General features: G+C 40.5%; 2 protein-coding genes across 6 annotated transcripts; both read left to right on the top strand.

Annotated features, from left to right (window-relative positions):
* Positions 1-5141: 5141 nt before the first annotated feature.
* LOC310914023 (dipeptidase 2-like) lies at positions 5142-16133 on the top strand. 2 transcript variants are annotated; one of them, XM_083869914.1, is made up of 11 exons: positions 5142-5301; positions 6933-7212; positions 8037-8163; positions 8642-8771; positions 9075-9216; positions 9663-9732; positions 10235-10411; positions 10919-11006; positions 11575-11650; positions 12508-12643; positions 13905-16133. In XM_083869914.1, the coding sequence occupies exons 2-11, from the start codon at positions 7079-7081 to the stop codon at positions 14088-14090; spliced, it is 1266 nt and encodes a 421-aa protein (XP_083726040.1). In that variant the 5' UTR covers positions 5142-5301; positions 6933-7078; the 3' UTR covers positions 14091-16133. The 2 variants fall into 2 exon arrangements, with proteins under 2 accessions (XP_083726040.1, XP_083726041.1); XM_083869915.1 differs by lacking the exons at positions 5142-5301; positions 6933-7212 and having other exon boundaries at positions 7875-8163; positions 8668-8771.
* Positions 16134-24800: 8667 nt separating this feature from the next.
* SLC12A4 (solute carrier family 12 member 4) lies at positions 24801-69617 on the top strand (the record flags this gene model as incomplete). Of its 4 annotated transcripts, XM_083870064.1 has the most annotated exons (25): positions 25599-25813; positions 40336-40616; positions 44033-44127; positions 45442-45573; positions 50662-50808; positions 51387-51441; positions 51776-51906; positions 52352-52593; positions 54382-54596; positions 55518-55682; positions 55761-55859; positions 57445-57502; positions 58043-58217; positions 58665-58783; positions 59258-59356; positions 59672-59791; positions 60519-60623; positions 61577-61745; positions 63001-63196; positions 63868-64037; positions 64215-64346; positions 64443-64550; positions 65213-65397; positions 68028-68161; positions 68463-69617. In XM_083870064.1, 24 exons carry the CDS (start codon positions 40445-40447, stop codon positions 68552-68554), a joined length of 3315 nt encoding a protein of 1104 aa, XP_083726190.1. In that variant the 3' UTR covers positions 68555-69617. The 4 variants fall into 4 exon arrangements, with proteins under 4 accessions (XP_083726189.1, XP_083726190.1, XP_083726192.1 ...); XM_083870063.1 differs by lacking the exons at positions 25599-25813; positions 40336-40616 and adding an exon at positions 24801-25101; XM_083870065.1 differs by lacking the exon at positions 25599-25813 and having other exon boundaries at positions 40115-40616.
* Between the last annotated feature and the right edge of the window lie 1422 nt (positions 69618-71039).

The following is a 71039-nucleotide window of genomic DNA, read 5'->3' as shown; positions in this document are numbered from 1 at the left end:
TTTCTGTGAGCAATGTAAGAGCACAACTTCAGCTTCAGTGGAGTGTGTGAGCTTGGTCCGTCCTGATTTGAAAAGCACATCCTATGAGAACATTTAGTTAGATTCTCATGGTGATAAACTGATTTGAGGCCAGTTCACAAATCTGTTTTTCCTGTTTGTGCATCAACTTGACTTTATCAAACTGTTTGGGTAAGATCACTTGTCCACTAATCTCTTAACACTTTTCTATGTGTAAAAGATGTGCTGTCAACTGGCCAGCTCTGCAGCCTAACAAAATCCTGCAACAGTTCTGGGAAAATCCTGGTGTCTTGCTGTGCAAATAACCCTTTTACTCAGTTACTCCAGACTGTATCACAAAATGCTGCCTATTACAAAAGGAGAGATGTAAGTGTACATGCTGTGCTTTAATACCATCTTAGCAAAAAGTTTCCATGGTGATTTGCTCTCATTGCTGCAAGGGAGCTCTCTTTCCAATAGAACCACGGCAAATTTCTATCCACTGCCTCATTGAAATTACTGCCAAATTCCTCAGTTAAAGAAACCTCTTCTTAAGCATCACAATATGATGTGAAAAACATGTGAAAAACACATGTGTGTTTTTTGTGAAAAACACCTCAGAAAGAATGGATCCTAGGTTGATAAATTTTCTGGTCTAACAAAAACATCCCAAGACAAAAGTGCTTGGAAGTTTCTTAACATTTATATTTAATAATAATGACAGTAATAATAATAATATTTTTTTATATATTTATATATATTTAGGATCACTTATTTGCACACAGCTCTGAATGTTTAAGAACATCTGTTTGTGCTTCATGTCAGATTTTGAGGCAGCTGACTGAAAACAATTGCAGCAAATTCAACATTTTTCTGAAAGTCTCTGACAGACTGTATGAGCAACTTTACTTAGTTTCCAGTTTGTTCAATGTGGTTTGAGCAAGACACACAATCAATTTATTTCCATGCTCCATTTAGCTTCGTAATGCTTCTGAGGTAGGAAAATAAACACTACCTGTATGTGTGCCCAGCACAGCTGTTTGCAGATACACAGCAAAAAGAAGTCATTGCTTAAGCTTTTCAGAATTGCTAATGAAGAAACTGACACACAACTGATTATTTAGAAAGCTGGTATAAGAACCTACACTCTTCTAATATCCTAGTGTGTACTGACAAGCTTAAAGGTGGTTGAGAGCTTCTGCTCATAAGCATAGGAATGAATAAGAAATCAAGCCTTGCTCAAGCATTACCTGGAAACCATCTGCAGATCAGGCAAGGATGACAACTTTTTAGGCAACCCTCCAAAACTCAAAGCATGAAACATGAAGAAAAAAAAAAATTAGACCCATTATTAAGTGGCAAAACTGAAGCTAAGTAGACTTGCTCTAAATTGGATTTTCTCATTGACACCAAAATGATTGGCTCTTCTCAGAAACTTCTGCTAAACAGGAAACATGGCATTCAGTGGAGCTTGCTGCCCTGCCTGGCTGTGGGTGCCTAATGCCACAAGGGCAGCAGCTGCTTTAAATAGATATGAATGGCTTTGCTCTTCCTGAAAATTTGAGTGGGAAGTGGCAGAAATAGACTTTTGAAAATTCTGGTTTTAAACAGTAAAGGTTTTTTTTTCCCCTTTTCTTATTTTAAGTGTTTCTGGAAGCCTTTTCAGATATAATTCTCAAACTGAGTAGGCAACAACTTTTGTTGTCCTTGATGCTTTTTTTGCCTCTTTGACTGCCTTTCAAAAAAGAGTTTTCTTTTCATTTCCTCGGGTGGGGGAAACAATCTCCAAATAAAAGAGCCCACCTGTCTGAAGCAAGCTAATTTGCATCCTGGTTCCCAGACGTCATCTCCAGTCCTGCCAATTAGCAATCTGGCATCAGATCATGGACTATGCATTATTTTAATGGGGAATCTCCTGCCGCCTCATGGCAAGAACTTTCACCTTGCTGGAATCAAAAGAGTTAAACTGGATACCTGATACCTTTGTAGAACAAGTGTATAACTAAACAAACAGAGACCTTGGTTGGTTTGCTTTGCTATTTGGGCATTATCAATTGTAAATATTAATGCTATTTTAAAATAAACATAATATAAATTACTAGATAAGCTTATTGCAGCTATTTTTTCCCCACTGCTTTCTCCATCTTTCATTCCAAGACAGTACAGAAATGAATTCTGTCAGAGTATTGAGCCAGGAGAATTCTACAGCAACTTTGGTATTTTTAGAAAAACTTGTTGACAAGACACATTGATGGTTGTCAGAATAGTACCAGTTTGTGCTCATCTTGAAAGGTATCTGCATTCATTATGGACTATTTGCTTCCATCTATAGGCAACATTCAGTTCTAGATCCTTCTAAGGAGCTTTGGGGATATCTTGATGTGTTTCATGAAATCTTTTCTCTGTGAAGAGAGAAACTTATCTTGGTACTTCCTGTTTCTCTTGTGTTTGGTAACTGGTGCCAGTTGATGTGGCTCTGTATGTTCATGTGCTGAGAGTGTGTGGCATCCTCTGAACTGCCTTCAGGATGCTGCTCAAATTAGTTGTGAAACTGGGGCAGCTTCAGGCACCTCCACAGCAGAGCAACATGGCAAAAACCAGTTTTTTACTGACTTGTTTTTTAACCTCTTTGATCTCTCAGGATTAATACTTCTCATAAGGTCTCATCTAAGAAATACATGCTTTAAGTCATGATTTAAATAGATTAAACTTATCAAAGGATGTCCCATCACCACCCTATCTGAGTGTGAACTCACTTCATTTTAGGACCTGAAACTGATGCTCAGATGAGTAGAAGAAACAGATGGGACTCAATTTGCAATAGCTAAGTCTGCCTGTGTTGCTGTTTATATGCAAACTGAAATTCTGGTACACAGGATTTCCTCCTGCTAACATGTTGTAACAGTTTCTAATTAAAATACTTGATACCTGCACTCAAGAAATGCCAATCTGACTGCCCTGGAGATTGCAATCTTCACACAGAAGTAAGACAGCAAATTTGAATACTTGATAAGCAGGACTTACAATACTATGTTAATGTGGCTTGTCCCTAAGCAATTACAATGGGGTTTTAAAGCTGATTCACAACCAAAACTATATCCATCCCAAATGCTGAAGTGCCATTATGTAGTGTAGTTGATTCCAGGAGCTGGTAGAAAGGAAGACTTTTATAGAAAACAAAATTGCAGTTCAAAGTGACTGCTTCAATGGGCATCTGCATGTACAAAGTTCTACTTTCCCAGCTGCAGTCATCTACAGTTCAATCTGTGCTGATAGTAAAAACTATCAGTGGTTTGGATGGGGAAGTACTGAAATTAATGAAGATGCTCTGGGTTGGAAGAAGCCTTCCTAGTGGGAAAAGTAGTTCCAACACATAAAGTTATCCCTCTGCCTCTTGACAGCAGCTGATTTGAGTGTGAGTGCTGCAGTTATTTTATAGCTTCTCATCTTGCTCCAAAATATGTGTGAGGTGAATATAATATGGTATAAACACAGGGATAGCTATTATCAGGGAGAAACAGCTGTGTAACAACATTCTGGACAATAAAGATAGCTCTTGGGATACTTATTAAGAGACCAGTACAGCCAGATGAGCTCTTCAGGAAGGATGTACATCACAAATGCCACATTTTAAGAATTATAATACACAGCTGCTAACACTAATCCAGATTTTGGAATAAAATTATAGAAGAAACCTCACTATGAGACAAAGGAAGCATTTGCCATTTAGCAGCTTTAAAAATCAGTTATGTTCTGAATCTGCAAAGAAGTGACTGGTAAAAGCTCAAGAAGGTGCTTAGTGGCTCAGCAAAAACTGTTGTTGAACAAGGAGTTGGTGAGTTTAGTTTTTCTGCAAGCATGTGCGAACAGTTTTAGGTAGAAATCAGATCAGAGATTTAACTTGATTTTACAAGGAGAGAAAATTCAGAAAATGGGAAAAATCAATTGCAAGGTATGTGATATTAAATTACTCTGGAGATAGAGATGAGAATCTTAAAAGTTTAAAATTAACAATGAAATATGGGCTAGAACCAGACTATAAATGGAAAAGGAATCTGAACCTGATAATTGCTGCTTTACTTTCAATATGAATGATAGTTTCCTGTCATAGGCATAATAATGGGTCTGGCCTGGATTAAACTTCAGATTAGAAAGAGAAAATATTTGTCTTTTTTCTTGTTATTTCATTTGTATTGTTTAGGGTTCTCTGGTCCAGAGAAGTAAATAGTAAATGTTTATGAGTGAAGTTTTCCAAATCAGCAATATGCAGCAGAATCCCCAGAGATGTGGGAGTTTCTGTTTAAGTTTTCCAGTTAGTGGGAACTAGAGGATTAATGATGAGTGTGTGTTCCACTTAAGGCACGACTTGCACAACAGGTCTGTGAGTGATTTGATCATGAGACTTGGTCATTTCTCCACAATGGAAACATAAACAAAAGCATGATGCCCTTTTGGTTTCCAGTAAAAAATATGAAGTGAAATAAAAACCTTGATAAGCAAACCTTACTTCCTGTGAAACTCTAGCATCAAGGTTTTGCATATATTTCTTTGTTTCCAAACTTTCATGTCTGAAAGGGAGTGAAAAGCCACAGTAGGTTCAGAGACATAATTATTTTTGGAAAGGTTACCAGTAGCTTGTGGCTATTTTGAGCTCTACAAAAATAATGCAATGGAACTGTAAGTCCTGAATAAAATACAGTAACAAGAGGTAGATATTTACTGGCTTAAGTGTAGTCAGTGTGAATAAGCAAGCACTGGAACAGGGGCCTGGAAAGGAAAGGTTGTATGATCTTTTTCATTGAAGATAGCAAAACTTCCACTGAGTGAGGTCCTGAGCAATCTGATCTAATTTTAGAGTTACCTTACCTGGGACCAGGTGGCTGGACTAGAGGGTATCCCACCAAAACCCCCTTCCAACCTAAATTATTCTGTGCTGAGAGACACCTATTTCTGAACAATACAAACAGTGATTTAAACACATCATCTGCTAGTGAACAGAGGCACTGTGGAGTGCACAGCCAGGCTGCCACGAGAGGGGGGAAATGCTGGGTTTTTATCGAGGCACAGCAGGAGCCTTGTGGGGCTCCCACGTGGGTGTAGCTGAGCTGAAAGCGCCGCTCTCACATCTCACAAAGTGGCAATTTCCAAATGCCTGTTGTGTGTGCAGCCTGTGACACGAGCTAAAGAAACAGAGGAGGTTTCCTGGTTGCTGCTGTGATGCCAAACAAGTCCAGTGCCAAGCTTTAGCTGCTGTATCCAACAAGCGGAATGAGGATTTCGACCCGGCTGTGTAATCTGAAGAAGGTAACTGCTCCAAGGAGCCTCTAGATAAACAAAAGAAAAGCTATAAATCTTATTTCAGCTTCCACCTCTCAGCTCTGCTCAGTCAGCATGGGAAAAAGCTGTGTGAGTTTGGTATTTAAAATGTTGTTTTAATAGGGATGCTAATATGCTATGTCCTTAATACTGTGTAGTGCTTACAATACTCCTTTAGTTTTCAAGTACTGATCTCTGAATGATGATTTAGTTATGAGTCTTTTTTTATACCTAAACAGTTTCAAAGGCAAATAAGTCTTACAGGCAAAGCATAAAGAATATTTTGTTTGAAACTGAGAAGATACTTTAATATAGCAAATCTATAGAAAATTCTTGTAGCTACAAAGAACTGCATTTTTGTAATCACACAGAGAAAAGAGATTTGGTAATGTATGGATAAAAATAATTTATTTTAGCAGTCAAACCACTGGAATAACACATAGTTTCTGCTGAAAAATCTTCCTGAGAATTGCTGTTGAATTCAGGAAAAAACCAAATATTTGGACCAAAATCTACAGTGTGTATGAGTTTTTATAGCCTCAGAAGAGTTTTATTGTGTGAACAAGGTTTGCTACTTTCTCCTTAAGCATTTTGAACTGACACTTTATACAAACTTTTATATGCATATGAGGCCAAAGCAGATAGTAAACTATAAAATCTTAGTTTTTCCTTTTGAGTCCTTTTGTCAGGATCTGGCAGAGTTCTAGAGATTCAGGCTCCAGATCTGTCCTGTATTTTGGCTTGAGGAATTTGCCACCAAAACATGCCTACAGAAACTAATTTGCCTTTGTGGTATAAACTTGTCAGAATTCTTCTGCTTGGGCAGTTTTTTGACTTTTTAACATTTTGCATGCTGAGCTGCCACAAACAAATTTAACATTTTCTAGACTAGAGATGCAAAGATTTGTTTTTCTCTGTGGTAACAAAGTCTGCATTTGTGGTAAAAGGGTAAGTCTGTATTTGTGCTTTGACATTTGAAGGAAATTTCTATGGTTGCCACAGAGCAGAAAAGAAACAACTTCTGATTCCTCTCTAATCTTTATGGTTTGGTAGAAGTGCTGTGCCACTAAAGTTTTTGGGTCTCACAATGCATGTCTATTTCTGATGCGTATTTATGGAAGAAAACCTTCTATTCTAAGACTGTATTGCTATTGGAGGAAGGATTTTGAGGATTGTTGTGTTTCTAGCAGTCACTGTTCCTTTCATCTCATCTGATCTTCTGTGTGTTTTGAGAAGACAGTTTACTCAGAAGCAATTCACTTCTCAGCCTCCTCAGAAAAAAGTTTCAGTGCTCATTTCAGTGTGAGGTTTCCCACAGAAAGAGAACAAGCAAGTTAATATAATGAAAAATGTATCTTCTGCTCTTTTGGAAGCTGTTTTTGGGAGGTGTGAGTGCAGGGTGTAGCAGGCTCATCCTGCCAGCTCTGACTCTGAGCAGTTGGTTCTCTTCAGCACTGAGCTGGTGGCAGCAGCAGAGTTTAAAAAGAGGTCATATGTAAAAGAGCACAATAGCCAGGGACCTTAAAATCTTAGGGAGAATGTAGCACTTTCAGAGTTTCCAATGCTACCTTCCCTTCTGTTTACTATTATTTGTTTGTTTGTTTTCTTTCCTCCTCCAGAATTCACACCAGCCTTATCAGAAGGAGGGACATTCAACTCTGCACTGTTAAGCCTACAGCCTCTGCAGACTGGAAATCTTGCTGTTTCATTGTTATCAGCGAACAATTGTGGTATCTCTGTGCTCTAGCACTTTTTCCACTGGAAAATGGAAATGATGAGAAATACGGCAAAATTGTTGTGGCTGCTGATGATCTTTTCTGATATTGTGCCATTCAGCTGTGAGAAGTCCATGAGAGAAAGAGCTATTGAGCTGATGCAAGATGCACGCTTGATCGATGGGTATATAAAATATGTTCAACTAAAGCCTCTTTGTGAGTCCTGGCAAGTGAGGAGGAAATGCTGAAGTGTGTAGATTAGCAGAGGCATGGGCTGTTAGGAGCACATAGCACTGAGCTGCTCTTGCTTGACATATTGGGAAGGAATTTTGGTTCAGAGAGTACTGAATGTAGGATTGTGTTATTTTAAACACCGTTGTGATTTTCTGGCCAGGTTTAACCCCAGGTGGCAACTGAGCCCCACACAGTCCTTGCTCACCTGTCCCTCTGGTGGGCTGAGGGAGAGCATCAGAAAAGTGAGAAAACTTGTGAGTTGAGACAAAGGCAGCTTAATAAGGAAAACAAAGATAGCTGAATAAGGAAAGCAAAAGTCATGCATAAACAAAGCAAAATAAGGAATTAATTCACTAATTCTCATGACTAAATTGTTCAGCCATCCACAGGAAGCAGGGCTCCATCACACATGACGCTCTCCTGGAAAGACAAACATCATGTTTCTGAATGTTCCCTGCCCTCCTTCTTCTCCCCAACTTTATATGCTGAGCATGACTCATATGGTCTGGAATATCCCTTTGGCCAGCTGGGGTCAGCTGTCTCAGCTGTGTCCACTCCCAACTTCTTGTACACCCCCAACCTGCTCACTGGTGGGGTGGGGTGGGGTGGGAGCCAGAAAAGGCAGAAAAGCAGAATGACTTTTAGGCATCGATTGCTGCAAGGATTATTGGCAATCAATGGACTAAGGGACTACAAACAGTGGAAGAAATTACACTTGAGTTAGAAAGGAAACAATTTATTTCTACCACAAGCCCTATTTGTTTTCCATTCCAGCCACAATGACTTTGTACTGCAGCTGAGAATACTTTACCAAAATAGACTCAGTAGAGTCAATTTAAGAGAACTCAACAGGACCCACACAAACCTTGTGAAACTCCAGGCTGGTTATGTGGGAGCTCAGGTATGTACTGCTGTGGTGGTGAGGCTCAGACTGTATTTCTACATTTGTTTCATTCCCAGCCACAAAAGTATTTCTAACCCTGATTTTGGTTCTTTATGTCGAAAAAGAAAAAATAATAGAACTGAATAGCCACAGACACTCTTCCATGACAGTTGTGTTTCAAAAGTTTGGGGTTTATAATTCAGGTACTTTTAGTCAAAACAGCAGCATTTGTTTTGTAATATACAAATTAAAGGAAGTTTATATTTGCTTTCCTGCATGTACTGTGGAGTAGCTGAGTGTATCAGGAGGCTAATCATGTCTGGAGTGGGTGCTCTTGCCTTTCATCATAACTCTTTCTTTGGGGAAAAAGCTATAGTGGCAACTCCTTTGTAAACTGTAGGAAGTTATTTTGGTCTGTGCTCCTGAACTATGAGCAAACAGAAGTTTCCAAGCCAAAACACAAGTTATCTGGTTTACCTGTCAATGTCTCTTTCAGTTTTGGTCAGTGTATGTTCTTTGCAGCGCTCAGAACAAGGACGCTGTGCGCCTGACCTTAGAGCAAATCGATGTTGTCAAGAGGATGTGTAACAGCTATGAAGAGCTGGAACTTGTGATGACTTCCCAAGGTGATGCTCCTTCTTGTAAAAGAATTTTTTAAAATGTGATTGCAGGAGGTATATACAGAGAGATGCAACCAGACAAGTTACCCTGCTTTAAAGAGTAACTTCAACATTTCCTCTGAACCACAGCCACTGACTGTCCACAGCAGTCATGAGAAAATTTGCCCTGTAAACATGTACTCTGTAAACTCCAATTCTATGCAAATGTCTTTATTATTGCTTGTAATTTACACAAACAAATTGCGGGTAGTGCCGGCTTCTTATCTGCCATGGAATTACCTTGGAATAATCTCCCTTTGTGTTTTCCAGGTATCTCTGACAGTAGAAGGATTGCATGTTTGATTGGAATTGAAGGTGGCCACTCCATTGACAGCAGTTTGGCAACGCTGAGGATGTACTATGACCTGGGTGTTCGTTACATGACTTTAACACACTCCTGCAACACTCCTTGGTAATAATTATTGTGCATCTTTTTGTGTGACTCTCTAATGCAAAGAAGTGGCATCTGTATGATGGGAGAGCTATAGATTCAGACACAAACTTCTCCTGTGAAAGACTTTGAACCACATCAAGGTTATAGGTTTTCGGGGTAAATCATTTGCCATGTGCACAGTGGGAGACTACATCCGTTATGTAGCACTTTTATGATCATAATCTGAACAGTTGACAATTTGCTTGTCCTAAATTCCTTCACAAACATCAACGTTAGTGAACCTGAAAGCAGTTGTGAACATAAAAAGCACTGCCTGAACAAGATACCTCTTATGTAGCTCATTATCCCCACACTTGGCTATGTAACACTGTAATAATTTTTCTTGTGTGTAACGTAAAAGTTTTCAGCTGCTGATATTGTATTCTCCAGAATAATGTTTCTTCTCTCCCACTCCCTTTTTTAAGGTCTGAATCATCATCTAAAGGAATACACAACTTTTATCCTAGTGTGATTGGTCTGACTGCATTTGGCCAAGTAAGGACCTCTTTCAGATGCTAATCTGGGCAATCTGCCATGCAACTAATAACTTCTGGCCTTATCTTCTCAAAAACAAATTGTCATTAAAAATTAATTACTGTAAATTCTTGATAGTTAGGAGGCGATCAGGATTTAGTCAAACCAAATTCCCTGTGACACTTATTAACATAAAAGAGATGTTAGATTTAATTACAACTGTTTTAATACAGATTAGATGTAGGAATTCATATACGTAAGCAGCAGGATGTGAATAATACTTCCAGTGACTTTTTTTAGATTGACTAAGTTTTCTAAGTTTTGAGCATGTGGTGGTATGCTGGCTAATTATAAGTGAATAAATCACTAATGGATTAATAGGTACATAGAAACCAATACAGGCACAACATGTTTATGACCAGCTAACAGCTGCAGAATTAATCTATCTGTTTACATATACCAGCTAAATGGCTTCCTTTCAGGAAACTTAATACTGACACTGTTGTCTGTACATCTGTTTTAGGAAGTGGTAAAGGAGATGAATCGTCTGGGTATGCTGATAGATTTATCTCACACTTCATACTCCACAGCAAAAGCTGCACTCAATATCTCAAAAGCACCAGTAATTTTCAGCCACTCATCAGCATTTTCTGTTTGTAATCACTCAAGAAATGTTCCTGATGATATCCTCCAGCAACTGGTGAGTGATACCGTTCTTGGGTTTGTTTTTGGCGGAAGGAATTTATTGGTTTTGCTTCTTGGGGGTTTTGTTTTTGTTTTAATGGCAATGTTTGCATGAGCTGCAGTGAACGTGCATTCAAATCATGATGTTTACTTTCCATCTCCTAATCCCCAAATTCGTTTTAGAAGCAGATCCTTGAGCAGCAGCTTACAATTTCTTCTGAGACAGTTTCTTTCTGTTGTGTTTAGCCCTTGACTACAAAAATTAAGTGTTTGCAAATACTTTGAAATTCTGGTTGAGTTTGTTTGATGTAGTTGCTGCACTTCAGCTGATTCAGTCTACATGAATGTAAAATAAACCCAGGGGAAGGACAAGGAGGCAAAGCCTTGTGTTGCCATCTGAACTTTGACTTAGTGTTGCTGTTCTCACTGATGGATGAGTGTAGAAGATTCTACATAAGATGGCCATGAAGTTTGCAGGGCACAAGTGTTCACTCATCACCTGTTGTCTCTTCATATCTTTCAGCAAAAGAACAAGGGAATTATCATGGTGACTTTCAATGCAGATGTACTGGCCTGTGGCAGAAAAGTTGTTAATATTTCTACCCTTGCAGGTTTGATGTTAATATCCTGTCGTTTTTGTGGGTTCTACGAATTTCTATGAATATCCTGGTGCATGCATCATTTTCAAGGTCATGTAAATTACCCTGCTTGTTTATTCCATCCACGCCTTAGATGAGCTGTAGGTACTTTTTGAGCCAATATTCCTTAAACAATAACAAAATATACAAGATGTGTGTGTAGCTGGAAGATGCGATGCTCACAAACAGAGCCAACAACCATTAATCCCAAAGTAGTTGTTACTTTCTGGAAAACACCTAAGCCTATATAATTAAGAATGGGAAACATAAGTATATAATGGATAATGAAAATTCTATTGGTATAATTGGGCTACTCATTAGGAATGAATGTGCTGTGATAATCATGTCTCTTTCCTCATTTGCATTTCATCAGTGTAGTTGTTATTTTGAAGGTTGCTGCCTGATGGGGTCTCTTTTGGCTTTTTTAAAAAGGATTTGATCAAGAACCCACGATTAAGGAGAGCTGTTACCCAGTGCCAATATGTGTGAATTTTGTTTTTGCCAGATGCTTAGATGTTGTTTTCTTGACATTTTCTTTCAGATCATTTTGACCATATAAAGGAAATTGCAGGTTCAGAATCAATCGGAATTGGTGGTGACTATGATGGAGTGGAACGGTTGGTAAAATACATACATTGACATCTGCCCCTTAAATTACGTGGGTTTTGATTTATTTAAGGGAAAAAAAGCAGGCAGACTAAAAAAACTGGTATCAGATTATCTTGTAATGGACGCTAAATCAAGTTCTATGAAAGATGGGCACAATGATTCCTTCTTAGAACTGCATAAAGCAGTGCTACAAATGTAAAAATGGATCCTCGTGGAACAGAAAAATAACAAAAATTTTAATTATCTCAATGTCAAAGTCTCATGGAAATACAACTTAAAACTGCTGTTTAATGCAGGTTTTGCAGCTTTTTATTTCTAAATTCTTTTTATCCTGACAAGAATTAGCACAAGGCATAGATCAATTCTGCTTTTTGTCATTTCTTCAGTGAGGGCTCTGAATAGGTTTCTTTCCCCTACCTAAACAATTGGCTTAATTCAAACCAATATTATTATTCTAAATTTCCTTTTGTTCTCAGTTACATGAGTGGATTGCCTGACTTCATGATGAAGTTTATTCTTTCCTTTTATTCTAAAGGCCTGATGGAAAGTGTGAATTAACATATACATGAATTTCTGGGTTTTTTTCCCCTCTTTTGTTCTAATATCCTTCCATCCTGTTGTTTTGCCTCTATAGAAGTGCAGCTTCATTCCAATTGTATTCTGTTTATTGGGTCCTATGTGAAGAAAAACCCATTTGTTGTGTCCCAGTCCTGTTTCTGTTTGTCAGCCAAACACTCAGAGGAAGAATTGGGTCCAAAGTGAGCTCATATCAAAAGTCAATATGTGCAAAAGACTATTTAGAAACCTTTCTCTCCAATTTGTCAGTGATGTGTGTTGAATGCTCTTGTGTGACTCTTGCCAACAGCTTTCCCGAGGGATTGCAAGATGTCTCAAAATACCCTTCTTTGATAGAGGAACTTCTCAGAAGAGGATGGAATGAAACTGAACTGAAAGGAGTCTTAAGGGAGAACTTTCTCCGTGTCTTCAGGGAAGTAGAAAATGTAAGATTAAAATCCAAACTGAATCTTGATTCTCACTAAGAGGGAAAGAGGAACTGTTGGTGTTCTGTTGTTTATTTTTTGGGTGTGTTTTTTCTTTGGTTTATTTTTTTTTTTTTGGTTTGTTTTATGTGTTTTGTTTTGGAGGGCTTTTTTTGTTCAATGAGAGAGATAGGAGGGAATGTAAGCACCTAATTCAGTAAATCCAAACGCTGGGAAAGAAACCAAGATGGCAAGAGAGCATCAGCAGCATAAAGGAAAATGAGAGAGAGCAGACAAAGGTCTTTGTAAGTTTTTCTCTCTGCAGTAATCTGATAAGCACACATCAGTGACTTCTAAATGGAATCACTTCATGGTTTGGAGAAACTGCGGATGTCCCAGCATCGCAGTCTGGCTGTGCTCGCTGGGGCAGGAAGGAATGTTGACTCCTGCAAATCAATTTAATTCTTGTCATGGGATTGGGCTGCTGTTCAAAAGGCTTCTGCCATGACCAGATCACTAACAAGCCATAAACATAACAGCTAGATCACAATGAGAGTTAAGTATAAATGGTAGAAATTAATCCAGAAGGATGAGGGAGGAGAGGAGGGAAGGAGACTGGATGAGACTGAGGCATTCCCAACGGTAACTTCTACAAATGCCTCTGCTGAAACTTCCAGACTGCTTGCCTCCTACTGCTTTTATTTACAGGGATAAGCAAGAAGATATTACACACAAAGCCTTATAGACAACAGATGTTTCACAGTGACCTTTCTTCCTTGTCTTTTTTGGGCATGTTGGATGAACAGAAATTAGGGAAATTTGTACTATTCCAGTTAACCTGCCAAAATACCTACATAATGCTGACTTCATTGTGTGGCAGACTGACATTACAAAGAGGGTCAAATCCATCACACCTAACCAATCTGTGGGATTTAGTAATGTTTTTTCCCTTCTAAATTAGAGGTGTTGAAGCTCTGTCTTGACAGTGTGAGCTCACTTCAGGGAAGAAAGCTCACGAGTTTATTTGCTCCATATGTGGAGATAGCCAAGACAAAGAGCAGCCAGACCTGTGACTCTTGCCTGTATCTGTGCTGACTTCTGGGAAGTGTTTCACAGGAATGCAAACAGCAGAATAATGATGTTGATTTCCTCACATACAGATGTGGTTTTGCAATACGGTTCGAGTTGGTAACTTGAAATAGCATTGAATTTGCTAGCTGCATAAAGCTTGTTGCTGCTGCGCCAGTCTGGCTTTCGGGGACAACCTTTTGAATTTTTGTAGGTGCGGAACACTTTTGCAGAAATGGATGTAGGTGAAAGTGAAATTCTGCAAGAAGTACAAAATTCCTGTCGCCTGGACCTACGTAAGCCTCAGCCTCAGCCTTCCAGGTCCTTTGGATCTACTGCTGTGGCACCACCTTTTAGTATGACACTCGTACCATGTTTAATGCTGTATTATGTATCATGAGATCTATGGAGTCTAGAGAGAGATTTATGGAGTACTCTGCAATGCAACTACTTATCTTTCTGTGATTTGTTAATGGAAAACTATAATAAATTTTAATAACAATTTCTATAGATTCATCTGCATACTTGAAAAATCATGTAAATTATAAATGATGCAGCAAAAGCATGTAGAATTTGAAGTGATAAATTCTGTATCATCCCAGCTGGACCAGGAACAACCTAGTTAATGGAAAATATTCACATTTAAAGAATAAATTCTGTAACACTCGATGCATGGTTTTGGTACCCATATTGTGGAATAAATACTGGAGTCCAGAACCAGCAGTTCCACACAGGAACTAGAGATTATGATTAAGATATCAGTGCCAAGAAGTTTTCAAATATTACTTCTTGTTAAATCATATAACTTCCATCAATAGTTGATGGCTGACTCAGAGAAGACCATCCCCTGCCATATGGAGAAGAGTGCTTTTTTTGGTTTGCTTGGGGTTTTGTTTCTTAAGATGCCAAGATAAGTGACAAGCCTTTTCCAGTTCAAAATTCATGCCTACAATGAGCTTTAGACACTCATCCTGCAGTACCAAACTCTTATTTTTGAACCCTGACCAGGACAGTGGGTAACTGGACACTTACTGATGGGTGGAGGTAGGTCTCTTACATTCAGGTGCAGGCAACATTGTAGATACTCTTCTATAATTTGATAGAAAGAAATTTGTATAATTTCTATACTTTTATATTTGTATAACTTCTATACTTTTCTATATTTTTCTATGATGCTGCCTGTTTGCAGCATTTTCTTGATGATGGGAGCAAGAACAAGTCAGGAATTCTGGTTAGTAAGAGGGTTGTGGAAACTTTATTGACATTTAAACAATTATCCTTATCAGTAACATGTTTTATTATTTCATTTCTATTCTAGCTGGCTAAAATCAGACCATGGCCAGTGGATTCATAGACATGAGATTAGGCAGAGATCTTTTTATTATAAATCTGCTCTTTTGGCCTTTGGAAAAAAGTTTTGAAATACACAAGGTATGTGAGGTTAGAAGCTCCTGTTGCAGAGAAGAGCATATTTTGAGATAGGCCTGTTCTCCATAGGCTCAGAACTGACATTTTAGCAAAATACACTGAGATTCACTATGAAATTATAAGATGGCAGCACCACATCTTTGTATGGTCAGTTTCTGGTGCTTGTTGGTAAATGCTTTCCCATGATACTTGCTCTTAATTGTGATTTTATGACACCAATTTTTATTTACTGATATGACATCTACAGAATTTAGCCTTAGTGTAGAATAAAAGCCCTGTAATTGATCTAAGGAAAGCATTTGTAAAGACACAAAGTATTTAATAACTGAAAGAGAAAGCTGAGCATCATCAGGATGAAAAACCAGCACATTAGTTTTTCTCTAGAGGAATTTGAGACTGTTCCTACCATCCATTTCTACACTCTGTGTACAAGTGGGGTTTCTGGAAAGAACCTGTTCTTTTAAAGCTTCAAAATTAAGCTTTGTTAATTCTTTTCATAAGATGGTCTCCTTGATAAATATATTCTAATTATACTCCTGTATGTTACCAAATTCTTTACAAACCACGTATACAACAATCTAGTTGTACACAAGTCAACTTTTAGAGAATAGTTTCTCAATAAATACTGATCCTGGATATGCATGTAAAAAAAGGAATTACTGATTCAGAAGTCTGGCCTCCCTGATATTTCTTGACTGCCATCAGAAAATGTTTTGCTGGTAAAATGATGAATTCAATAGGGCAAATGTTTAATTCCCATCAGTACTTTTTCTAATAGGCTCATAAGCCATTGGAAAACTGCCATCCATGGTCTCTTTTCTCGGAACTAATACTCTGATATTTCTTTCCTTACACAAAATGTAAGAAGCTTCTTTATTCCTTCCAGCTGTTTTCTTTGTACTGTGTTGTCACTTTACTGCCTGCTAATCTTCACATTTTTTACCTTCCCATACTACAGCACAGACTAAAAATATATGTTCCTTTTCTTAAAGATACATAAAATTTTATATGTAAATTTTATATGACTTGTCTTATCTATAATGTATTGCACATATTTGTTGACTGCTTGTTCAATGAGTAACTTGTAACCTTGTGGCAAAACACAGACATGAAATTCCAATAAAATATTGTTTAAAGTTGTGTAAGGATAGTGGTGTAATCCCACAAAACAGTATAGATGTTCAGAGGCCCATGAGACCCTGAAAGAACCATGCACCCCTGTGGCAGAAAGAAGGCCAGAGTATCATGAGGACTCTAGGTTGATAACAGAGGGAAGGGTTGCCCCTTCCATAGCAGGCAGAGGAAATTCAAGTAGTTTAATCCTGGATGTAGGGAGTCAGCCTCATCTAAATTCAGATACTGCTAAACCCATCCAAGTGCCCATGGGAAGGGCTCAGTCACTGCAGGGAGTCCATGAGGACAGTGTTGTCTGCAGCTCAAGCATGGAGAACAAGGGATATGGGGAACCTGGCTATCAGAGTTAGGATAACCTCAGCACTTCTCACACACGTGTCCTGATCTAGATGTCCCTTTTCCATTACCAGTTACAATGTTAATTCAGAATGCCTCAAATAAGCTGCTTGTGGGAAACAAAATCAGAAGGCAAAACCAACAGATGAAATCTCGTGCACTGATTATCCATGTTCTCTAGCTTGCTTAATAGATGCAGCTAATTTATTTTTCTTAAACTTGAAACATGGTAGAAAGGCATCTTATTAGAAGTTAATTTCAAAAGTAAAGTCATGTTAGATACAGCTGTGACTGCTCTGAGAAAAACTAGTGACCCTTCACTCTGGTGCTGCTGTCTCCAGCCCTGACAGCAACCTGTAGAATTCACAACTCTGCATTTGTAACCACTCAAGCATAAAATGATTGTACTCTGTTTTCTGCCTCCCAATGGGAGGATGATTCATGCTGCAATTGAATGCCTTTGCCCTGCCCAAATTAATAACAGCCATTGGTAATTTGAAGGCATTCAAGTTCAGCTGACAGGTTCCATTATGGCTGCTGGTATCAGTGAAGTACCAGGATATAACTGAGATACAAACTTTATAATAAGCTTTGTTGGCTGCCAAATGAAAGAACGCAAGTCATGACTTACCTCTTCTAAATAATGAGTTGTGCTAACATGAATGCTGAAAATATTTATTATTATTTCTGTAAATCTCAAAATCTATGTAGTATGAAACACCTTAGGCTGGTTTTCAAAAGACCCAAAGTTGAAGGCATCTTAAACAATTGAAGCCTCATGCTTTTACATGTGTGATATGAACAGCCAAGAACTACAGGCATAGTATTGATGCAGACTATTGATTTGGTTCTAAAAGGTTGGCGCCAGGGCCCTTCCCCTATTCTTTTCCTGACTAATGGACTGTAGTATCCTCAGGAATAAATAACTTCAGTTCTGAGTTGTCTCATCTGGGCAAATGGTGATGCTAGAAACCAAACCTCCAAACTCTGCTGCTGCTCTGACACACATGACTGTTCTGTCACCTAAAATCTGAGTAGTGCAGCTCCTGTATGAAACTTCCACCCAGCAGGTGACTTGTCTGGGCCATGGAAGGACTCTTGCACATTTTACATTGGATACAAGCTGCACAGCTGTGCTCAACATCAACATCCTTTCTTGCACGTCATTGGATTGCTCAAGCAACACGCCACCAGATTTCTCTGTTTCAAGGTCAGCAAACATTGTGCATTAAGTCTAGCCACCTATACGAATATCAGTTTATTAACTGTGTTTGATTTTACACCTAAGGTTCAGTGGGCATACCCACCACAGAATCACCTTGGCAAAGCCAGGCATGGGACCCCTGTCCTGGTCTGGAGTGAGGAGCAGTGTCCCAGCAGTTGGTGCACTGCTCTGTCCCTGGCTCCACGTTGTCTCCCCCGTTCCTTGTGACAGCACTGGTGTCTGTATAAGCTGGTTCAGCAAGCTGGTCTTGCAGAAAACTTTTCCTCCTTCATGGGATGAGTTTCCTGCTGATGGTGTCAGTGATTGGGTTAACTGTGCTCAGTGTTAGGGGAGGAGTGAAAAAGCAGGACGAGACTGCAGCAACTTGGATTTCTTCCATTCACTATTGAAAGCAGCAGTTCTGTTTACTCTTCTCTGGATTTATACATATGGAAATGATCAAATTTGCTTCAAATTCTGAAAACGTAACATGTTTAAACTACAAAAGAATTAAATAACCAGAAGATTCTTCCCACTAATAGTGGCTTTCATTTGCTCTTAAGATTTGTTGGATTTAATTTGCAGACCCAGAGCAGTATTTTGGTTGATCTGCTGAACCCTTTTCAGGACAGACTGTGATCCTGGATGACCCTACTCAGACTGTTCTGGAAGGCTTGATTCAGTGGTTCAAGAATTATCTTTTTATTTTTTTTTCTTCCTTTTTTTTTCTTTAAAATCTGGTCTTGATTTTTTGTCTCGCTATCTTATCTAAAAGCCTTACATCTACATAGAACAATTTGATATGGGAAGGGTTATTTGCTGCTATTATAATTTTTTAAATCTTCTGACACCAGAGAAATGAAAAAAGTTCCTCTCTAACCTTCATGTTTATTTATAACTTCATTATAGCTCTTTTTTTTTGGTTTTTTTCCCCCCAAAGCAAAAGCAACAACAAACCCCTCCTTCCAAAAACTGTGACCTCAGAGAGGTTTTGGACTTGGTTCAGCTGCTTCCGTCACGAGACAACAAATAGTGGAGGGGAAAAAAGAAACAAGCTAAGTAAACAAAGTTCAGAATTTATCTTACAACAGAAAAACGTTTCTGCTTCCAACTAAGGCTCTGGTCCTAACAGTCAGAAATCAAATGAGAGGGCACTAAATTTTGCTCTTGCTTCTCCCCAGATTGTTTTATAAACTCCATTAAGATGATTCTTTCCTCTGCATAATGGGTATTTTCCTCTGAAGCTCTTTCTCAGCACCTGGTCTGTTTTCATAAAACATTTCTTTTGTTGATTCTGCAATTAAAGGAAAACATAAAGCCCAGGAAACAAGAATTCAAGTTCCCCTGAGGGTTGTTGCTGAGAGATAAAGATCAAACTAAGTGAGATTAAAACTGAAGCTAACACAAATTTCATCACACAATTCAAAAGAAGGTTCCTTTAGACCGGAATACAAATATTTGTAAAAAATTTAATACAGCTTTGGATTAATCTTCCTGAGTTTCCTCCTGCAGATAAACACAGCATCTCAAGAATCTTGTCTAGGCCTGTGCTCAGTTTCTCCTCTGAGCCCTTTATTAAAAATTAAATAGGCCATAACAAATCTAGCCATGCTAAAAATGTAACTGATCTGAACATTGATCGAGTAATACTTTTTCCAGCAACTTAATCCTACACTAAAAATTACTGCCCTGTTTACTAGTTTGTTGTAGAAAACCTTGACACAGTTGTTCTTATTTGAATGTGCAGAACCTGGGTAAGTAGGGAAGAAATGGTATCTCAAAGACTAAGCAACTTTTCAGTTTCTAAAGATGAGATTAAGGTTTCTTTGTAGAAATGGCTATTCTATGTATCAAATACAGTTATAAATAATTTTACAAATGAAGCAGAAGTTCCTTAAAGTAAATAAACTTTGAAGGTAAGTGGCACTATAGTGTCCTCTTGTGGTCTTTTAATGTTTAAGCTGTGATATGTTTTCTAGCAAAACAGCAAAATAGCAAAATTTTCAGTTGTGTTGAGCACAAGAGCTCCTGTCTTGCTATGATGTGGCCTTTCCTCACCTCACTTTTCCCCTGGAAATGGCCTGTGGAGGACTGCACATTGCATCTCCTACAAGCATCTATTACATGGATGCTCACGTCGTGGTCCTCTCCAAAGGATCTCTTCCAGCCACTGCCTGTCCTTGTTGTGGGAACTGGATCCTGGTTTTCATGAGTGAGAAACCTTTACAGCCAGGTTGCCAGTTCCAGCCTGCTTTGTCCACAAGGCTGATGTGATCCCTGCATGTGGAGAAGCAGGAATGTGCTGAAAACCAAAGTTCACTCTGGTGAAATGCTGGCCATGAACTGGCAGAATTCCTGCCAAGCTTGATGTCCTGGGAAACTGTACCTTGGCAGTGGTGAGTTTTGTTTTGTTATTTTATTTCTGATGGTCAGCTCTTGGCTATTTGTCACCCAAGTTCCACTCTAGTGGGAAAAATCTTTCAAAGCAATAAGAGTCATAGATTCTCTGTTGTGTTAGGGACAACATAATTTTAGAGATGAATTTTAAAAAATGTATCTGAATTGCAATGTTATGACTTATTTCTACAGATGACACTTTTTGTTTGGCCTTGATTCTTCTAGTTAGAAAAAATGAAACTATTTAGGATTGGATATCTCTCCATAAAATTCAGGAAGAAAGGAAGGTAAGAAAAGCTGTCCTCAAGCACAGTTTCAGATGCTGTGTCTATCCTTTACACAGATGGGAAACCACTTGCTTTGATGAGGAATTGAAATGATGCTGCCTTTTATTGTTTGATTGAGGTTAAAATCACACGTTACAAGTCTGAGAGTTAACAACACTCCAGAGCTTGTGTACCAGGGTGTCCCAACGTGTGCTGTGAGTGCTAACACTGATGTAATTCTGTGCTCACTCTCTCCTGGGATGGCTGTATGAGCAGCACAGGGGAACCTCTGAGCCCTGCCTGCCAGGGAAGGGATGGAACTCCCTGCACAGGTGAGCCAAGCCTGTCTGACAGCTGAGGATGTGCAGTCACTGTCTCACGCTGGGCTGTAAAAGCCAAACTCCTTTTTTAATGCTTCAGAGGTGGTCACCTGCACTAGAAAGTGTTCAAGGCAAACTTGACCTCACTTGTCTGCACTCAGGATTTATATCAGGCTCCACAGCAGTTTACTAAACTCCCCTTCTGGAAGACTCAGTTTCTCACACAGCCTCTGAGGTGAACAGCACAGTTGTATCCCTGTGCAAGGGGACTGACCTTTCAGCTGGAAGCTCTACCTGCTCAAGGCAGTTCACAAATATCCAGTGGCTTACTAATGAAGAACTGAACTGTGTCTTTGATTACATGATCTGCAGTTAGCACCAATCTAAAAGCAGTTCCTGGTTGTGTATCAGAGGGGAGATGATGGATTTGCTGATCTTTAGGCTGCTGATTTCACTGATGCTGTAAATGTACATTAGAGCACTGAAAATACAGACCTTTTCTGTTCTAATAAGCCTCCAAATAATCTAATAAGATTCTGCAGAGCTGAACTCATTGTTTTTTGCTGTGAAACCACCAGGCTTTTTTCTTATAAGTATAGTTTTTCTCTGTTGATATTGGAGTGAGGTGTGTAGAAAGATAAAATAAAAAAGGAAGAAATTAAAATTATTGTCTCTGCTTTTTGTTTTCACTGACCAGTCTGTACCCATATGAAACCATAATCAAATTCTATTTAGTTTTGTAAAAAACAGGTAATTTTCATCCTTTTTATTTAATGAGAAGATAGCCATGCTGTTTCAGGTAAATACTGTAGTACTGTATATAATCCAGTTTCATTCCAGCATCATATTCATATTAGACGACTTTTGAGCTTATGATGGCCACTCATGCCATTCAGAGTAACAGTTACTTATTATCATCAGGAAAAATAAGTTAATCACCCAGGTTGAAATCGTGTTCTCTTCCAAACCAGATGCTAAACAAAACTGATATAGGTAGGTAAATTCTCAGCTCTAAATACGGTCTTTCTGCAAGTCAGTAAAGAACTCTTGTCCTTAGACAAAAGAAATATTTTTGCTTCAATAGACTTGAATGGTTTCCTAGGGCTCCATTCTCTCCCAAGATATTTGGATAGTTTCCATTCCAGAGAAGGGTGTTGCTGGTACATGTGCATGAGCTTCAATTTTTTTAAAAACTTTTTCTGCTCATGGGTTACAATTTCAGTACCAGTGATTTTATGATACTGAAATGTTTTGTGATGGCACAGATGCAGTTCTGGTGCCTAAAGAGTGGTGTCTCCTTGCCACATCTGCATTCCAAAGTGCCATGAGAGGGAAGCGCCCAGTTTAATAATTCTTCCTGAATAAGCATGACTTCAAAAACATTAACTTTGGAGACTTATTTCTTACAGTGCCTGTCTCTTTTTTCTAGGCCAGCTTATTTAGACCAGACACTTCCATTTAAAAGCTTTATAAGTGGAAAAGAGGAAAGAAGACTGAACCTGAACAAAAGTGCTTAATGGTGAATTAGCATCTTGCCCCTTTTCTATATAAAATTATTTGTCCTTTATCAATGAATTTCCTGTATTCTTGGTGGGGTTTAGCTTGTTAGGTCAAACCTTTCATGAAAACTAAGGAGACATAATTCAAAGGGTAAACCAGAAAATGCTACTTTTTGGCTTGTTCTACTTTCCTCTGGGGGGAAAAATTATTGCTTGCCCAGAGAAATTGCAAGTAAAACTTTATAGATCTCAGGGGACCACATTTGCAAATATGTTCATTTTAGGGTTACTTGGAAAAAAAAAATTCTCACCCTAGGTCTTCAAGAAACCAGGAGTTTTCAATAGAGGAAATTCTGTTGTTTTTTTCTCAATCTCCCCCAAAACTGATAAGGCTGTTTATGGGATACACAGGGCCACATGAAGATCCTTGTTGTTTCTCCCAACAGAGCAAAGTGTCAAAAGCAAAATGTAGGTTATATGAAAGCATAGGAGTCTTAGAAGTCTTTCCACCTGTCTGATCAATACCAAGAGGTGTAATTACTCTGACTTGCCCCAGAGGTGGTCCAGCAGCCACCCTGTGTGAAGTGACCTGAGAGACCTGTACCCCCCTGGCAGCTGCTGCCCCACAGCATGGATCCTTCACGTTTATTTCAAACCCCAACTAATTAAAAGTAGACTTATTAGTCAGTTCTCGTGAACAAAGCATTCTCCCTCATGTTTGTCTCTCTCCTGCTCATTAGAAAGTTTTCTTCCTCTCAGGGACCTGGGGGGTGCTTTGTCAAAAGGCAGGACATACTCAGAGAGCTGGGGAAAGGTGGATGAGCACAGGAAAGGTCCAGCCCTGGCCTCTCCCTCTGCTCTAAGCCCTGTACCCTCCTGTAGACTCCTGTGGGGTCTGAAGACAGATCTTACATCCCTGCTGGAATGTCTTGTCACTGTAAACCCATTTCTTGATTAGGGAATACTTTGGTCTACAGAAATCTACAGAACTAGTTTGAATTGACAGTCCATAGTAAAACACACAAACTATTTTCTAGGGTTTTTTTTCAGATGATTACACAACACAATAAAAAGATCCTTCTACCATCAAGGCCACCTTTCAAAAGCAGAAAATAAATGGCATTATCAACTACTAATTCACGTTTAAACTCCATGTGAAGGCTACCATATTAAAAATGAAGGCCAAGGTACTGGCTGCTGGTGCCAGCTTATACAAATGTGAAGGCAAAATCTAATTTTGCTCACTCGGGGGGTGCAAAAGGTTGGGTGGCTGGCGTGCCCCAATGCCCTGAGCTTTGGGAGGGGATGTCACGGCTCTGCCAGAGCGGGACCGAACAATGGTGTCCCCGGCCCCGCAGCCCTGTGTGAGCGGCAGCCCCACAGCCCATCCGTCTGCTGCCTTAGCAACCGGCTGCTTTGCATCCATTCCCAGCGCCCCCGGGCCCGGCCCGCATGCAAATCCCCGCAGTGTGTTCCCCTGTCCCCGGGGCTGGCCACGTCCCTGCCAGGGCTGCGTGCCCCGGAGCCCGGAGCCAGCACAAAGGAAACCACCGCAGGCACAGGGAGCGGGGACATGGCCCGGTACCGGCATCCTGCACACAGCCCGGTACCGGCACCACCCTGCACACAGCCCGGTACCGGCATCGCCCTGCACACGGCCCGGTACCGGTATCACCCTGTACATGGCCCGGTACCGGCATCACCCTGCACACGGCCCGGTATCGGCATCGCTCTGCACACAGCCCGGTACCGGTATCACCCTGCACACGGCCCGGTACCGGTATCACCCTGCACACGGCCCGGTACCGGCATCCTACACACGGCCCGGTACCGGCACCACCCTGCACACAGCCCGGTACCGGCACCACTCTGCACACGGCCCGGTACCGGTATCACCCTGCGCACGGCCCGGTACCGGCATCGCCCTGCACACGGCCCGGTACCGGCGGCACCCAGCGCACCCCCGGCTCTCGGGATGCCACTGCGCCTCCCGCCCGCTCCACGCCGGGCTGGCTGCGGCTGCTGGGGGCCGTGCTATCCCTAACCAGCACTGTGGCTGCCCGGCCCGGCGGGGCTCTCGGCTCCCCTCTGGCATCATCATCCCTTGCTGATGCTTGTCCTCCCCACCCCGTCCCTCCGGGCGTTCCGGGACCACCGGGCCCCATGCCCGGGGCTCGCCCCATCCCCGCCGCGCTCTCCAGGCATCTCTGCCGCCCAGCAAATGGCGGCGGCGGGGGAGGCAGCCCGGGGCTCGGCGGAGGGGAAATTTCCTCCCCGAGGCGGCCCGGCAGAGCCCGCAGGGGAGGGCGGAGGGCGCCCGCCCCGCCCCGCCGCGCTCCCGCCGCCCCCGGGCCCGGCTCCCGTCACGATGAACGCGGGAGGAAGGCTCCCCCTTCTCCTCGCTGCCCTCGCCGCCTCCGGCCCCTCCTCCGCGCCCCCGCCGCCGAGCGGAGCGCCCCCCGCCCGGTGCTGGCCCGGCGGTCCCGGGGGTGGCGGGCTCCGCACCGCCCCGGCGCTGGCGCTGGAATGGGTGGAGTTGAGGAGCGCGGTTTCCTGAGAGGAAGTGACCGCACGGGGCAGGAATGCGCCGCCGGCTCCGCGCCGCGTCCCGCCTGCCTGTCCGCGGTGCCGCGGGGAGCCGCGTCCGCCCCGCCAGCCCCGCCGGCCCCGCCGGCCCCGCCAGCCATGCCGCACTTCACCGTGGTGCCGGTGGAGGACAAGCCCCGCGCCGAGTACGACAGCGTCGAGGGGCTCAGCTGGGTGGACTACCGCGAGCCGGCCGCCGCGCCCGCCCCCGGAGACTCCTACGACACCGTCAGCTCCGACGGTGAGCGGGGCGGGGGGCGGCGGTGCCCGCGCTCGGGGGCTCGGCACATCCCGGATCCCGGCACAGACAGACAAAGGCGGGGGCCGCGGGCTGCTCGGGGCACCGCGCCCTGGGGAGGAGCCCCCCGGGAGCGCCGGGCGGGCGGGCGGCGGCTCCGCTGGTGCCACGGGCGGGACGCGGAGCCCGGGGAGCCCGGCAGCGCTGCCGCCGGTGTCACCCCCGGGCCGGGCCGGGCTGGGCCGGGCAGGGATAGCTCTGCCCGCCCGGGGATGCCCTGCTGGACGCGGGGTTCCCCCGAGCGCACGGGAGCCAGCCCGGGGATCCCCCCGCCCCCCGGCGCTCGGTGATAGCCCGGGGTGCAGCGGGGAGCGGGGCCGGCCCGGGTACGGCTCTTATCGGTGCTTCCACAGGCTGCCGTCTCCAGAGGTGATAAGAGCACGCGGAGATAGGCTCAGATGTTTTCAAGTGGTCCACTGCCAAAATAACCCGGGTGATAGAGGATTCAGTTAAATTAGCCGAATTTAACGGTGTCTGCTTTACTTGTTTATATCATCCTAAAAAGCGCGGCTGCCCAGCAAGGTCTCTCCCGCTAACCGGGGCCTCGAATACCACAGCAAGTGCTTTGTGCCCGTGTGGCTCCCACAGCTGCTCCTGCCAGGCAGAGCTGCTTTTTCTTAGGGGTTAACTTATTCCCATTGCAGAAGAAGATCACGTAAGTAGGAGGGGATTTTTGGGTGGTGAGAAGTACATTCTTTGACTAGGCAGTTGATATCAGTGCTCAGCCTTGGTGTTTTGCTGTGACTTTCAGTTATAAATCACTTTAATTATAGTGAGCGTTTCTAGTGGGAATGTGAAGGACACTTGGATTTGGGCAGTGGTGTAGTTCTGGTACAAGGTTGTTGTAGCTCTTTGTGCAATCTGTTCTCTTTTTTCCTGCCTTGGTTATGTTTAGGTTTCTGTAACCTTTAGGAAGAGGATCTTCCCATGGGCTCATCTGATGAATCTGACTTACCCTCTGTGAATCATGCGTGACTCTAGGCAACAAAAGAAAAAGCAGTAAACACCTGACCTGTTCTTCCTTGCCCGTGCAGTCAAACTTTACAGTCTGCAAATGTTATTGAATGTACAGTAACCCCTGAAGGGAGCCTGCACTGCTCAGGCCTGTGTTTAAGGAAGGCAACAGGGTTATTTTGCTGAGTGATACTCAACTGTCATAAGAACAAAGTTCAGTTCCTGCCTCGTTAACTTGCTCATTTCTCTGAGAATATGCATTTCAATCTCCAGTATGTGTGCATTACGAATTTCTTTCTTTCTTTGTATCATTTTCAAGGAAATTTTAGATTTCCAATACTAACTAGCTTACATGCCTCTAGTGCCTGTTCTTTCTCCATGCCTAGTATGGGTGTTTTAGGGTGATGAAAGGGAGGTGCTTTTCCCAAGCTGTCTATTACCACAGACAATTAGAGGCACTAGCCCTAAAGGCTGTACAGGGCCTTTAATTTGTTTTGTAAAATAAGACTGTTTTACTCTCAGGCTGCTTACCATATAATCCCTGTGTGTATGAAAGTAACAGGTGTTTTTTACCCGTCCCAGCAGGTCGAGGTGGACACCTCGTGGAATGCTTTTTCCAGTAGCTAGCTTTGGCCATGGGTTGGTAAGTGTGGCTTGTGGAAGCTGCTGCCATGGTGGATAAAGGAAGATCAACTCAAGCCAGCTCTTATATGGGTATGAGGCTGCCTGTAGGATGTGTGCAACCAACACACTTCAGGGTACACACTCAGCTCCTGTCACAGTCCATCAGTCACTGGCAAGGCTGTGGCCTCTAACGTGCTGCTGTCTCAACTGCAGTGCACAGCCATGCTGCTGGAAGTTAGCTGAGTCTCTCTGTTTTAAAGCTGATAAATATCTAGTAATTTCTCTACTAATATATAGTAGCTAGTTCTGTTTCTGTTTGAACTCTAACTGCCTTCCATTTTTTAATTTACTTTCACAGTAATTAAGTATTGTTTCATATCCTCGGGGTGTGCGTATAAAGATACGTGTCTTGCCTACCTGTACTGACAAGCATGTTCTTCCCCACTAGCCTTTTCTGTCTTTTCCTGGGTTTCTTGGGTTTGTAGCTCTGCAGAGGGGAATCTGAACTCAATCTCGTGTTATTCCTTTCGGTTTTGGTGCTGGTTTCTACACCCTGTGCAGTTCCCCTGCCTCTCACACAAGGGGTGTGGGTGATATGACACAGCAGAGGAGGAAGCTCCTGTTGAAGGCAGAGTATCTCAGAGCTGTTTAGCACTGCCTGCAGACTGGAGGCAAGAGGGTGACCCTGCAGAGCCTTCTGTGGCAGCTGATTACAGGGCTCAGGGAGGGATTTGTTGGTGTTGGTGATGCCCCTGATTTGAGATAAGATAAATTGTTTGACTTGAGTGCAGAGTTCAAGTTTTAGGTTGTGGCCTTATGGAAGTGCACACAGTTGATACTGATCCATGTATGCACACAGGGCTGCCCAAACACTGCCCGTGGTCCAGGCTTTCTGTGCCAAGTAGCTCCACCACAAGCACTGTGAGAAACTGGTTGCAGTTGTTCTGGTGAACCTTCTGCTGGGAAGATTTTTGTTTTGCCAGCTTGCTGTTGAGAACCTGATTTCAAGACTTGATTTGGATTGGTTGAGGTGACTCAGTAAGGACATAGCCCTTCCAGAGTTGTGGTCATGGCACTGTCACTGTTCTTAGCTGACCTGTAACAGTCTGCAGAGCAGGGGCTGTGTTGTCCAGTACTCCTTGCACAATATCTTAGACTGTTGCTTATGATTCTGATGGATTCTTTTTTTGGTTTCATCTTTTTACCGCTGCCTTTATTTGTCATATCTCTATTTTTGAAAGGTTTTTTTTTCCCTGAATTTGCTTTTTTTAGGACATCAAGTGATAGGGTGTCATCTAAACTCTACAGATGTGAAACTGCTCTGCAACAGAATTTCTTGTCAACCATTTCCATAAGAAGACATTAGTCAGTGTGCAATAATTTAGCCTTGTCAGATAGTTCCAGTGCTTGCTTATGAATAAAATCAGCCTTTTATTTCTAAGTAGGTTCCACTGACTGCCACTGCTTGTAATAGATTTTGACATCTTTCATTTAGTAAAAGAAGTACAAAGAATTATCCTGTGATCCTATGATAAACACTTGAGCCCTTCTTTATGGATCATCAGGGATGAGAAATGTGAATTTGGCATCCCCTCTGTCTTTGAAATAAAGCCAGCATATTAGGTTGGGTACACAGGGCAAAAAGAGGAACAGTGGGGTCTGAATAGTGTTTAAAAAACCAAATACACTTTGCTTTAATAGGAATCTCAGCTCCACAGTCATTGTGCACCCAGTTAACCAAAGTGTGGCAATGTCATGTGTCCTGTGGGAAGTTAAATATCTTCCCTTGACTTTTGTGTAGAAATGAGACACTAATCAGCTTGGTGTCACTAACTAGCTTTGGTCAGCTGCCACCCTTGGTTTTTGCCAAGAACTGCTCTGCTTATGTTCCAGTTATCACTTGGCTACCTCCAAGCCCTGAGTCCTCTAACTAGACTTGAGACCTTTACCTCGAGCTAACATTCTGTGTCAGGGTGTTAAGTGTTCAGATTGTGCTGCTCATTTGCAGTGAGCTGTTTTGGAAAATGTGGGTAAAGTTCTGGTGTGATAGCAGTGTGCTTTTACTTTAAACTTCCTGGTTCACTGCTTTAATGTGTGGCAACTTACTAGTAAAGATTTTCAGCCTTTTGCAAGACTTGAAACTAAGCTCACATTTTAATGGGGACACATAAATCATTCAAAAATTCTTCTTCAAAGTGCTTAATTCTTACATGTAGGTGTTTTGGCAAAGTCCAGAGATAAGATAAAATTAGTCATGTAATAAATTAGACACTAGGGCTAAATAGGGCGACAGAAACATGTCCAAATAGCATTTAAGTTGTCTTTAAGAACTTCTGCTGGCAGCAGTGTGGCTAAATGGCACTGTTGTGGTGGTCCTGGTGGAGTATTTTTGCATAACCTGTGTAGCACAAGCGTCTTCAGCATTTTTTGTGTTGCCTAAAAGCCACAGAAAGAAGTCACAGAGGAGGCAGCCTGGGGTGGAGTTGAGGCAGAACCTCTGAATTGTTTCAGAGAAAAGAAAGTAACCTGAGAATAGCAGTACTGATGTCAGTGAGCTGATTTCTGGCGATTTGTTAACTATTCTCTTACTGAGAATGGGATGGAGACCTCATCTTCTTCAGTGTAGTTGCATTTTGATGAGGAAGGGTTGTTTTTTTTTCCCCCTTTCTGTTCTGCTGGCATCTGGTTTCCCCTCTTTGAAAAGTATGATGTGTAAATTTGGAGATATTAAAGGTGTCCTGTCGGTGCTAAATATGTCCATATTTATTTCTTTTCAGAATGGGTACTTCTGGGATCCACAGGAATAATTATGGTTTTCAGTGCAGATCCTGAAAGGGGTCTTAGCAGCAGGGTCATACTTTAGAAGTCCAGCCTTTTATTTCTAAGTAGAAATAAGTTAAAAAACCTGTGAGGTTTTTTGTTGTTAGGGCTTTTTTTTTTTCCTTTTTGTTCATTTTTTAAAATTATTTTTTTAAATTTTAATTTCTTTTTCTTTCTGTTTGTACAATCAGCAATTACCACAGCACTGATTGCAGTGCTAAATTCCAGAATGCTTTTCTCAGCAATACAGGTGCATACAGAAGTGGACTCTTGCTTCAGATAAGGAAAGATAAGAGTTTGGCATGTGAAAAATGAGAGTGGAAAAGTGCTTTGTGACATAATTAGCTGTTTATAAGAGCTGGGTGGGTGAAGGAGGTGGTATATACTTTCTTTATACTCTGTAATCAAAGGAATTTTTCTGAGGAGCTCATTTTCCTGGAGCCCTTGGTTGATACCTCTTCTTTTATCGCCTTGTAGTGTAGTAAGGTTTAATTTGTTAAAAGCTTGTCTAGGAAAACAGAAAAGGTCCTGTTGCTGCATAAACTGCTAATTTTGTGTAGCATGTCTCATACTTCTAATTTGTGCAGTGATTAGGACTGGGCTGGAGAGGCTGCAGCTGTCCAGTACCAAGGGGATTGTGGTGCCAGCTGCTGGTGAGCAGGAGCCTTAGCTAAATATAGGAAAACATGGGCCTTTTTGTGGGTTCTCTGGTATTTCAGTTATTTGAAAAAGCTCTGGGAAGAATCTTTGTGATAGGTCTAAGTGATGTGAAAGCAGCTCCCGTACCCGTGTGTGTGTGGGTCTGCATGTTGCAAAAAAACTGAGAGAAGATTGTTAAAAAAACCCCAAACAACCCTCTGTTGGTCTTTTGCAGCTGCAGATTTTTTGTGTTTTGGAGAACACCTGCATTAGAAGGCTAAGCAGTTGTACATGAAAAGACATGGATTTTGTACCTAATTCTCTCTGCCTGTGCTTGCTAAGTGGCCATTTCAAACTTGAGTATGGGAATATTTTAATAATGCTTAAATTATATCTTTTGTACAATCTCTGAACTTTTCTGAAGAATTTTAAGTACATTTTTGGGTGTCTTGTGTTTGTATTACAGCTCTCTCTCATGTATAAAATTGATCTGTGTGTGTTATTCAATTTCCCCTTACAAATTTCTTCAGTGTTTCACTTCCTCAAAGAAAATAGTGACATCTGCTTTCTTTCCCCTCCTGCAACAAAATTAAAGCATAAGTTTTTGCATGCTTTTCAATGTAGAATTTCATTTTGGCTTTTGCTCTAAAGTTCTGTGTAGAATGAAGACTAAGGTAGATTGCAGTCTCATTCACTAGCAAATGTAGCCAAACACAATAAATGCTGTTGGCTGAGGCTGGCAACAACCACCTTGAGAAGGATCAGAGTTAGTGATCACTGCCTTGTTTGGAAGTGCCTGTAACAGGATGGGGGATACCCAGTGCCACAGGGGGAGGAAAGCTGTATTTGGTGAGTTTCCCCTTCCAAGTCCAAGTTAAGGGTTTACATCAGTTTTTGATTGTGATGCCACCAATAATGTGCAGGCTGCTTTAAATGACAGAAGAATTGCTATTAACACCAATATATAGAGCAAGATTTCTTTGATCAAAGGGTTCGTGTCTTCAACTTGTTGGTTCAAGGTTGCTCTTTAAATACTTTGTTCTGTGGCCTGAATTACAGAGAAAGAAAAATGCACCATTTTAAAACATGGTTTAAAGCCTATTTGAATTAGATTTTAGGGGTGTTTCCTTTGTGTTCAGTAGCCTCCAAATCAGAAATTTTGCATCTTTTAATTGTACTAAGCTGATTTTTATTCTCAGAAAATAAAGTTTCAGTGGGTTTGTTTTTTTTTTTTAATTTATTTAGTAAAACCTCTTTCTTAATTATTAGTTTTCAATAGGCAACTGTTTAAATGCTGCCAAGTGATCCCTTAGCAATGAGTAGTACTGTTCTTGTTCTTTCAGTTGAGCTGCTTTGGATGATTTCTTTCAGCATACTTGGATTTTGTCATGCATGGAAGACTGAGCATCTTTCACAGTGGCTGCTGTAGCGATTGCCAAGGAAATAATATCTTGGTTTTCAGCAAGCAAAATAACAAAATACATACACATAAAATATTAGTCTTTTCACAGACTCAAATACGTGACAGTTAATATGCCTGTCTTTAAATTTAAAAGGTCTACACAAAAATACAGCCCTTACAATCCATGTAGGGCAAACCTCTCTGGAATTTGAATATGACAACATTTTGTATACTGTAACTGTATATATATATGTAACTATGTGTGGAGGTTATTTTGTAGCTTATTTGCTGCCTATTTGTCCCCTATGGCTTTTAGTTTAAACACTGTATCGAGTTTGATACTGTATGAACCATAAAAAGGAGTTCCTGGAGTGAATGGAGTAGCATTTTTTTCCTAACAGGCTTCTAATAGGGCTTTAGATTTTGTGGTGGGTTCTAGGTATGGCTTGGAAAAGAGGGTTATTTGCTTTCCAGCAGTCTAAAATCATGTCTGAGCAGCAGAGGTGCAGGTCAGAACACTTCTGGGGGACATATTTTTTCAAATTTTTGTTGCTGTTAAAGGTACCTGGTGGAGTTCTTTCTTAATCATCTTTTGATCTTCTTTGTGCTCTGTAGGACAGATAGATGGAATTTGACATGCAGAATAAAGTGCTAATTGCCCCAAAAAAGCTTTTACTCAATTAGCTTGTGGATGAATGGGGAAGTTTGATAAGTTGGCAGTTATGCTTTGCTGATTGGAGGCAGCTTTAGACTTGTGGGAAATGTAGATGAAATGGCATTTTGCTGAGCAGAAGATGAGAAGCCAGTGCCAGGCAGGGCTGGGCAAGGGGTGAGGGAGGAGGAGGCTGGTACTGGTGAAGAGGTGTCCTCATCTCACCTCTGTGTACTGAAGGTCACAGTGCTGCTCCAGGAAGCTCCTTTGTGTAGGGTATGGTGGGCCAGCATTTCCACAGGTATTGACATTTTGGATTTGCTTAAGCTCTCCTGGATTTTTGGCCCACAGGTCCATCCTCTTGAATGCAGAGCGCTTAATTTGGCCCCTTCTCTCCACCCAAGTGACCTGCATTGTCCTAGAAGCGCAGCTCTTGCATTGATTGGCACATGGTCTGTGCTGTCATGAGGATGCAATCCATTGATCAGTTTGAAAATGAGAATCAAAGCTGTGAGCTGCTGTTGGGGGCTGGCTGGCAGGGCTGTATGGCAGGGATTGTATAAGCAGCTGCTGGCAGAGGAGCAATGACGCAGAGCTGTGCGTAGGGCAGAGGCACGCTGTGCTATGCATAGGCTCAAGGTAATTATTCCTCAACAAAACTACACGGGTTTCTTCTCCCTGCAGTCTAATTACCAACCTTCAGTTTCATCTCCTACCAGTACCCAGCAATTTCTTCTGTTTAGCTGAGGGATTTAGAGCATCATTCAGTCACTGCATTCTTATCTTGAAGCAGACCATACAAACTTCTGACTTTCACTGCCATGTCAAAGGGAAGAAGGATTTTTATGGTGTGCCATTAGAAGCTGCTCATTTGCTGAGTTAAGAAGGGCAAACTTGTTGAGACTTGCTCTTGCGTACTTTAAATTGCTGATGGCTGCAGTTAAACAGAGTTTTTATGCCCTGGAGTATAATTATTTTCCATACTATTATCTATAGCAATGCTATTTTGTTTTATGACCCTGTCTGCCTGCAAGCTGGGTAGCCCTGAGCTTAGTGACTGTGTGCAAAGTCCACCTCTGGATTTCCATGAAGGAGGTCAGATCTGAGTCAAGACTAGGAGAAATTCAAGAGGATGGCACAGCTGCTGCTGTTTCTGATGGAGGACAGCACATTACTGTTTCCCCTCTGCCTTCTACCTTTGCATTCAGGAGCTTTGTCTTGCTTGCTGATCCTCTTCTAAGTAGTATAATTAATCTTACTTTTCCTACTACTTGCTGTAGTATGTATTTGTGTCCAGAGTTTACACAAAGGTAGAAGTTGGTTAATTGTCTTGCAGGTATGATTTTAGAACCTGCTGCACCTCTGTATTTTTGCTTTGCTAAGGTTTTAACTGTCCAGTTTGTGATTTCACAATGTGGAGTGTTTGGCAGTAGTACCCCTTGACCACCTCCAATCCCCTCATGCTTCCTCAACAGCATCCCTTCCTTTCCCTTGATTCCTGTTTGTGTTCTGCACCCTGTACTGGGGCAGGGTTGTTTTGAGATCATCACAAGCCCAACCCTTGCTTCAGCTCCTGCATGGAGCTGTTATCTTGACTTCTTTGTTTAGGCCAATACAAGCCATTCACTCTTGATGTGTTTCTGTGTTCCAGGAAGTGTGTTGACAGTGTCAGGGGTTAATTTCTGCAATATGGTAGCCAATCATGGTATGTTATATGCCCATCAGGTATACAGTCAGGTATAGTTGAGCCATGTTTGGTAAATCCCAGTTCTGTGGAAACAGACAGTGGGATGATTATCTGCCATGTGTTAGATGCCTTTTAGCACACATGCAAGGAGCTTTAAAGCTGTAACTCAAGGCAACACAGAATTATTTAATTGCAGTATTTTGCCTTTGCCCTTTTAAGACGTTGCATTGTAGACTTTGTGGTAGAAGCATATATTTAGCAGGAGCAAACTCACTATTATACATTGTGGAGTGTTTTCTGACATAGATTGTGCTCCAGCTGCCCAACTCCTGACTGGTGAAGCAGAAAAGTGATCTAATGTTGCTGATTACTCCTTGAAGAGTTTCTCTAAGCTAATGTGTTATATTCACTTTGCTCTGATGCTCTTGCAAACAGATGAATTTTCTGTAAAATGATGGTAAAAGCCACTGTGGCTTCTCCAGATACCTGACCTTGTCTTGGTCTGTGCTGTGTAGCACTGGGTGAAATGTTTTGGGAGACTTGTGGGCTCTTTGTAAATGTGTGTCAAAATATTTGTAGTTTAGAAGAAGGGTGGTTTGCTGTTTATCATTTACAATGTCAGAATTCTCTCCACCCTCTAAAACATTCAGTGGGAAGGAGTGACTCCCTTTGCTTGGAGAGGTCTTATGCTGACTTGTACTTTCTGTAAGTATTATGACCAGAGTTAGAGTGAGTTTTGGCTGTTTGTAGCACTTCACACTGAAAGGTCATCCTTGGATTTCAGCCTTGAACTCTACACAGACTTAACTTTTTTTCTTCTTTTTTTTTTTTTTTTTTTTTTTTTTTCCTCTCCTTAAAACACCCTCCTGCTTTCCTTTTTCCTTGGCTTAAAAAAAAAATCTTTCATGAGCTTTGTTTTCACATGGAACTCAGTACTTCTCAAATGTAAGAAATATCTGATGTTCAGCACTTTCTGTATGAGTTAACTAATGACATTCAGGGTTTCACAGTCGGCTTATAAGTGGTTATCAATGTCTTTCTGCAGTCTTCCAGGAATGGATAATAGATAGATGTCTGTAAAAGTACATTGTATAGTATGCAATGCACAGAATTTGCATACATTTAAATGTTCAAAATAATTAAGTCTCCTTTCTTCTGTTATTTTCTGCATGTCTGGGGCATATGTAGCATCCTGGCTATTATCTTTATTACTTTGCACTTGTTCCCTGTAGGAAGTTTTTTGAGCTGAAGGCAAACTGGCTTTTAGTGGTCACTGTTCCCATGTGCTTTCTCTCACTCCAAGGTTTGTGCCTGTATAATTGTTTCTTTGGCCTATGTTGGGCTGGAGGAGAGAACAGGTGTGTCCAAAATTGTGGTGTGTGTTTTTTTGACTTTTTTTTGTTGTTGTTCTCTCTTCTGTACTGTGAAGCCATGATCAGTTGAACAGGTATAGGACTGAAAAGAATACTCTGTATTTGGTATCAGAAAGAAAAGTGAATTTGAATTGAATGTTGCATGGGATCTGCATACTGGTCTCATAAATTTATGTTGCAGTCTTTCAGAGAAAGTGAGAACATTTTATAGCAACACAAGAGGCTTTTCCTGAGGCAGGGAAAATACCAGAATGCTGCTCCCTCTATTTTGATAGGAGGTGTGCTGTATTTGAGGTGCCCTCATGCCTGTGAAGGGATGGAGTTTCAGGGCGGATAATCGTGAGAAATGGTTTTGGAGTTGTTCCACATGAAAGAACCTCTGAAGTGGATTACAGTGAAATAAAGGTTGTTTTTATAGTGATTTTTTTTTTCATCTGGCAGTGACAGGTTATATTATGAAAGCTCCCAAGTGATGTGAGTTCCTAAATCAAATTTCTCAAAAGTGACTTGGCATCTTTAGTTACACAGGTATTCCCAGTGACTGCACCTACCTCATCATGTAGATAAGTCGTAGTGAGGTGTGTGCTGGTATCCAGAGGACTCTTTGTGAATGGGCAAAACAGGGAGGGTTCTGGTAATTATGAAGTGCTTAGAATCATTAAGTTTGTATTTCTTGTGTCTCTTACATATACCTCCCGTTTCACTATTTCATCCTGCTGTTGCTAGGTTTTTTTTTTTTTTGTGATCTTGCATGTGGTTCATCCATTAATGGGTCATCATATTCTAATGTATTGAAGATGGAAAGAAACAGATCACTGTTTTCACTTGAATGCTGAAATGCCTGCAGGGCCAATGTCACAGAGCTGCACTGGCATTAGCAGGTTTAAAACCCTGTCTGATTCCACTCCCAGCAAGTAGCAGATTTGTGACACCCTTTTCTGAGTAAGTGTGCAAACAACTGCAATGCCTCTTTAATGTGGCTGGGCTTGGATTTGATCAGTAGCATTTTCTGTAAGATCATGATATTTGTGTATTTTCTCGGTGTTGAAGGGATTATAATGCCAGGGTTGTATCAGTGTTGGCTTAGCTTTCTGTAAGGAATTCTTGCTTCCTGGAAGAGATCAGTCCAATTCAACATTGCAGCCAGCACTTTGTGTCAGAGCAGGTAGAAAAAGTTCTTTTGGAAATACAGTACTACTAAAATTGTCCTATCCTCAGGACATCTCAAAGGAAGCATTTACTAAAGCATGTGCTAAGAGCTGGAAGAAGAATAATGGTAAACCAAGTTACTGAAAATGTCAAAGAGCTATTGCTAAAGGGTAAGTACTTTATGTTGATATTAGCACCTACAAAGAATTGTAGTCTTCTGAAACTCAGTGTATCTTAACTGAAAAATAAAGTCATAGTGCTTTCTGAAACACAGGATTATTAAATTGTTAAATCCTTTGAGTGGTGTAGGGTCAGACAACTTGATGGGTAAGGCTGTTCTCTAATCTAGTTTTGCAAAGTACAGTAGAAGTCTTCACACATGTTTATCTAGGGATAAATCCAAGATCTGTGCTTAATTGTATACTTAATTTCATACAATGCTCGAGCCTGTCTGTTGTATAGGGTGTTGTCTGGGAAAGTTTTGGCTGTTTCTTTCAGGCAGAGCACAAGATGTGCCATCTTTTGAACTCTAAACTAGTTCAGAGGAATGACTGTATTATCAATAATACAGGTTTTTGTTTTATTTTTTGGGTACGATTGCACTTTTTGTTTCTGGCTAGTTGTATGTTGTCCATGAAGAAACAAGTATTTCTAGTAGGCTGTCTTTTTTTATTATTGCGTAAAGTTATCCTTATTTTCGACTGCTGCTGATACTGGATTGGGATTTTTGCTAAATAGTTGGAAGTGAGTAGTTTAAGAAAAGAAGCAATGTCTGATTTCTGTTAATGAAATGTCAGGGTAGTGATATCTGCAAAAGGATAATTGTGCATTGAGTTATTTGGTATAGTCTCACAAATGAACCAAGAAAAATGTTCCATAACAGTTCTGAGAATGAATAAGAGTTTTGTTTAGTCCAGCCACATGTGAGGAACCACATGAATAGAGGCAGACTTGGAATGTATTTGAAATCAAATTGTTGTCTGCATGTTTCTTAGGTTATCCTAAAAATGACAGTGTTTTGATTTACTTCAGCAGTACTCTTGAGTGCTTGGCTGCTGAAATGTGGAGTTACCAGGTTCTTGGACTGCTGGCAAAGTCCAGGAAGATTATTGAGGTTTTTCTGTTTCTCAGCAATACTCAGACCTGCAGGTCTTGATGACCTGTGAGTGATGAGCAGAACACTCTGAACATCGCACAGCCTTTGGGAGGAACAGTATGAGCATTATCCTTATTGACATCTGGGAAATGGTGTCTCAAGAACTGGTAAAAACAAACTAAACCCTCGAAGTGTGATAAAAATGGACATGGACAGCTTTTTATATTAAAACTTTATCTGTAAGGCTGTGAACAAATGTCCTCAAAATAATCTGGCTAATAAAACCTGATTGTGCAATGATTTCTGTTTGCAGCAATCCCATTGTTTCTCCATTTTTTTTTCCCAGTAGAATACCTACCTTGGGCGTATTCATTTGTTTCTAGGTCTTGTGAGAACAGTTAAGGATAGCAAACCTATTTTGATTTTGTGGACAAAAATCAAAGTAAATTGTGTCTTAATTACCACTTGTGTAGAAATTTGCAGAACCTACTGACACATGAAAATCTGAGAAAGCACAAATGAATCAGAACAGAGCTAGCTTGCTTTCCAAAATGGGATATAATTTCCCTACTTTAAAACATCTATAAATTAGGGTTTTATTTAGGTTAGGCTCTCTTTAGAGGTAATTTGCAGCATGTCAGGGTGCATGCACAGGAGAGGCACCCCAGGGGTCAGCTAATTGAGCCATCTCTTTCTGAGTGAGAAGTGAGCCTGTGTGATTAGCTGGCTATAACAACCTGCTGTTTAGATTGCTCATATTAAGGGAAACCCACAGTGACTACTTAAGTATCAACTCTGATTTCTAATCTTAGATTCCAGAGTTATCGGTAGATGAAATATTATAAGCATGAATATATTTTTGTTGTAATTTTAAAAAAAAGTCAGATCAAGTAGTGTTCTTTGAGCATGAAAATGGCTCAGTTTGTGCCCTTAAGTATCACAGGTTTTGTGACCAGTGATACTTGTGAAATAGTGTCTGAATAACAGCAAGATGTGGTGTTAGCTGCTAGACAGGCTGTGTCATCAGTGTTTGTTACTGTGGTGGACACAAAGGAGTCTGGACATGCACAGTACAATTACAAGTGTGATACTAACTCTTGCACTGCTCCAGAAATTAAATTACATTCAGGGAATGGGTGTTGGGCTGTCCTTTGAGCTGGTTTTCTAGGAAGTACCTGCTGTTTGTTAGTCATAAAGGGGTAAATAAACCAACATGTTTCTTGGTCAAGCTGAGCATTTCAGTTCCAACTCCGACTCAAATTCTGATTTGCACTGGTTATTTGAAGAAATTTAGTCCCTCATTTAAGACTTGGTACTTCAGGCAGGGAGGATTCTGGCAGCCCTGCATGTCATCCTCACGGGTCTCAGCAGTGTCTGGAGCTTTGTCCAGCTCTCCTGCCTGCAGTGTGTTGCAGGCTGTGAGCAGGGTGTGAGAGCCCCTGCCAGCTGGCATTAGCTCAGCTGTGATGTGCCTGTAGAAGCAAAGTGGCAGAAGTTTCTTATCAAAGTTCAACCCTCTTCAGAATTTGCTTTTCTCTTTAATGTTTTAACCTTGCTGTAGCTTAACTGGCATTGCTCTGTTCACTTTGCTATCTGTGTGGGCCAGACTAAAGCTGGTCAGGCTCTGTCCATCTGTGCCTTCAGCACATCTTAACTTGCCAGGTAGATAAAGTTTCTGAAGGAAGTAGGTGAGCATCTCTGGGTTAGGCATGTCCTGATGAAAGAATCTGTAGTTTCTTTAACATGTACTAACTTCCTCTTCTTTACCTGAATGTGATGAAGTAGGGGAGTGGTGGTTTTTTGTAAGGGAGTTTAGAAACTGGCAATAGAGAATAGTAAAGCCATGACAAGTTAAGTCATGCAACTGCTCTTACTACCTTCTCAATGATTATTTTAGTCTGGCAGAGTAGATCTGATAATTGTGAAAGCTTCCTTGTCTTTTCTTTGCAATAGTCTCACTGTACCTAATTGTTCAGCTTTCATTTATCCTCACTAATCTGTCTTTTAGTTACTTTCATATATGTCTTTTGTTTGTAATTCTCTCTAAATTCTAGTTTTCATCCCTCAGTTACTTAAGAAAACACAGTGGCTTGAACAAAAGTCTTGTATTCGGCATGCTTAAGCAGAGAAGCTGTGTCTGTCTGGCCTAATCCTCTTCCAGAAGGAAAGCAGTAACATGAATAGTGTCCTCCGTGTTCTTAATCCTTTTTAAATTTTTATTATTTTTATTTTTTTTAGTAAAGACAACATTAACCTTTCGGAGAAGAAAAAAATAAAACCAGTCAGAATATCTGCTGCAGTTTAGTCACTGTTTTTTCTTGGCTGTGACGCAAAAGTTTGGACATCCATTTATTGCTTTTGTTCTGTTTCGTGTGCTTGTGTGTTTATATGTGTGGGAGCATCCACACTTGAGAGTTTTAGGTTTTGTTCCATGGATCATCTCTGATGTTTTAAGGAACTCAGGTGATCCACAGGATGAGGAACTTGTTCTCTGGACCTGTGTCCATATCTGAGTAGGGGAGTAGAATGGTCAGGGAACAATGCTGGAGATGTTTAGATAAACTGTTTAGTTGAAGTGGTGGCTGCAAATAGAATTATCTGGTTTGGGAGAGAACTGGTAGCCTTCAGGAATAAAATGCCTTAATTATGGAAAGATAATGAAGATTGAGAAGCAATGAAACAAGTGAAGAGGAAACATTAGCCTACTTGGAATACAGCTTAAATACCTCAACATTTGAGATTAATTAGGGACTAAGGCAAATAAATTATTCTCTGTTGCAGAGTATTTAGCTCCCTCTTTGAGAAATGTTCCTTGCAAATCAATCTTGCATGATGAAAACTAACACCACATAGCTGCTGGCCAGGACCAAAGCCTTGATAATAACTAAGAATGTGGAAATCTGTGCGCATGTCACGGGATGGTGCTTGCCCAGGAGACTTCAGGCCTCAGGATGTAAACCCTCCTGGGGTGAAGCTGGGGCAAGAATTCCCCAGAGTGGCGTTCCGAGGTCACATCCGCTCCCTTCCCAAGCTGATGGACGTAACGCGCCCTTCCCAAGCAAGTAAGTCTCTTTGAAGCTGCTGCTGCTGGTGCTCATTGGCAGAGGGAATATACTGCACAAGTTTTTTTTTTTTCTTGCAGTGTGGTTTCTGGACTGTGCTGCAGCCTGGTCTGTCTTGTCAAAGTACAGTTGTGATTGTTCTCGAGGAAATGGTTGTTTGCTGGAGGTTTTACTCCTGAAATGGAAACACAGTATGAGGAGAGAGGCAGTGAGAGGATTTGATTTAGAACATGTCTATAGAGAAGAGATTGCACTGAACATGCAGCTGTGATGAAGATGATTTTTGGCTGTCATTGATTAGCTGTATTTAAGTTAGCAGTGTAATAGTCTGAATTAGCACACATCTCTGCAGCGCCAGTTCTGCTTATTGGTGATGTGGAACCAGGATGTCATTGTAAGGAACTGGCATGTAAACCTACACTCCTTCACTTCCTGTTGAAAGTGTACAGTGTTTGAGAGGGACTTTAAAGTGGCACTTCATTAGATCAGCAGGAAAGTTCACTTCTATTTTTGCATTGTCTGCAGTAATTCATATGTATGTTATTTCAGGACAATGGAGTTAGTGCTGTGAATGTGGTAAAAAGCCAGTTGTACCTCTCTATCATCTGAACCATCAAGAAGAAAATGTGCTCTAGCAATTGCAAAATCAATATTATATTTCCAGTCACTAGTTCTACTGAATTTTCTATTCAGTTTGGGCTTCCTGTGTGCAGGATGGTGTATAAAACCAGCATGCCAAGGAGTCAAATTTGGAATGGAAGTCTAATGGGAAGGGTCTGAGTGATGCTTGAACATATAAATGAAGAATAAGAGGATGGAAGCTCTTTAGAGAGAGAGAGAGAGAGAGAGAGAGAGAGAGAGGTCCTCTGAACAGATCAATTATGAAAAATTCACTGGTGGTAAAATGAAGATGCATCTAAAAAAATAGTATCAATTAAGTTGAAGATTCATCTTAAGTCACTGATCTTTGTCAGGGTCAAGGAGATGGTATGAAGTAATCTTTCTGAACTAAGGAGAGGTTATGTGGATTATGGTAACAAGGGCATTTGAAAGAGCAAAAGAATGACCATCTTGTTTAAAAAACTGAGACTGAATGTATGACTGTATCTTGGCAATAGTAGGATTTTGAACATAAAAAGGTTGAGAGTTTCTCTTAAGTGTTACAAGTAAAAGAGCTCCCATTATACTGACCTGAGACAGTGATAAGGTAGGGTTCCTAGTGGCAGAAGGAAGCAAAGAATTGCTTTAAAAATCACTCTGTGATAAAAAAAAAAAACCCCAAAACCCCACCAAAAACTAGGCTAATATTTCAAACATTCAGTCACCAGAGGCAGTATATAGGATTTCCTATACAGTGTGTATAGGAATGGAGGGAACAAACCAAAGTTGCTCATGACCTTGGTGTGTTTGGTAAATGTAATGGAGAAGATACTGCAGAGACCAGTCTTGAAGAATCAAGCAGACAGTATTTCTGTTGATGTCATAATTTGCACCATCATTTGTGTCCAGTTTATTGAGTAAAAGGTATATGGCAGATAACTCCATTTCCTCAGCAAAAATTGGAAATGTACTTCAACCACAACAGGATGGGGGGACTGCAGCACACACTGCAGCAAAATTGATCTGGTATATTCCAGTATAACAAATACAGCAAGCAAGCAGTTTTTGCAGATTTTTTACCTTTGCTAAAGTTGATAACTGTTTGATTTTGATGCTGTGTTGTTAAGCTTACTGATGTTTTTCTAGTAGTGTAAAAAATTCTACAATTACAGCAAAGGGAGCCTCTCTTATGTGTAGGTGGGGTCAGCAAATAAACTGAGCCCCCTTGTTCAAGGCAGCTGCTCATTAACATTTTGGGGTTAGTTGTCAGAGCTGTGGGAAAGGCAGTAGGCACATAAGCACAACAGGTTGCTCTTTTCATATATTTTTTGTCTTACAAAATATAAGACCAAAAATATATGAAAATATATTAAAATAGACTTAATTAAAAATCCCTCTGTTCTTTGTGAATATTGCTTTTCCAACAGTTTTGTTCAAAGCACCTGTCAGCAATTTCCAGAAAATTGTGCTGCTTTCCATGCATGCCTTCCCCTCAGTAAGAGTAGGACTGAATGTTCTCATAATTTTTTGGCTTATAACAATTACTTTTGTAACAGTGCAGTTTGTGCTGATCACTGTGACTAGGGGAGCACTCTTCTCTTTGCCTGTTAGGTTCATTTTGTAAGTTGATTCAAATTTCAAAATACTGAGAGATTTTCACTTGAATTATATTAATATAGTGTAACCTTGTTGAATTGATAACAGTAATCATTGAAAAGATGCATCCAAAAAATCCAGCCGTTTAATCTCTTGCTTTTGGTGTATTCAGTGTACAATATTTTAACTTGCAGTATTTTCATTTGAGATAAGAATGTATTTTTTTTCATTTTTAATTTCTGTAGTGGTTACATCTTTTGTAAATAGAAAAAGGTATTCCTTGGATTAATCCTGTCTTAAGGAGATGCTCTTGGAAATCATTCATTTGTATTGGCTGAGAGAGCAGGGAGTGAAGAGGTACAGGCAAATGAAAAGAATTTTTGTTTGTTGAGCAGAGGGTAATGGGAGACACAGGTCCAAGAACTTCTTTTGAAAATGGGAATCAATTTAATTTTTCCCCTCAGAGGTTGTTTTAAACTATAGTGCCCTTGGTTATTTTTTTTTCTTTTTTGTTACTGCTTGCTGCAGGAAGCTGATCTTCCATCCTCTTTTGTTTAAACATTGTTCATTACATATGGGAATGCTCTGGTTTTAATGTACCTGATATTAGATTTTAATTTAGAAGTACAAAAGGACCCTGAAGAATGCACAGCTTAAATGTTGAAAACACAGCGAGGGTAGAAGCATGAAGGGTGTTGGATGTCTGGGGTTAGTGGGCATAGTGAATAACAAACAGCATTTAAGAACTGAAAAGGTGCTTTGAGGGATGTTTACCTGTATTGCCATTACAGAATTTGGTCTTTGAAGTGTTCAGTTTTGCCAACTCAATCTAACTGGGCTGGACATACAGCTCAAAGGTTGCTGTTATCATTGGCAGTGATTTCTAAAAGCACAGGAGCTGTCCTAGTGCTTGTCCCTGTTCTGTATAAGGAAGTTACAGAAGTGAGCACTAGAGAGTAAAGGCACATACAGCATTGTAGCTGTGACCCTACTCATAAATTTTACTATGAGGTGACTTTTTTCTATTTTAATGAAACAAGAGTAGAAATAGAAATAACTCTACCTTGAGAGTAACACCTTTGATATTACTAACATTGTATGAGTTGAGATACTAAAAGGAAACATATTCAATTACCCAAATGAGTTTATTCCCTATGGATTCTTCAAGGTTACAGTCTCATTCTCTGCTTATCAAAACCTGCTTCTTTTTTTCTTCACAGGTCATGGCAACCATAAAGAAAACAGTCCTTTCCTAAACAATTCAGAGGCTGGCAAGGGAGGTGATTACTATGACAGAAATCTGGCCTTGTTTGAGGTAATTTCTAGCTGCTTTTTGTACTTCTAATATGATTTGTGATCTTCCATGATGAGAGGGATTGAGCACATCTTTCTCCCCCACCTGTCTTTTTGTGGGTGTCCATGTGTTGTTGGGGTACCTGTAGGCAGAGATGCTGTGTGGTGACAGAGCTCAGGGATGATGCCAGCTGGGTCTGTGAGGCAGAGTTATAACTCTATAACTGGATCCATCTGGGAGTAAGGAGGGGCAGACCCTCCTGCTGGAGGCCTTTTCCATGAGCACAGGAGCACACCAGGTGTGCAGGCTCCTGTGTGGGACAAAGTAAAGGGAGGATGTATCAGGATCCCGAAGGCCATGCTCCTCTGCTGAGCAGGAGATACATGTTGTCTCAACACCTTTCTGGAAGGAATTGTAATCAGGTTTTTAAACATGTGAAGTGCAGGTCAGATCACAGGAATGAATAAGAAAAGGAGTGCTTGGCTCATGTCATCTCTTTAGAGATAATCCCATTTGGGGTCAGTTTCTGCATCATGCACAGAACACATAATGCTACTGATCCCACCAGAAATTTTTCAAGGTGATACCTAAAGAGATAAAGCTGCAGACGGTGAAATCTTTCCCAATTGTTTTTTATCTCCTGTGCGGAAAGTTGTTTCTCTTTACCATGCATTCCTTATTAGGCTGTCAGACATGCAAGACTTTAATTTCAAAGAGAAAGGGAAAGGGAATGGTTTTCTTCTGAGGCTTTTTTCATCCCCTCTGCCCCCAAACCAGAAACAGGAATTGGATGGGATGAGTGTAAAGGTGGGAGGCCCTCCATGCCTGTGGCTTTTGGGAATTTTGTCTAGATCCACATGAATTAAATAACATAGTTTGGAAAATGTAATAAAATCATCAGAGTGGGTACATGTCTACAATGAGCAGAGTTTAATCAGTAAATCTCTGATTTGTTTGGCAGCTTGACCTTTTTTAAAGTGTATCTGTTGATATAAGTTGACGTTAGAGATACATGCAAGTTACACATTCATTTTCTCACAGTTCTAAGGCTCAGACTTCTTCATTGCTGTAATTAATGCTTTTCAGCACTTAAGGAGAATGATTCACATGCTGCAGACATTTTGGCATGTCCCTTTCCTACCAGCGTTGCCTTCCTTTCAGAAAATTAAAACCTCTCATCAATGATTAAACCACACTGAAATACTCTGTCATTCCCTGGATGATTTTTCTGGTGTGTTCCCTGGTAGCCTCGGGCATGCCCAGGAAGGTGTGATCCCAGCCACTCTTCAGGAATGCTATGAGCTGCAGAAATTGACTGGTTGTCTTCTTCCACAGGAAGAACTTGACATACGACCAAAAGTGTCATCTCTGCTTGGCAAGTTGGTCAACTACACAAATCTTACTCAAGGTGTCAAGGAACATGAAGAAGCAGAAAGTAGTGATGGATCAAAGAAGAAAGTATCAAAAGTAAGTAAAGATTCCCTCCATGGCCAAAACTGATGAATGGGGTGATTCCCTGTGTGATTTTTGGGGAGCCATGACAATGTTGCAAAGCAGTGACATAGAACCTGTAGGGAACCAGCTGTTACCAGAGAATTGGGGCAGATGTGCTGGTTAAAACTCTGCACTGCAGTGCAATTCCTTATGCTTGGTGCTGATTTAGATAAGAAGGGAATAAACTTTTAGTGGGATGCAAATAAAAACCAAATCACCCTCCAGCTTTTTCCTAGTGATGTTTTAGCTGCCCAGTGGTATCTGACACATCTCTACAAGCCTGGTAGGTGATGACACAGGATGGTAATGACACAGGGTTTGCAGGAGACAAGTCTAGAATGGTGGGTGGAGGTCAGATTGGACACCCTGGGGCAGCTCAGGAGTCATTCTGGTGTCAGGCACTTAGGCAACTGAATTCTGCCCCAAAGCATCTGTATTTAGATGGTCCTCCCTGGAATGAGTGTAACAGGTGAGGTTTGATTACTGGTAGTTGATTTCTATCAGGAAGGCAGTGTTTAACTGCTGCTCTCCCCTCTGGCAGAACCGCAAGTGCTTTGGTTACTGCTGCACCTGTGGGATTGCATTTTATGGCTTGCAGGCCTGTCAGTTTGTTTGCAAGTTCTGAAACCAAGAAAGGAAAGCTTTTTCCAAAAAAAAGCTAAGATAGCACTTGGATTCTGCAGATTTTATAGCACTGCCCTGCAAAGTTTGAGCCATTTCAGAAAGAGATGGCAGTGATAATGTTGCAAACCAATAGTGCTCTCAAGGAGCATGCATGTTACCCCATGCCCTTACTCACACTCCAGTTCCTTACTCTGCAGGTTTACACTGGGCAGAACAAAGTTGTTTTGTCAATGTGAAGCTTAAAATTCAATTTTATTTGAGACTATATGCACTAAAAGTACTGCAATATTGTGGTTAATTTGACATCATGACAGGACTGAGCTAAGGTCACCTGGGTGAAGTAGCTGTCTTCTGGTCCTATAAGCTGACATTAAAAATGTAATTTAAACATTTTAATTACGATTTTCTTTTGTGTGGTATTTGGCATTATACTAATGGCTGAATCTTGTCCAGAGCTTTTACCTTCATATTAATAATAAGGAATGTCAGCTGCATCTCTGTTTTAGCTTGCTTTTGCTGGGTATAATGTCAGGCATCAGATGCTAATATGGCATTATTGCATAATCTAAAATAATTTTCATCCTCTTGCTATCAGAAGCAGATTCATTATTTCCCTGACAAAAGTTGAATGGTGGAGGAAACAATAGCTACAATTCTTGTGATTTTGAGGAAGTTTTGATCACTTTTGGTCTTTATTTCCTTATTAATTGCCTGACCAGAATACCGGGGCAAGATGCAGAGCAGTCTGGAAGCTAGTCCCTTGCTTTCCTAATAAGAATTGGGAGAATTTGGCAATGGGACTGTACTATACAGTTGGGTTAAAGCAAGTTTATATAAAACTTCACAAGGTTAAAATGGGGCAAATACCAGAAAGCTGAAAACTTGTTTTCAATCCCTGGTAGAGTACCATGCATGGTGTAATGTTAATATTTCTACATTTAGGTGTGATTCATGCTTGCATGTTTTCAAGCTGCTTACTGCCATTAAAAAGGACTATTATCTTTATTAAAGTTTTGCTTCTGTGGCAAAATGGAGTTTCAGGTTTAATAACTGTGTTTTCTTGAATTATACTTTCCCATGTCCCAGAAATGTGTGTTCACAGACTTCTCAGATGTTTTTTGTAGCATGGATTTGGTGACCTTTCCAAAAGTGACAGTATCATGCTATATTAATATCTCAGTGTTTTCTGTGTAAACACTGCAGTTTCCTTAGGCAAACCTTTGTCTGCATGTCTGTCTCTGGGATAAATTACATCAGCTGCAATATCATAACTGCAGGTTGAATTTCTTCTCCCTCTCTTGCCATGAGCAATATAAAATTTTGAACATCATGCAGAATATAAGATGACTGAAAACCTTGGCCAATAATTATCCTCATTAAACCCAGGAAATTTAAAAGGAGTAACTGGACAAGGGTATGGATTGAAGGTATTCAGAAACTGTGCAAACAGTGTTCTTCTATATACTTCTTTTTAATCATCTTTGGAGTATAAATCACTGTGCTGTCACCTTATCCTTCCCATTTGAGCATGAGAGCAGAAGTCTGGCAGTCCATTCCAGCACCAGCAGGTCTGTTTTAAGTGGATAAAACATTGTTAACCCACCCATTGGTGAGTGCTGCACTGGATGTGCTCAGTGGTGTGACAAAGAGTGACCTGCCTGTCACCTGCTGGAACTGGCATCTCATAGGCAAGAGCTGGAGCAAGTCAGATGAGCAGGCTCTAGATCTGATATTTAAAAATGAACTGAAGAAAGCAATCCTTTCAGAACTGTAATTCTCTGAGCAGGTAAGTCAGGTCTCTCAGTGAGGACCTTTTGGGACCTGGCACAGCCCTGATTGCCAAATCATGTGCTTTCAGATTAATTTCATTTCAGTGCAAGACATCTTAATATGAACATATTATCTTGTTTCAGCAACCCCACTAAATACTTTTGGTAGTAGCATTTTCTGTTAGGTACACATCAGGTAAAATTGACACAACTCCAATGTAATAAGGTGGAAATTGGGTTGCTTTTTCTTTTCTAAATACAGTCTTGCAATAAACCACTTAACAGTCACAGTGCTATAGAAATATCCCCTTCTCATGATGGAAAAAAATTAGATAAACTGTTTTAGTTCATGTATCTTTAACCAGGCAGTTCATTTCTGTGCTGCTGTCTGTCCTCATGCTACAGAGCAGCTGTGAGAGCTGTCATTGCTGATCAATGTCCCTCAGCCCTGCAGCCAAGTGCTTTAATAACCCATCACACTGGCACAATGGAAATAGTGTCCTTCAGACTCAGATCAATATTTACATAAATTATGTGTCTGCAGCTGATGAGAGTGAACAGAAACATGATCTACATCACTGAAATTGAGACTGTTTTCGAGATTTTTCTGTCCCTTCTTGGTTGTTCTAAAACTGTTCTTCAAAATGTCTCTCTTCTATTTCCTTTGTGCAGCAGGGGGTGTTACGTTTTTTCATGTGGTTGCTGTTGAGGTTGAACATAATGATATCCTTGTTTCAGGTCACATTCTGTTGAAAGTTCAGCAGTGGTTTAGTATCACTTAGTAATGATTAGATGCTATAAAAAAGGATCAAGTCAGGGCAGATTACTGGTGTTAAATGTTTCTGTGAACAAGCTGGTTCAAGTAATATTTGTAAATAGTTCTTTCTTATGAGTATTTTTTTCCCCACCAAGTAAGATAATCCAGACTAAACTCTCATGCCTGAGATACACTTAGTAGTTCTTGCTTGGGCAGACACTTGGGCATTTCCTAGGCTGCTCTGCTCTGCAGTGGTCTCACGAGTGTACAACTAATGCACAGCTTTTCTTCTGTGGTGGAAGTGAGCTGGTAACTTGATAGGCTTAAGAGGCCACTGGGGAGGGAGAGGGAGAAGATAATGGAACAGTGGAGCAAAGCTGCAGGGACCACTAGGGCAGAAGATAGGAAAGAGCTGAGCTAAAGTGGATTCTTATGCAAAGGGAGCAGGTGATGGGATGTGTGTAAAGGGCAGGCTGAAATCTCACCTGCTTTCGTAGTGTGTGGAGGACTGTCATGTAGAAAACACAATAACCATGGTCCATTCACTTCTCCTGTGTTAGGAGCAAGACTTCAAAAATTCAGTCAGCAGCTCCTGACACTCTTAACGAAGAACAGTTCAGATCATGTTCTTGGGCACAGTTTTGTTTCATGTCTGGCAGGGCAGGTTTCTATTGCAGAGGAGGAGATTCTGGATTGTAACATGTAATTGCAAGTTGAAACAGAAGATTCCTTGGTTGCTTTTGACCTGGTGATCTTATAAACATGTCATTCTTTAAGGGTTTTGCTTTATGTAGTGAAATATACTTTTGAATTACCTTATGTAAAGTTTTTGGCACACATTTTGTTGCTTGTCTTACATACTGTTGTGGGTTCATGACTTCATGTGTCTATAAAGGTGCTATTTACTTTTGCATCTAGTTAATGCTGGAGTCAAATTGGAACAAGTTTTGTCATCTCCCTTTAATATCCTCCTCATTTGAATGATCGTTCAAGAGCTTCTTTAAATGCTGACTATCTAATATGTTTTGGAATTCATGTTTATTTATGGAAGGGAGTATGAAAAGGGGTGAGCCTTTCAGAAGTGACACTCTATTCCCCCTGTGTTTTAGAATTCAGTCTAATTTTAAATGCAAAAGGAAACCTTAAAAAGCAGAAGCAATGAAATGCCTTGGCAGGAAACCACAGAGATTTGGGACTCTGAAATGCTGCTGGTGCCAGGTGTACCAATGCAACAAACATTTTTATATTCCTTGAAATAAAGCCCCTACCAGTGGCACTTTGATGCCATTATTTTAGATGATTATTCTGCAGGATGCAATGTGGAAGGCCAGTCATCTGCAGCTCCTGTGAAGTCAGGAGCTTGTGTTTTCTCAGTCACTGTGAAAAGTAATTCAGAGTCTGATGCTGACATTGAACTTAAGGAAGGGTAGAACCATTAGTTTTATATGGAATATATAAAATGGAAGAAAATACATTATCCATATCTCCAGGTTGCTTCCAAATCTTTTATAGTTGTAAAATGACAAAAGTATGTTTTTCTTGAAACTGATTTGTGAACTCTGGGCAGTAAAGATCTATCTTATCTGGAGTCTGCAGCACTCAACACGTTTCATACTAAAAATTCTATGGATCTACAAAAAACCAAATAAATATATCTCCCGTTGTTACTAATCAGTGTTAAATACTGAGGATTATTACTTCAGTATGTGACAGGGTCAGTATTTTGTTCAGAAATTCATGATTTTGGAGTTTATGTTGTGTTTTATGGAAGTCCCAGTACAACAGTATTTGAGTGTGTCCACCTTAGGTTTCCCAGGTTTCTGCCCTTTAAAAACTGAACTTCAAGGCCTGTTTGGTTATTTCTGCTTTGAATAATTTCAGGTAATGAATATCAACTTTTTTTTTTCCCAGTCACCCAGCATGGGCACCCTGATGGGGGTGTATTTGCCATGCATGCAGAATATCTTTGGGGTCATTCTCTTCCTTCGGCTGACTTGGATGGTGGGAATGGCTGGAGTTCTGCAGTCCTTCCTGATTGTCCTGCTTTGCTGCTGTTGTGTAAGTACTTAGATACAATAGTGCATCTGACATAACCTCTGTGAAACTACTGAGAAACCTGGGGAGGCAGCATTGTAGGTGCTTGTGTAAAAAATAGTCAGATTTAAGCCAGGCACCTTTGCCATGTTTGTAGCTGCAGGATTTTTTTAATTTTTTTTTTTTTTTTACTGTTACTTCTACACTGGCAAATTGTAGTGTAAATACAGTCTTATAAATAGTGTTTGTTCAGCAAATAGCTGTTTTCCATGCCTGCCCCAGCTGAGGGCTGCCTGCTTTGCTGGACCAGCCTTGGTTGGAATTGCAGCTCTGCAGGTGGAGGAACACCTGCATTCTCTTATCTTGCTTTGTGTGCAGACACCCACTGTTTGACCTGATAAAGCAGGGGCCATCTCTCAAACAGAAGTCTCAACAGCTCAGTGATTAAATTCCTGCTGCCCTTGTTTTCTTTTAGATAATGACAGGCAGAATAAATAGAAATGCTGTATTGTATGTGCAGTGGCAGCTTTATTTTATCAAGAAATAAGTTATGTTTTAAAAAATGTTGTTGACACAATTGCTTCCTTTTCCTTTTTCCCCAGACTATGTTGACAACCATATCAATGAGTGCAATTGCCACGAACGGTGTTGTTCCAGGTAAGGGTAGTTAGCAAATGTCACAGTTGTGTTAAAAAGGTAAAAAAATCCCCCCAAACCTAAGTCACTATAAGATGTTAACATGGCTTTATTCTAGAGAAATTTGCTTAATCCAGAATACAAATCCTGAATTCAAATCTAGTATTTCTTTTTGTTATCAATCAGGCTAAAGGTCAATTGATTTGGTTTTTTCCCATGTGCTAGCAAAAAAGATACTTCAGTTGAACCTCAAAATACCAGATACACTATATAATTCTGTTGTAGTCTTTTTGTTAATATTTAAACACTTATAGCAATAAATTATAATTTTACTCTCACTTTTCTTGTTTCACAGCTGGTGGCTCCTATTTCATGATATCTAGGTCATTGGGCCCAGAGTTTGGTGGAGCTGTAGGGCTGTGTTTTTATTTGGGAACAACATTTGCAGGAGCCATGTATATCCTTGGTGCCATTGAGATTTTATTGGTGAGTAGTACCAGAGTGATCCTGCTTTAAAGACAAATAACATATAGAAAATGCCCCAGTATTCTTGTCCCATATTTGCATAGACATTTACAGGAAGAGACTGGAAGGTCTCCAGTTCCTTGGTGTCCAGTTCTTCTCCTCTAGTGCTTCCCTTTAGAAGCTGCACACTGAGTTTGCAGCCTGGGAGATCCTCTGACAACACAGATGAAAGTGTGACTTAATCCAAGACTCACACTCATCTTTGATAAAATTGGTTCAGTTGTACTGCTGACACAGAGAGGGCTGTTATCTCTTGACTTTTCCTGTAAAAGATTCCTAGTGAAGGTTCTGCAGATTCCGTGCTGCAGCATGCAAAGTGATTCACATTTCTAGTAGAGGTGCACGATCCCAGACAGAGTTCTGTGCTGGTGTTTCCCCAGCTCACTTTTGCCTTCTCCTCTTTCAGACATATATTGTGCCACAAGCAGCAATTTTTCATCCCTCTGGTGCCCACGACGCATCCAGTGCCATGCTGAACAACATGAGGGTGTATGGCACTGTATTCCTCATCCTGATGGCAGTGGTGGTGTTCGTGGGTGTGAAGTATGTGAACAAATTTGCCTCCCTCTTCTTGGCCTGTGTAGTGATATCCATCCTGTCCATTTATGCTGGAGCCATCAAGTCCATCTTTGAGCCCCCTGAATTTCCGTGAGTAATGTCTCTGGGTGGGGGTTGTGGGTCTGGAAGTTGGGCTTTAATGTAGATTACTTGTGCCTGATACATTGTTGAAGTTTCTTTTTTTTTGTGAATTTCTTCCAATATTTTTAGCTGTCTGTAATGACAGTGTGCAGAGCTGTGGGAACTGAAGTTTCTTAGGTTAAAAGGAACATATTATTGCACTTGTTAAAGTGTTTTGAGAGAAGGAAGTCTTGTGGTGAGGCTGATGGAGGCTGACACTGCTCTGCTTCCTGCAAAGCCAATCCAGTCTCTTGGCCTGCAGCTCTTGGGGCTTGAGGGATGGTGTTGCTGGGTGATCTGTGCAGTCCTTAGGGAGCAGTTTGCAGGTCCCTTTTCCCCAGGTCAGTCAGACACCACGTGCTGCCTTTGTGGTTGGAAATTCGTGGTGTGGTCAACTCCTTGCTGAGAAACTGAGCATCTCTTGGGAGTGTGGTGTGGGGCTGTGTGAGGCTCCAGAAAACCCTTCCCTGCTCTGTGAGGAGCCTGCCCTGGCCCCAGCAGGAGCTCCTGGGCATGTTGGCAGCTAAACATGGAATCAGCTTCTTGAACTCGGAGCTGGAGCAGCAATAATGTGGATGCATGTTTTACCAGGAATGCAAACTGTATTTGTTGATCTGATGACAAGAGATGAATGGAATGGAAATACAGCAGTTGGATCTGCATAATTATTCACATCTTGAGATGCTTTGACCATAACTAAGCACTTGCAGCCCTCAAGTGTTCCCTTTGGATATTTAAGGCCCAGTGATTATAGTGTTTTACAACAGTGAAGGTTTACAGCAGTAGAAGTAAAACAATGGCTCTACATCCCCCTCATTATCTCTTAGATTGGTTTTGTTTTTGAATGTTTTCCCTATCTCCCTTCTTGGACTGTATTTTTTTTTTTTTTTCTTTCTGAAATAGGAAGACAGTGTATTTATTTTTAAATTTGTAGGGAAAGGCTTCTTGGAAGTTACAGTTCTCAGGCTTGCAAACCATGCAAAAACAGCCCCATGTTTTCCATTTTCCTGTCTTCAGTGATCAATAAGACCTGTGAAACAATTAAAATGGAAGAAAATTTATTTTCCTGTGGGTGTTTCCTGACAGTGGGAAGAAAAGCTGAATGAACTTTTAGTAGCAGGAAGCTGTTACATTACATCACTGTCCTGTCTTTGGACAAGTAGATTAAAATTTTTTTCAGTGCTGAAATAAATGATGTTTGTGGTTAGATGAGATGCAATAGGCAATGGAGGATTTTAACAATTAAGCACAGTATCTGCTGGCAAGAAGAACCTTTACTTATTATGATTTTAATATATATTCCTAGTTCTGAATCTAAATTGCAATTCAAGTGTTGCAATATAGAAACTGGGTTAATGAGATCCAAATATCTTTAGATATTCTAATATCTAGTAATCTGAATTCTAGTACTCTTCACATTTCTTCCACTCCAGTAGTTCTGTTTAATAAAAAAAAAAAAAGGAAACAAACCCCAAACAACAAAAAAATCCCCCCAAAATATCTTGATTGTTCCCTTTTTATTGTTTAAGATAAATCAATCAAATTCCATAAATAAAAAAGAAGTTTTATACTTCTGGCCCTTAAAGGGAACAGATAGAGTGAGTCTTTGCTGTGCTACAACCATCCTTTTGAAGGAGAGAAATGATGTAGCACAGTAGAGCAGCTTGAAGTTTCCACATGATATAAAAGAATAAATATAGGCAAGTGTGAATTTCATTTTCCTATCCAATAACTCTGGTGTTCATGTTTCCCTTCCAGGATTTGCATGTTGGGCAACAGGACTCTGTCAAGAGACCACTTTGATGTTTGTGCCAAAACTGTAGTTAAGGATAACATAACTGTGGCCTCTAAGCTTTGGGAGCTCTTCTGCCACACCACAAACTTAACCACTGAGCACTGTGATGAATATTTCCTAATGAACAATGTCTCAGAGATAGCAGGAATTCCAGGAGCTGCTAGTGGCATTTTAATAGGTATGGTAGAACATTTTTTTTTCCCTTAAAGAGGAGGCATGCTGAGCAGCAGAAATGGGTCAAACTCTTCCCTGCTGGTTAAGAAAAAAGAAATGAAGAAATGTAATTACAGTGAAGAAAATTATCTTCAATAAAGCAAGTCCAGTCTTATTACCTGTAAAAAGAGAAGATAGAACTTTTTTCCTGATACAGTACTTGTCTCTTGTAAAATTGATTAAATTTCCCTTGTTCATCTCATAATATCAGCATGAAGTCAGCTGTAATTTTAAATTATACTAACATGAATAAGCTATTAAAATTTTTCAGAACTCTGTAGTGACAGCTCTCTACTTTAGACAGGTTAAGATTATGCCCTGAAAGATAAGAGCACTTGTACAGAAATAGTGTGTCTCCTTTGCCCACTCCTGAATAAAGTATAATTAAAAAGTGTTCATTATTGAACACCAGAGAGCAGCTGCTTTGTGCAGGTGCTGAATGCTGGAGGTTCCTATTTTCACAGAAACCAGCAGTCTAGTTTCTAAGATTACAAGAAGACTCAGCATTTGTTAGTGAACTTTCAAATGCTAAACATATAATCCTGTAATTCTTCCACTGACTGACGAACAAACCCAGTTCTGTCTAGAAAACTGGTCGATATTGCTGCTTTGCATTTTCTGAGCTACTGTGTGGTCTGGTGGCTCATAAACATATTCAGTGTACCTCCTTGGGTTGAAATAGGTATGAGGTTAAAAGAATATTACCTTTAGTAATAGTAAAGTTTAAATTGCTTAGACTTCTGTAGGCTATTGATACATATCTGTGGTATTCCTGTGCTGATCACTGAATTGCGTTTGCAATCCTCAGTTGTAAACCCATTATAATGAGAACAGGTTTGAACTGAAATGTGCTTTTCTTTTCTGTGGTGTGATGATAACTTTGAAGACAACTTATGGAGCAATTATTTGGAGAAAGGAGAGATACTGGACAGAGCACATCAGCCCTCTGTGGATGTCGCAGGCCAGAAGAACAATCTGCACCTGTACGTGCTTTCAGATATCACCACGTCCTTCATGGTGCTGGTTGGCATCTTCTTCCCTTCAGTGACTGGTGAGAATCCTGCCATGAGGGGCTTCCTGGGGCTCTGAGCTTCCTCCCTCCTGTGATCTTACCAAAATGTATTTTCAGGTATCATGGCTGGTTCAAACAGATCAGGGGACCTCAAAGATGCACAGAAATCCATCCCTGTTGGAACAATTCTTGCCATTGTCACCACATCACTAGTCTGTATCCTTTTAAAATTACCTGAGTGCTGGTACATTGTATCTGATTTCTGGAACTGCTTTCACCTTGCCAAATTATCAGTGCAAGTATGATTGGCCAGTAGAAAAAAATCCCAAAACAACAACAACAACAGAATATTAATCCTTGAGCTGAAAGAATTGTAATTATTATCCTGTTACTTTCCATCCCCCTTTTTTTGGTGAGTTCTTTTCTTTTGCATTCCCATGGCTGTTCTTTGCTACCCAGTGATCTATAGCTTTTCAGGCTGGTGGTGTACTTGGAGATTTTTTGTTTTAGGTTGCAGTGAAACATTAAGATGAGGGCAGGCTTTAATGGGAGTGTTCATAAATTTTAGTTCCTTTTTTTTTTTAAAAAAAAAGCCTTTTCTTTGGAGCACCTTCAAGGAGTATAGGTTTTCTTGAACATTTTAGAACAAGATAAACTGGAGTCAGAAGTTAGACTAAATGTTCCCAAGGGTTTCTTCAGCTCTTCAGGGCTGAGGACAACAGGAGCTTTGCTTAGGAAAGACTGTCTTCATCTCTCTTCTCCTGCTCAATAGGAGATGAGCCAAAATCTTTCAGCTTTATCTAGCTCTTGGTGTCCTAGAGGACAATTTATCAACACAGAAAATAAAAAATAAAAAGTCAAAAGAGCTTTCCAGTCTCACCTAAAGAGCAGCTGGCCAAGATGATGACTATCCTGGAAATTCTGCTGTTTCATTCCTGGTTTTTTGCCAAAACTTGCCAAGCTGCAAATCAGGATCCAGCTTGCTTGTCCCTGCTGTCACTTTGGGAACTGACCCTTGTACCAAGAAGTCAGCATTTCCTGTGGATATAATGAATATTAAAACAGGTCACAGCCTTCACCCCCAGCTCTGCTGGCAGCTCAGGCTCACCCAGTGGGTACCTGATGTGTCCATGTTCATGTGCCACCCTGGGGGAGGCTGACACTGTCACTTTCAGGAGCAATGTTTTTCCTTTTATTGCAATTTGTAACTTATAGCTACATTTCAGGGGTAGAATTAAAGATCTAATCATTTGTGTGGACTTAATTCACAAGATCAAAAATGTTACTGGAATGCCAGATCCAAACAGCCTGCATGCCCAGTGCAGAAGCAGAACAGTTAATGACAAACCTGATAGTCAAAGATTTATTGGTTTATTTATTGGTGATGTGAATGCCAGCAGAGATACAAAAAAAGGATGTGCAAGGTAATGGTTCGCTGTATGTTCAAACTATCTTCAGACACAGGAGAGGGAGAGAGAAAGATTTTAGTATCAACTTCTGTACTAGAATGAGATTAAATTGACATTTTAGTATAAAAATGCTTCATTTGGTTTTGTCTCCTTTATCATAGCATTTAAACTTGTCCTTTTTAAAAACTGATACTTAGAAGAACATTTCTCTGTAACATTAGAAGGTGTATGTGAACAGTGAGACATTAATGTCCTTGCCAGCTTTACCACATACCTGTGGAGAAACTGGAGTGTAAATGCCATGGGATGGAGGCACTTACTGTCCTTTCCACAATTCTTTCATCTGCCATGTCTAAATAAATTCTACTTCCTTAGCACATTCTGTCCTCCAGACTTCAGTTGTGTGTTATTATTTGGAGCCTGCATAGAAGGTGTTGTCCTGAGAGATAAGTAAGTGTTACTGATTTAATGCTCTTCTTTGGTTTTCTCTTTCTTGCAGTGTGTGTTCTTGCCTGTATGCCCCATTCTTCTCCTTTTTAATTTTTTTACTTCTGGGTGCCTTATAAACCATAGTTGTGTGCAAATTGTAAACACTGTTTTTGGAATCTTCTTATATTCCATTTGGTATTTTCTGGCCTGGCACCCTCAGATTTTCCATCTTTTGTCATAGTTCTTGCATTTTTTTGATGATAGTAAAAAAAGAATGTTGTGATAATAATACAAGAATTTTAAAATGTGCATAAGGAAACGTTGAAAACAAGCTGCAGATGCTTCCAATCTGCATGTCAGAAGTAACTCAAATTATTTGCTACTTTCTGTGTTTTCTAGTTAAGAAAATAATAAAGTATAATTAATAATATAGTACAGCACATTAAAATATGGTATTATTAATAATAATATTTAAATGACGTGTTAAAACTGACCCAAAAAACCCAAACATGAGTCACAAAGAGTCCTTAGAACAGATGCTGAGTGTGGTGCTGCCTGCAGGTTCGGGGATGCAGTGAACAAGAACCTGGTGGTGGGCACCCTGTCCTGGCCCTCGCCCTGGGTCATCGTCATCGGCTCCTTCTTCTCCACCTGTGGGGCAGGACTGCAGAGCCTCACCGGGGCCCCCCGCCTGCTGCAGGCCATAGCCAAGGACAACATCATCCCCTTCCTCTGGGTTTGTACCCCTTAAAATGCTTTCTGCTCATACTGCCTCACCAGCTGTCTTGCTCGTAAATTTCTGACTTTATGCTCTCAGATTTGTTCTCCCCAGTTTGCCCAGTGTTGAAGTGAGGGGCAATATTCTTTATTTTGATGGATTTTTTTTTCCTTTTGTTAAAAACAAAGGATACTTTTAAGGATTTTTAACTTAACTTACGGGGTAATTTTATCGAGAAGTCATACAAGTCATATCAAGAAGTCTCTAATTCTTTGAGGCATGGCAAGCCAGTAGAATAATTTGACTCCTTGCTCTAGAGAAGGAAGCATGTTAGGAGAGTTTGATTTTAAACTCTCCTAGGAGAGTTTAGGAGACTCTTGATTTTAAAAAAATGTAGTTTGCTTTTTTCCCATTACAACCTTATGAAATACCTGGAAGATATGCTAAATGTTTCTGTTTCTTCAGATCTTTGGTCATGGAAAAGCGAATGGTGAACCGACGTGGGCTCTTCTGTTAACAGCATTAATTGCTGAGTTAGGAATCCTTATTGCTTCACTTGACATGGTGGCTCCAATTCTATCAATGTAAGGAACAGCCTGGTTTCTATCTTGGGGATGGAGGAATAGAAATACTCTTGAGTTTTGCTAGTTTGGTTGTCTTTCAGAACTGTATCTTAAACCAATAAAGCAAATTAGCTGAGTGCCACTTCTGTAATTGCTATGAATCCTCTGACTTCAGGCTCTACAAACAAATCTATTTGTTTCTGCTCTGGAGTATTCTGTTAGCAATAAGCAAGTTTTTATTATAAGTTTATTTGGTTTGGAAAAACATTTTAATCACAGAACAAAGCACTATGTTGTGAACAGATCTAACTTGATCCAGTTAAAAACTTGTTCTAGCTACTTAATACTGATAGTTCAGGCTAATAAAAATCAGAGGAGTAGGGGGACAGGGTGACAGAGCAGTGGGATTTTGACTTGAATTCAATCATGTAATTATAATATATGCTAGGATCTGTAAATGTGCGTACTAAAAGTTCTTGCACTTCTGTTTTGCAGGTTTTTCTTGATGTGTTACCTCTTTGTTAATCTTGCATGTGCAGTCCAGACACTTCTGCGAACCCCCAACTGGCGGCCCCGCTTCAAGTACTACCACTGGTGAGTGAGGGGCTGGCACCTCCCTGAGCCTGCAGTCTGCACCTGAGAACTCCTCCAGGAGGGCAGGGAGCATCTTTTATTTCTCTGATTATCAGTTGTACACAAGAGCCAGACTCAGATATGTCATGGCACAAGAGTTTCATTTTAACAACAGGATACTGAAACTGGTGGGACTGGGGAGATCCACTGGAGGCTTTGCTTTCACTGCCGGTTTAGCATGGACAGTTTAAAGAATAAAAGACCAAGAATGTAATTGATTTGTTTTTTAAGCTTTTCTGCCCCACTACTTACTAATACCTTTGCTTTTTGTTTTAGGGCCCTCTCATTTTTAGGCATGAGTATTTGCCTGGCACTGATGTTCATTTCATCTTGGTATTATGCTTTGGTAGCTATGCTGATTGCAGGCATGATTTACAAGTACATTGAATACCAAGGGTAAGTATTAACTGGATTTCTTTAATGAATTATCTCTAGTCTTCACTTTTGGAAAAGGAACTGTCCAGAGATGACTTGGAGGGCTTTCCTTATTAGTTAATTCTTGTTTTCATTATTTTACTGTGTCACTGCTAAGCAAAAGCCCCTGGAGTACTTTGTTGTTAAGCCTCTAAAGGTGTGAGGTGAAACATGAATCACAGGAAGGAGAAAACTGGTTGGGATCTGTCTTGCTGTGTATTGCACATGATTACTTCAGGCCCAGAACAGCTGATGCCAACCATTATATTCCAATTTATCTGGTGTAAAGGTCTGTCTAGAGCAGTTCCTTGAAAAGTTGAATCTGCAGCTTGGGTTGCTGGAGATCAGCATTGGATGGAGTCAGGCTGTAGTGTGGCTTTATAACTTAACTTGGCCTAATAACTAAATTGGGTGTTGAAATCCCAGATATTTGTATATCCTTGGGAAGCCTTCTCCGTAGTGTTGATTACAAATTAAGCCCAGAATAGTGATTCATCATATATATATATATATATATTTTTTTTTTTACTGAAACATTTTCACTTTTCTTGTGTGATCTGTGATACGACAGACATTCCTGTACAAATGATAAATGTAGACATGATACATGGTGTGTGTCACGTTAATAAACTCTCTGTAGGGTGCTCATATCTCTATAGCCTGGCTGTAAGTGTTCAGTGAAGTGGAGCCGTGTGTTTGTCCTTCACAGAGCAGAGAAGGAGTGGGGCGATGGCATCCGGGGGCTGTCGCTGAGCGCAGCGAGATACGCCTTGCTCAGGCTGGAGGAGGGCCCTCCACACACCAAGAACTGGAGGTATTCACCTTGGGCTGGTGGAATGGCTGTCGTGGGTGTCTGCTTGCACTAAAGGAATTAAACTGGACTCTAAACAAGATGTGTGAATGGATTTATGTGCCCAGAATATTAAAAAAAGTGTTGAGTTCGCAGTAAGTTGTCCTGTCACTGCCAAGCCTTGCTGTGTAGACCCTGTATGGGCAGACCTTTAGTGCCCTTTGGATCTTTAACTGGACTCCAGATTGGTGAATTCAGAAGTGGAACCTGGGGAAACTGGAGGTCTGTGAGTACAGAGGTGTGCAGGCCAGGAAATGAACAGTGACCAACATTATTTTTTCTGATGTCATCCCTTCTTGGTGTTGAAAACAGATTAAGTGGACAAGAAGCCTTCTCTTGGCTGGGCATTGCACAGCCCTTGGGCTCTGAGCAAGAGCAATAGAAATCTATCAAAGACTATGCTTGCTCAGCCAGACAGAAAGCCATTCAATTGATTGTGTAACAATACCTTAAGAAACAGAAGTCAGGTGGCATCTGTGTTTAGATGAAAATATTTGTGTTTTCCATATGCCAGGTTTCTGGATACAGAATACAGATATTTTCTTGGCACTAGTATCCAGATAAATCTGGGAGAACAGCTCTGCAGTATGAACACTATATGTGCTCCAATAGTACTTAAAAGAGCCTTGAAACACGTGCCTGTAAATAAAACACTAATTCAAGCCTCTCAAGCTGAGTATATCAGCAGGTTTTATTGCTGTCAGCACAGTGCAGCAGCAGAATTCCCACAGTTTCACATCTGCTTTTAACCAAGAGAAACAAAATATTTAGTAAAACCTCTCAAATGTGTGAGATACAGGAAGAATGTTTCAGAGTTAATATTCAAGCACAATGTAAGTGATGAGAGGCAGTTTTTTACATGTATTATTGTTAAAGATTTTGTTTAAAACTATGTTGTCTTTTTTTATTTTCTCTAGGCCTCAGTTGCTGGTGCTTCTGAAACTTGATGAAGATTTGCATGTGAAATACCCTAGACTGTTAACATTTGCATCCCAGCTGAAAGCTGGTAAAGGTTTGACTATCATAGGATCAGTCATCCAAGGGAATTTCTTGGAAACTTATGGAGAAGCCCAAGCTGCTGAGCAGGTCAGTGTCCTAAATCCTGAGGTAGAAAGGGGTGAGTGGGCAGGTAATGCAAAATTTTGTTTCCTAATCATACATGGAACAAAGCATCTTGATCAGGCTTCCATGAAACACAGAACAAGTTCAGCAGTACTGCAGCTGTTCAATAAAGGACTTGCATACAAGTTTCAGCTGCCAGTTGTGCCTTTGGGAATGCAAGATCAATGCTCACAACGTTTGTAAACAGCCTTACTGCATAAAACTGCCTTCCCTTATAGGAAGTAATTACTGTAGAAGCTTCTGTATGCCTCTTAATGGAGGGAAAAGGACTATTTAGTTTTCTGAGTATTCCAAGTAAAAAGTTTTTTTACTGAAAGAGTGATTAAGTACTGGAATAGTCTGCCTGGGGAGATGGTGAAGTCACCATCTCTGGATGTGTTTAAGAAGAGATTGGATGTGGCACTTGGTGCCATAGTTTAGTTGAGGTGTTAGAGCTGGGTTGGACTCGATCTCAAAGGTCTTTTCAAACCCTGTGATTCTGTGATTTCAGTAGCTGTTAAACTTAGCAAATGTGTTCTTTTAAGGTGTGTTGATAAATTTATTACAAAAAGCATTGAAGGATGGTCCTGAAAATTTTTAAAGAAATTATTTAATATTCCTCATTGTGTAAACATGACATCTTAGCTCTGTTTACATCTGTATATCATCAGCATATTTTTTTCTTCCCCAGAGGCTTTTTCTGTAAGAAAAATGTTATTGCAAAGGGAAAATTAATTCATGGGCTATGTGTTGATCAAGTTTATTTAGTTTTTAAACAAATAAAAGGTATACTTGCTAGTATGTGGGATTTGGTGCTTATATTTGTAAATTTAATATAACACAGCATGTTACATGGGAATCTGAAATTGGAAATCCAAATCAAGTCAACTGGCCTTGGGTTTAAAAAGGTGAGTGTTATAGGATTAGAAAATGGAAAGTAAAATACTAACACAGATATCACTATCTACTACTATGTATAAGAGATGATAGCACAAACCAAAAAATCCTTACTTTTATCTGTTAGAAATAATTATGTTTGGAAAGAAATTGTGTTTTAAACAAATGGGTGTTTTCTCTTTTGTTTTATTAAGGAAACCTGATGAGCAGAACTTTACATTATAATATGCTTTACCTATGGACATGTGAACCAGGAATTTACATTGTAATCTCATGACAGAGAAATATTAGGAGTTCCTTTTGGAAAGGAAAACTGAGATTTTTTTCCTTGTCTGTCTTACAGACTATTAAGAACATGATGGAAATTGAGAAGGTTAAAGGATTTTGTCAAGTAGTTGTGGCCAATAAAGTTCGAGAAGGAATTGCTCACTTGATCCAGTCCTGTGGACTTGGTGGCATGAAGCACAACACTGTGGTTTTGGGGTGGCCCTATGGCTGGAGACAGAGTGAAGATCCAAGGTCTTGGAAGACATTTATAGGTGAGCTTTAAAGGTTTGGTGTGAACAGAGATGTTTATTACACACATGGTACACACAGGGGATTTTAACAGAATCCTTGTAAGATTGGTTTTGAGTTTGTCTTTTTTTTCTAGTATTGATGGAGAAACAGTTATTTTCTCACAAAACTGCTCTGTTTGAAACACTAGTTCCTGTAGGTAAAAGACCTAAGAAAGATCTTCAAAGATTAATCTAGCAGCTAAAACTCATGTGTCTAATGTATGGTTAAAAAATTACAGGCATGAGACATGCTGGTTTTGGGGCAAACCATAATTTGTTTCCTAGATAATCTGTTTTGTCACTGGTTCTAACCTATCCTTCACTAGTGGATAACACTCTCCTTGCCTCTATCTCTCTCCTTCTACTGTGCTCCAGTTAATCAAATTAGAACAGAGCAGATGCTGTCTCCTCATACTTAGCTTTGAAGGTTGCTGCTTTTCTTTCGAGTGTGAAATAAGGTTTGTGTTCCTGTGAGTCTGCTTTATTTGTCACTTGGACTGACCTGTCTGTGCAAGCCTTGCTGTACATACTTTTCTTTATTTAAGTGATGACTTTTACAGTTTACTGACACTTGCTCAGTGAGTAGCATTTTTTTGAACCACAAATGACTCTTGCAGAATTGAAAGTAACTGTGTTCTTCCCCTCCTGGGCAGGTACTGTTCGCTGCACAACTGCAGCTCATCTGGCTCTGCTGGTCCCCAAAAATGTGTCTTTCTACCCCAGTAACCATGAGCGTTACAACGAAGGCAACATTGATGTCTGGTGGATTGTGCATGATGGAGGCATGTTGATGTTGCTTCCCTTTCTTCTCAAACAGCACAAAGTAAGCAGCTACACAGAGAATGTCTCCCACCTATTTCTGCATTCTTTAGTTTAAAGAAACGTGGTCCAGTTGTAGAGCCTGTATTGATAAATGGGAGTGGATATGTTGCTAAGTTTCTGTTTTGTAGGGCAAAGTATTATTGGTTCAAATAACTGAGAGTTTGTGTTCCCTCATCAGGTTTGGAGAAAATGCAAAATGAGAATTTTTACTGTTGCTCAGATGGATGATAACAGCATCCAGATGAAGAAGGATTTGGCTACTTTCCTGTATCAACTCCGAATAGAGGCAGAGGTAGAAGTGGTAGAAATGGTAAGGGAATTGAGCCCATTTTTCACTTTGTTATGCACATGGTGATGTTTGGTTATTACTTGGTTACAAGCACAATATTTGTCCTTATTTCTGCAGCACAACAGTGATATCTCAGCATATACTTATGAGAGAACTCTTATGATGGAGCAGAGATCTCAGATGCTGAGGCAAATGAGGCTGACAAAAACTGAGAGGGAAAGGGAGGTATGTCATTTCTGTTTGTTCTCTATGGGCTGCTGAGGGGGATGACACAAAGTACCTTCCTAGTAGTGTGTTACACAGCTGCTGCTTAAATTTAACTCCAGTGCTCTGAAGATGTAAGGAAATACTTTTAGTGTAGTTTTTTTTGTTTCCCAAAATTGCATGTAATTGTTTTTTTCTTTATATGGGATATCCGGTATTTGTCTGAATTTTTAGCATATCCTGTTTTCCTACTGAAGATCTTTCCAGTTTGGACTTACAGGACACATGACTATGATGTCTATGACATGTAGCTATGACAGATGATCCATCTTTTCTGCATGTGTTTTGTCAAGTTTTATTTTTAGATGTCAATTTTGGATCAGTCTTGTCTGTTGTTTCTGACTATGTCATGAAGTGATCTAGGTATTTTTTTATTGTAGAGATACAGGCTTCTGTCAGTCCAAATTCTGCTTGGTTTACACCCATCAAAACTGTTAAAAGTCAGTTTGGTATGTAAGACTTTCAGCTAGGGCAGATGCCTGGTATCAGAACTCCGCTGAAGGCTATATTGAGTGAGCAAAATAAAAGATACAATGGAACAAAAAGTTTGTAATTATTTAAAGGGCACCAGGTAGCATAAAATAAAGTCTCTGAGTTCACCTTGTCACTCATGTGCCTTCCAGGCTCAGCTTGTAAAGGACAGACATTCAGTAGCACGTCTGGAGAGCCTCTACTCAGATGAGGAAGATGAGGCAGACCCTGTTCCTGAGAATATCCAGATGACCTGGACAAAAGAGAAATGTGACGCTGAGAAGCGGAACCGGGGCAGTGCTGTGGGGAGCTTTAGAGATCTCATCACCATTAAGCCGTGAGTCCTGTCTCAGTCTACACTTTGCATCTCTTGAAGCTCTGCATGTGTCCTTTAATTATCTTTTGTTTCCTAATCCTTGGTTTGGACTTGTGCTATAAACATTGAGACCTGGCTATGAAAAGACAGCAGTTAGCCTCCCTAGAAATCTCTAACCAATCAAATGTGCACATCTCCCGCAATATTTCCTTGGTATAGCCAAATTCTGAATTGGAACTGTTAAATCCTGTAACACCTTCCCTCCTATCTCCCAAATAGCTCAATAAAACACACTGATAATTTCACTGCTCTAATCAGAATTTAAAAAAAAGATGATATTTTTACTGTCTAGTGTGTAGTGTGGATGTTTAACACATAAAGGAAGGAGCTGTGGAGATGGTGATGAATGACTTGCAATAACATCTGTGTGTGATTAAACCCTCTGAGACTTGCTGCTGCAGGAGCATTGACATGTAACAACAGCTGTGGTACTGTGTGTGCCCCCTGAAGAGTGAGAAGGAAAGGTCTATTTTGGCTTTGTGTAAACTGTGTGCATCTCCTGTGACTTCTTTGATGTCCTACATCTCACATGAAGAGCTCAGTCAGTTTTGCATACTTGGCAAAGTTCCAGATTTTTCTTCCTCATAAATCAGAGTTCAAATCTGTTTTAGGCTGAATCATACTGTAGAAATTCTGCTGAATTTGGTGTTAACTACCTGTACTTTTTCCTCTTCCATGCTTTCAGAGGGTGGGAAATCTTGTAAGTTTGTTATTTAAATTAGAAGTACATTAAGATGATTGAGAGGAAAGACTTAATTTTCTCAGCTAAGAGCAGGAAAACTGTGTACTGATGGGGGAAAAAGGCACTAAAGTTGAGCAGTCTAAGCAATGTTTTAAAAGGAACAGGATTAGCTACTTAAGCTAAGTATCATTATAAATAGGATGTAACAAACTACAAGAGTTGTCCTGATGAGAACTAAGGATAGAAAACAATTCCAGCCTGAACTTATTTTCCTAAGCAGAGTATGGCACAAGCAGAAGGAAACATCACTCATTTAGAGAAGCTCTCATTCCACAGCACTGCTAGGATGATATTTCTGGCAGTTTCTGGGCACCAAACAAGCCCTTTCTTGTAGCCTACACCTTCAAATCACTGGGGAGATGCCAGTTTTAAATATCACTTCAGGGAAAACCAAACCTTTAGTTTTCAACTCCCTTTCCAAAACTATGCATAGCTAACAACTGTTATGTTCCTGCTGCTGGTGTTCTCCTCATTTCCTGTAAACATAATCCGGCCTCAGTGTTGTCCCTGGCTTTCTGAAGCTGATGTGGTGAAGACGGTGTCCTTGCTCCAAATTAAATAAGAACATGAAGTTAACAGAGAGTAATTCACAGTGGGTAAATTATTCTGTTAGCATAGTAAGCATGGTTTTTCCCACCCCATCTTCTTCTTTCTGTTTATATAAATTATTTGCAAATTTGAATTTTCAGAAGAGCAGCAAGGTTACTAAAGGGTTTCATTCATCATACAAAGCTGAATCAATGAAACCACAGATTCATATTTCATTTGTTTCTACTAATACTTATTTTTACTGTATTAAAATGAAGAGAAAAGCTCAAGTGAAAAAGCCTCAAAAGTATAAATATATTTTTCTTTTGATAAGTTTATTTCTATATTGTATTTCCTTTTATGTTACCATAATACTGGTTGATTTCCTGTAAGAAGGAAATATTCCCTGGCTTGAAATCCTCAAAGGTTACTTTTGAGTTTTGTTCCTGCATGAATTGGTGTTATTTTGTGTTAATATATCCCAAATAATTAATGCTTTTACCTCTCTTAGTCTGTATTCTTATGGAACGGAGGCAGAAGAGATTAAGCTGCACCTATTTCCCTTTTCTCCCCTTACTTTTGAACTAAGTGGCTACTCAAGTTTGAAAGTGTGATTGAGATTTTAGACACCTGGGTAGAAGTGTTTCTTGTAAACAGCCAGGCAGAGAGGTTGATTAGTGTCCTGAAGGAGAGCTTAACATCCTTACAACACAGCAGAAAAGCCCCTTACATCCAGCCTGCTCTAGGCTGCCATCCTTTATCTCCCTGTTGTGTGACTGCAATCTGTAGCAGCCCAGCCTTTCTCTGGAGATGCCAACTGCTGTTCAGCCACCAAGAAGGACGTGTGCTCCTGGGAAGTTGGGCTGAGCATGATGGTGCCAGGCTCTGCTTGGCTGCCAGGCTGTGGGGGAGTTGGGTGGTGCTGAATCTGGAGAGGTGCCTGGCTGGGCTGCCAGGGCAGGGCTGCCCTGGGGGAAGGCTCTGCCTGCTGGAAGAGCACATCCCCTCGTGCCAACTGTGTTTTAATTTCTTACACAACACTAAATCATCTTTATCAAGTATGCTTTTTGAAAAGCAGTGTAACTTTGTAAGTTGGAGACTTGACTCCAGAGATCCCAAAACCAGCGGACTAGCTGTACCTGAGTAAGTCTGGGAAGTGTCTTTTGTATCTTCATCATAAAGTGTGAAGAAAATCACTGTGCTGAGTTGACATTTAACAGAGTATTTAGGAGATTTGAGTGTGCTTTTAAAGGACCTTTTTAATAATTCAGTGTTCAGAGGTGTGTTTCTAACAGTGAGTCTGAATGTGCTTCTTCTACAGGAACCAGTCTAATGTCCGAAGGATGCACACAGCAGTGAAGCTGAATGAAGTCATTGTAAATAGATCTCATGATGCCAGACTTGTGCTCCTGAACATGCCTGGTCCTCCAAAGAATACTGATGGAGATGAAAATTGTATCCTTTCAGGCAAGGCCTGGGCCACACACAGAGTTTTTCTTTAATCTGTTCTCTTGAATTCCTTTGGCCACCCCTGCTGTTGAGCTGTAATATGTGACAGTGTCCCCTGAGTGGAGGATACTGGCTTGTGGCTGTAAGGTGGTAATTGCTTAAAGGAAAAAGTGCCACAAACTCACAGTATTTTGATAATTAGAGGGGTACTTGCACTGTGACCAGAACTGGGGCTGTGAGCTGACCCTGGTCTAATCCCTGTGTGTTTTGGGTTTGATACTTATTGTCCTTAACTTTACTGAAACAGACATGGAGTTTCTGGAAGTCTTGACTGAGGGTCTGGAGAGAGTATTACTTGTTAGAGGTGGCGGCCGAGAAGTCATCACCATTTACTCCTGATTTAGAAGCTTCTAACCCTGGTCTACATTTATCTTCTTGGCCATTACGGACATTCCAGTTTTAAACGGAGAAGAAGAAAAGGTTTTTTTGCCTCACTTTCTCCTCATCCAGTCCTGTTCATTGTTTTTCCATTTGCAACATACATATCTTTTGGGATTGCAGTATTTGTTACACCATCCAATTAGCAACATGAATTGTGAAGCTGCCACATTATTCAGTTTCTGCTTTGGTACCCCAGCCTTTGTGCATGTAGTTTTAACACTAAACCTATTTTTAGTCAGCACTGCTACGTGCAGTATTTTTAGTAACTGTATGTAAAGTTAGGACATGAAAGCCAGTTACTGTAAAAAGATTTAAAAAGCTTTTTATATTAGGTTTGGGGGATAGAAGTGCATTATATAGCAGCTAGTTTCTGCTGAAGTTCAGCTATAAAGCATTTTCTAAGAGCACACTAAATTGTAAGAGAGGACTGAAAAAGCTTTCCTTTTCTGGGTTTATTTCCAGAACTAAACTCTCAGTATTGGGTAAGAATTTATACTTTTAATACATTTATTGATAGAGATTTAAATAAATTATGTTGATATAGTTGAAATTATGTATGTAGCTTGCTAAAAGTTTTGTTGCTTCTGAGACTTCAGGTTCTGTGAGGCCAGATCCCTATTTATTTTTGTATTTATTTGTCAGAAATATTGGATATGCAGACTGTTTAGGAGAACAGAGATCTCACAATAAATTCTGAATCACCAGTGGACTGAAGGACAAGTCCTGTGCAGTTCTTCCATGCTTTAAATATCTTGCAGACCATCCATCAAAAGTACATTGAGCATGCTGGAGTCCCGTGTAGAGCCAGGTGCTTATGCTGCACGCACAGCGATGGGATTGCACTTGCACAAGTACAGGGGACCTGCTGCTTCATTGTATGCTTTATGCCCTTAGAGGGACGAGAGGAAAAGAAGACCTATATTAACCAATAAGTCTCTGGAGATTTTATCAAGCCCATTAAGTTGTACCTTATGTACAGAACATTCGTATTTTTTCAATAAAATGTTGCATACACTTTGAACCCGCTCTCTGTTCTGTGTGTGAGGGTGGATCGTGCAGGAGGAGCCTCTCCCTGCCCTGCCCCAACGTTGGCACTGCTGGAGCCACCAGGTGAGGGTCAAGGGGCTGGGTGCTCACCCAGGTGGCACAAGTCCTGCACAGGGGAGCTGCCAGCTTAGACTCGAGAGCAGCTGGGTGTGTGCTGAGGAGTCAAACCTCTGGGGCACTGCCAGAACCCACAGCCAAACAGAATTCTGCACCTGTGGACTATTGAACACACACAGGCTGATACCCCCTCAAGATTTCTTAGTTCACAGGTGTGAACTAATGCCCCAGAGAACTGGAAGAAAGGTGGGAATTGACACATTGCTGTCCTATGGGCTCTTGCTGGGTGGTGTGCTAGTTCTGCTCTGGTGGTACTCCTGGGTGTTGTGCTGATCACAGCATGACCAACTTGTCTGAGAGACTCAAATCTGAGAAACTATCCAGGCTTTTATCTTGAATAACTTAATAAAAAGGCTTTTCATAGGAGTTTTATAGTTAAAGCCTGTTCTTCTGTAAAGGACACACCTGATGGGAACAGGATGGTATTCATCTGTGCCAAGATCCCTTTGAGACAACAGCCAGGAAATATCTCTGGGGCGTGCTCTCTATTGGGTGTTTTTTTATTTTAACAAGACTTTGCTCTTTTGATTTTGAAAGCCAAAATTAATGTCACGCTTTCAAACCAATGGAAAGAATAAAGCTTTCTTATTTGCAAATACTGTGCTATTTGCACAGATTATTTTTACATCTTCAGAGCACTGAGTAATGGAGTGCAAGTGTACAGCAATTTTGATAGTTTATACCTATTTGCAAACATTCTTTTATAGGAGTAATACTATGAAATCTTTTGTTCCTCAGACTTTTATCAAATGTGATTTCATTCAAGCACTCTGAGAAATACATACATCTGACTCCACCTCACAAAAGGATTTCAGTGCCATCTGTTACCTAACCCAAGTAACCTGTTTGTGGCTTATTGTGTTTTAACATCAAAGCAACCAAGTGAATCTCTTTACAAATACAGTAGATTGGGATTTCAGAGGTGATTACAGACCGTGGGGCCTAAAAACCTCCACACTAATTCAGCATTTTGGGGACCCTAAGGATTTTATAGATTCCAATTATAGAAGACTTCATTACATCCAGAAGAAGGTTCATAATAAGTTCCTCTGAGACTTTGTTCACAGCACTGAAAACAAAGTAGCCTGCAAAGGGCTGTGTAAGAGAAGATCATTGACAAAAAAAGGTAGTTTCTGAGTCATCTTCTGTGAGGGTACCTGAATGGTCATCTTCCATTCTTGTTCCTATGCTATAGGACCTTTTTTGGTAAGGAGATGAGAACACAGCAACTAAAACAAAGTGTGACAGCGTTGGTTTAAACTCATTGATATAGGGAATT

The sequence above is a fragment of the Zosterops lateralis genome, assembly GCF_965231275.1.
Source record: "Zosterops lateralis genome assembly, chromosome: 12".
In the NCBI taxonomy this organism is placed as follows: Eukaryota; Metazoa; Chordata; class Aves; order Passeriformes; family Zosteropidae; genus Zosterops; species Zosterops lateralis.
This window is presented reverse-complemented; position numbering and strand designations above follow the sequence as displayed.

Excerpts from the sequence above, each read along its gene's own strand:
- LOC310914023 (XM_083869914.1), top strand. The coding sequence starts at position 7,079 with ATGGAAATGATGAGAAATACGGCAAAATTGTTGTGGCTGCTGATGATC. Across the intron at positions 7,213-8,036 it reads GATGCACGCTTGATCGATGG|CCACAATGACTTTGTACTGC; the intron begins GTATATAAAATA and ends TTTCCATTCCAG. Across the intron at positions 10,412-10,918 it reads ATGATATCCTCCAGCAACTG|CAAAAGAACAAGGGAATTAT; the intron begins GTGAGTGATACC and ends CATATCTTTCAG.